This window comes from Marmota monax, unplaced genomic scaffold, assembly GCF_021218885.2.
Source record: "Marmota monax isolate L192 unplaced genomic scaffold, Marmota_monax_Labrador192_F-V1.1 WCK01_AAM20220418_F8-fsc00108, whole genome shotgun sequence".
Taxonomy (NCBI): Eukaryota; Metazoa; Chordata; class Mammalia; order Rodentia; family Sciuridae; genus Marmota; species Marmota monax.
The window spans coordinates 705,999-768,049 of record NW_026694593.1 but is presented as its reverse complement, the minus strand read 5'-3'; the positions used below and the strand labels follow the sequence as shown (position 1 = coordinate 768,049).

General features: G+C 51.7%; 1 protein-coding gene across 1 annotated transcript; it reads right to left on the bottom strand.

Moving 5' to 3' along the window:
• Window positions 1-18,959: 18,959 nt before the first annotated feature.
• Window positions 18,960-57,604, bottom strand: Iqgap3 (IQ motif containing GTPase activating protein 3). Its single transcript, XM_046421943.2, has 38 exons — window positions 57,521-57,604; window positions 55,482-55,569; window positions 53,553-53,709; window positions 52,749-52,826; window positions 51,039-51,115; window positions 50,325-50,392; window positions 50,124-50,237; window positions 49,726-49,904; window positions 49,191-49,269; window positions 48,438-48,601; window positions 47,053-47,140; window positions 45,251-45,414; window positions 43,278-43,435; window positions 41,607-41,728; window positions 41,341-41,504; window positions 39,873-39,963; window positions 38,753-38,920; window positions 38,524-38,663; window positions 38,249-38,419; window positions 34,842-34,925; window positions 34,613-34,684; window positions 34,443-34,512; window positions 32,416-32,624; window positions 30,896-31,048; window positions 30,521-30,684; window positions 29,561-29,785; window positions 28,476-28,616; window positions 27,085-27,169; window positions 26,448-26,680; window positions 25,996-26,128; window positions 25,769-25,871; window positions 25,050-25,176; window positions 23,275-23,362; window positions 22,282-22,494; window positions 21,660-21,826; window positions 21,318-21,419; window positions 20,740-20,848; window positions 18,960-20,125 (listed from the first exon to the last, which is right to left on the bottom strand). The coding sequence occupies exons 1-38, from the start codon at window positions 57,555-57,557 to the stop codon at window positions 20,012-20,014; spliced, it is 4,899 nt and encodes a 1,632-aa protein (XP_046277899.1). The 5' UTR covers window positions 57,558-57,604; the 3' UTR covers window positions 18,960-20,011.
• Between the last annotated feature and the right edge of the window lie 4,447 nt (window positions 57,605-62,051).

The following is a 62,051-nucleotide window of genomic DNA, read 5'->3' as shown; positions in this document are numbered from 1 at the left end:
GTGTATCATCCCATGTCTGCTTGGAGAGCGCTCTCTACCCTGTGGGTCTCTCTCTTCAGTACACACCACAGCCTGATGACATTTTTGGCTTCCAATTTACACTTCTGACCAGATCCTGAGCTCCTTGAAGGCAGGACACTCAACTTTGGGTGTTCAGGGCTTGGCTGGGATAATGTAGAATGCGTGTTCAGCAAATGTGTGACATGAATCTGTATGGATGAGCCTGTAGCTCTGTGCCTGAGTTAAGATTGTCCAACTTTACTGAACATCTCTATTTGTCTATTGACAACTGTGCCAGCCCAGGGATGGGGATCTGGTCAGGGCTCCCTGTAAGTTCCACTTCAGGTCACAGTTGGGGGAAGGGAAGGCAAAGTCACTCAGAGAGCTGTCCAAGGCTGTACTGGCAGAGCAGTGTCCCAAGCTCAGTGCCAGGGCGCCTAGGGCCAGACCTGGGGCAAAGGGCAGAGGCCCCACCCTGGAGCTGAAGGGGGCAGGGAAGGGGTGCCAAAGCCGGGTCTCGGTCAGTGCATCCCCCCACATGAGCTCCCTGCCCGCGGCTGGGCAGGATGTGGTGGCAGCTGCAGGAGGGTGGGCAGGATGTGGGGGTGGGGGCAGCTGAAACGCAGTCTGACAGTCGTCTCCCCAGCTCCTCCCTCCTTCTCTCTTGCCCCCCCATCCGCCCCCTCCTGGTCACGTGCTCCTAGCCTGGGCACCGGCGGACTATTTCCCCCTTCCCGCGGAAGGACATAATTGATATCGTAAACTCAAGTCGTCACAGACTTCAGCTGTACCACGCCTTTTTCTTGCCTCATAGCTTTGGACCGAAAGTTTGCGGAACACTCATTTCTTTAAAGCCCCCATCACTAATCCTGGAGTGGCCCCTTTAAATGCAAATGAACCGCCCTCTCTTTCGTCTCCCCCCCCACCCCCAACCTAACTTCGCTCCTCGTGCCCAGACTCCACCAGCTGCCATTGACGTCACGCGTGCGTCAGCGTCGCCAGCCCAACCAGACGGCACGTGGGGGGAACAAGGTAGTCTTAAAGGGCCACCGGCCTGCAAAGTTACTGCTATGAAATTTGGCCTTGGAAAGGAGGAATGAAATGGGATGGTGGGAAATATATTGGAGTAGGAGGAAATTTAGGGTAGACTTTAGGAAGCACTTCCCACAGTAGGAGGGTGGGGTTTGTTCTGTGTGTGTTGGGTATTGAACCTGGGCCTTCTGCAGGCTAAACCTTTTTCTACCATTGAGCTACATCCACAGCCCCAGGAGAGTGTATTCCCAGCCAGCTCTTTCCTTTAGATTCTCCAAAAGATTGGGTATTTATTTGCACTTGGAAAAGAAACCCAGAAGCAAGGGGAGCAGAATAACTTTGAAGGTAAAGGAAGCTTGGCTTTAAGACTCTTGATTTCAGTTTTTTACCTGTCCAGCTCTGCATATCCCCCCAAGTACAAAGAGTTTGTTTTCTTCTGTCCCCAGCACTAAGAACAGAGCACATAATAGGTATTCACTTTAAGTGTTTGTAGAATGAGTTAATTAAACCTTTGAGTCCAGTGCAAAGCCAGGCTTCCCCTGATTGCCCACCCAGCAGAGAGTAACACACACATACACTCAGCTAAAGACAGTCTCACTGTTGTGAACATTTACTGCATTTAATGAACCCGTCTTTTCTTCAAGCCGTAGAGACCACCCAGGGCAGTGGTTAACAGCACAGAACTTGGAATCATATAAATTTGGGTTTCAACTCCATTTATATAGTTTACTAGTTGAGTGACTTTGGATCCACCTCCACATCTTATAATAATTGATGTGTGGGGCCAGTGTTACCTAGATCATAGACTTGTTGTAAACATTAAATAGAACACTTTCTGTGAAGTTCTTGTGGGGCACCTATTGCATAGCAAGCACTCAGGAAATGGTGAGAATAGGTTTTAAGAAGGCCATCTCCCACCAGGGAGAGTGATGCACCCCTGCAATCCCAGCAACTCAAGAGGCTGAAGCAGAAAGATCACAAGTCAGGCCAGCCTCAGCAACTTAGCCGGTGTCTAAGCAACTTAGAAGAAGATTCTGTCTCAAAATTAAAAGCCCCCCTGCCCCCACTGGGCATGGAGGCTGTTTTTAAGCACCCCTGTGCTCAATCCCCAGCACCAAAAAAAAAAAAAAAAAACCCAGAAGGTGATCTCTCCCACTGAACTGTGTGATTTTTGAGAGCAAGGCCATGCCATACTAATTTATTCCAGCACCAAGCACAATGTGGGGCTTATAAGTGGTGCTCTAAAACATTTATTTTCTCATACTGGGAATTGAATCCAGAGACACGCCACTTCTGAGCTACATCCCCAACCTTTTTAAATATTTTTGAGACACGGGGTTTTGCTAAATTGCTCAAGCTGGCCTCGTGATTCCCTGCCTCAGCCTCCTGGTAATAGGGATTACAGGTGTGATTCACCCCTAAAACTTTTGTTGCATGAATAAAATGAATGAATGAACTATATCAGTATTTCCTGAAATCTGACCTCCAAACCCACCCCATGATATTGTTACCCAAAGGGAGAAAACATGACAGATTTCTTTCTTCCCTCTCCCATGACCCCTCTGTGTCTAGGTTTTAAAGGAATTTCAAGGTAGGAATAAGATAAATGTCTGCAGTTGAATAAAAGTAATGGCTAGGAGCAGTGGTGCAAGCCTATAATCCCAGCTACTTGGGAGGCTGAGGCAGGAGGATTGCAAGTTTAAGGCTAGCCTGGGCAACTCAGCAAGATACTATCTTAAAATAAAAAATAAAAGGGCTGGAGATGTGGCTCAGAGGTTAAGCGCCTCTGGGTTCAAAAGAATCCAGTACCCAAAAGAAAAAAAATAAAAGTACTGAAGCCGCGCGTGGTGGCGCACACCTGTAATCCCAGCACCTCTGGAGGCTGAGACAGGAGGATTGTAAGTTCAAAGGCAGCCTCAGCAACAGTGAGGCACTAAGCAACTCAGTGAGAACCTGTCTCTAAATAAATACAAAATAGGGCTGGGGATGTGGCTTAGTGGCCAAGTGCCCCTGAGTTCAATCCCTGGTACCAAAAATAAAATAATATAAATAAAAGTATTGGAGAACCAGCAGCAAGTAAGACCTGGCGGGCAGAGGAGTGCTCACCTCTCCCTGTTCCAGCACAGCTTCTGAAACCTGTCCCTGGAAACCCTCGCTGGGCTTCTGCCAGGGACAGGACACTGTTGCCCAGATACTAACCCACCTTTGGCCTTTTCTTCTCTGGAGCCCTACCCAACCTTCCCCCACGCCCCAGCCAATTCCTCCCTCTCCCTAGCTCTCCCCCACTCCCCACCCAGCCTCCATTCCCTCTGAGGCTTCCCAGTGGGCATAAGTGGGGGAGGGGATACGACCTCCTATCACCTGATTCCAGCTCCTTGGCCATGGGAGCAGTGGCCCCATCCTCCTGGTTCAGCCTGTCTTGCAGCTGCTTATCGATCTGATTGTAAATATCTTTCACCATCTCAGAAGTAGAAGACCTGACAGACAACAGAAGGCACTTCCTGCCAGGGAACAGCTAGGATCAGAAGGCAGCTGGAGCCCTCTCTTCCTTGGGAGGAAGAAGTGGCAGGACCCTCCTCTGGCAGAGAGAGAACTCTGTCAACCCAAGAAACCTTAGGGGTGCGGGGTGGGTTTCCCCCGCAGGAATCTCCCGGCAGCCTTGATGCTGGCCCCGCCCTCTGCAGGGGTGGGGTGACACCCAGGAGCACTGTGTTCCAGAAAACCCCAAAATAACCCGCCTTCACTGTCCGCTGCTATTTCTGTCCATCTTGTTTAATTATTCAAACCCGAGTCGGGGAGTGGCTATAAAAAGCTCTCCTGCTTAGGGACCCAGGAGGGCTGGGAGACTGGCCAGGTTGCAACAGCAGCAGACCAGAGTTTGGGCGAGGTCACTTGGTCCAGCCTCCTGGCCAAAAGTTCCTTCTGCCTGGTTCGCCTGCTTCCTCAGCTGGAAGGCGGTTTCCAGCGCCCCCTCCCCGAGATGCCCCCATTCCGCCTCCTTCCAGCTCTGTCCTGCCTGCAGCTGGGCTTCCCTCCATCCCCCTTTACTCTGGAAAGATTTTTTCTTAGCTCTCCCTCTGCTGACTTGGTCTCCGGCCCTGGCTTCTTAACCCCCAGATGATACTGTCAGACCTCAGCGTCCCTAACTGAGCGAGGTGGGGTGGCAGAGGATAAGTCAGGTGGGTGCCACGACAGAGAAATGGAGGCCATTCCTTGGGGGGACCTCACTGTCCTATCCAGTGGTGGTGGAGATCAGTGGTCTCGGCCGGTGATTCCTGGCTGTCACAGGTGCTGAGTCCCTCGGGAGCTCCTCTTGGGGACTCTGCATCCTCAGTAGCTGCAGGATCAGAGGTCAGGCTGTAGGAGGTCCATTCATTCTTTTCTGGGCCTAGGGCTCTTCTGGTTGGCCCAAAGTCCCCGTGTCCATTTCCACTGAAGCACGAAGCAGAACTCCGGGGGCTGTCTTCTGTGACTTGTCCTGCCACAGGCCTTTCCACAAAAGAGCGGAAAGGGTGTTGTGGGTGGTTGCCCTGGTGATAGGGGGTTGCCACCATGACTGGCCTTGGAGGTGGGACTTCTGTTAGTGAAGATACTGGCAGCGACACAGTGTGACTCAAAGACATGCAAGAGGGGCTAGAGCAGCCAGAGACCCCAGGGACACACACGTGGATGAGAGGTTACAGGATGGACCAAGGGACAAGGGGCAGCAAAAGTGACACTTGATCCCCAACTGAGAGACCCAGGGCACAGAGAGGGCAGACACCTGAGAGCCCTGCATTGAAGGGGTATCAGGCAATCTGACAGAAGCTGAGAAAGGGGACACAGCAGGGCTTTGCAAGAGTCGCGCTCAGTGGTGCTCAGTGGTGGCAGGGGCAGTTCCCACAAAGTCCAGCCTTGCTGTCCCTACAGCACTGCTACCAGAGCTCCCCAGAAGGTTGCTGAGATGTGGGGAAGAGGGGCACTGTTGCTAAGGAACAAGAGGCTGCGTCCCTGGAGGGCCCGGGAGGAGGCCCTGACGCTGCTCGCACCGGGGATACCGAAAAGGAGCTGGGTGGGCGAAGCTCAGGGCCCCGGCTCCCTGCCTCCCTGACAGGCGCAGGAGGGGTGCAGCCCAGGCTGAGGAAGCTGTGAGTGTGGGTCCCACTCCCGGATGCTGGGGTTGAGTGTGAACCCTCTGGGCGGAGGGGGGTGGGGGCCGGGGCAGGTTAAGCCTGGCTCCCAGGACCAGTCTTGTAGGGAAAGCGGGAGGACTTGCTCTGTCTGCTGAAAGGTGGGGAACTCAGCAGAAATGCAAAGGCCAAGGGCGAAACTTGGGAGAGGAGAGAAGGCGAAGAAAGCTCGTTGGAATTTGCATCAGCCTTCCAGTCACTGAGGCTTGGAGGACCCTACCAGGGGGAGGCCACGTGGCAGCAGGGGATCTCACCTGCCCAGTGACCTTCCCACTGTGTTTTACTTATTTATTTTCTAATTTTTTTTAGTTGTTGATATAGCTTTATTTTATTTATTTATTTTTATGTGGTGCTGAGGATTGAACCCAGTCCCTGTGGCAGTCTGCTGGCTGGCAGCGGGCGGCCCTCTCCCTCATCAGACATCGAGTACATGTCATACACATGGGTTAATAGCTTCTTGCTGACCGTCCTGGCATGGTCCCCAAATTCTGCAGGGAATAGGGTGTGCTTCAGCCCCGTGAGGCTGAGAAGCCAGCCCCGTGGCTGGATAGCTGAGGAAGGAGAAGGGAGCCAGAGGCCTCATTCAAGACCCCCCCCCCAGGAAGAGAAAAGGCTGGGGCTGAAAAGGGTGCGCGTTTATTTTCATTCCTGCTCTTTGCCACCACACTGACACCAGAGGCACCATTCATACAGGACCTCACCTGGCAAAATGATCTCTTTTTTTTTTTTTTTTTTTTTGGTACCAGGGATTGAACGCAGGGGCACTCAACCACTGAGCCACATCCCCAGCCCTGTTTTGCATTTTATTTAGAGACAGGGTCTCACTGAGTTGCTTAGCGCCTCGCCCTTGCCGAGGCTGGATTTGAACTCACGATCCTCCTGCCTCATCCTTCCAAGCCGCTGGGATTACAGGTGTGTGCCACCAAGTCCAGTTGATCTTCTTTGTTTTACAGAAGATGAGACCAAAGGTGAGAGAGGTTAAGGAGCATGTTCATGTTCACCTAGCAAAGAAATGGTGTGGGATGCTAACCCAGGACTGCCTGGGCCAGGCCAAAGGTCAAGGGAGAAAACAGCTTGGATCTCACCACTACTGGGAAGAAGAACACTGACTCCATGCCCCTAAGGACACTGTGGGGCGCAGGACTCCACATGCTGGGGAAACCGGAAGGAAAACCCTAAAGGGTAGTTAGACAATGCCCTCATTCGTTTGACGTTGAAGGTGCTCCTAAGGACAAAAAGGGCACTGAAACCCATATGGTCACGTAGTGGCCTCTGAGTTGGTCCGATTTAGAGAAGGCTGGGAAATAAGCCTGGGTCAGACAGACCTGAGATCCAGTCCCAGCTCAGTTATTTCTAGTGGTGGTGTGACCTTGGGTGAGTCACTGAACCTCTCTGAGCCTTGTTTCCTCAGTGATAGTATGAGAGCTACTCATAAAATGTTACAGAGATTGCAGCAGATAATGGAAACAATGTACAATGCGCTGTGTTGCTTTGCAGTACGAATTACCCTGCCCTTCCATCCCCTGCAGAGAGAGAAAATATGTAGCCAAGGGCAAGTTCAAGAAAGGTGCATGGGCCGGGTGCGTTGGTGCACGCCTGGCCCACGCCTGTCATCCCAGTGGCTCAGGAGGCTGAGACAGGGAGATCGCGAGTTCAAAGCCAGCCTCAGCAATGGTGAGGCACTAAGCAACTCAGAGAGACCCTGTCTCTAGATAAAATACAAAATAGGGCTATAGGGCTGGGGATGTGGCTCAGTGGTCGAGTGCCCCTGAGTTAAATCCCCGGTACCAAAAACAAAGAGGGTGCAGGAGGCTGGGGTTGTGGCTCATAACTCCCAACTCCTATATTCTTCCTGTTTATCTCCTAAAACAGATGTTGAGAGTGGAAATAAGAACTGAAGTCCTGGAAGGTGAGAATGGAATCTGCTGCCCCATTTGTTCAATGACTTCCTATCTTCATCCTGTGAAGTTCACCAGAGGCACCAAAGGGATGCACACAGATGGTTGAGGTGGCACTGTCCCCGGCGAGCGAGGAGTTTTGGAGAAGAGAAGTGCCAAAAGACTGGAGGTGGAGATAGGCCGTTCCAATCTTTAAGAAGGGGGAAAGAAGCTGGGCGCATTGGCCTACAACTGTAATCCCAGCGACTTTTGGAGGCTGAGGGGGGAGGATTGTAAGTTTGAGGCTCACCTCAGACATTTAGTGAGATCCTATCTCAAAATAAAAAAATAAATAAATAAAAAGGGGTGGGGATGTAGTGAATGGTAAAGCCCCTCTGGGTTCAGTCCTGAATACCCAAAAAGAAAAGAGGAGGGGCATTTTCAGAACTCCAGGCTCTACTATTCACAACCATTTTAGAAGGTTGGAGAAGAAAGGATTATTAGGAGCTAGTTGGGTTTTGCTGATCCCTGGAAGGTGGACAGAAATATAGAGAATCACCACCTCAGTCGGTATCCACCTGTCTCAGCTTATATTCTGACTAGAGTCACAGAGTAGCTGAAGGTACATGGAAACTATTCCTGGCCCCTAGAAGTGCTTTTAAAAGTGCCACTGAAAGCTAGAGGCTTCTTTGAGAACTTCTCCTTCCAGGCGGGGTAGGGGTCTGTCCCTTTTGCCCTGGTGGCTCCATTGACTTGCTTTGCACAGTAGGATTCCAAGTTCCCTTTTGAAGTGCCAGGCCCCAGCCACGCACATTTGAAGATCATCTGTGCTATGTTATGAAACATCTGTGCTGTGGAATGCCACACAGTCGTGCAGAGCACAGAGTGGATCTGAGCTTGCTGACACAGAACAGCTGGAGGCAAACTGTTCAGTGGAACAAGCAAATCTCAGCAGAGTACATTTAAGAGCAGGCCACCTATGCAAATAAGCACGCATGAGCACATGCATATTAATTATCTGTCCACACTCAGTGACCACGCAACAATCATTATGTTTTTAAAAAATTTTTAGTTATAGATGGACAAAATACCTTTATTGTATTTATTATTTATTTATTCACTTTTATGTGGTGCTAAGGATCGAACCCAGTGCCTCACACGTGCTAGGCAAGCACTGTACCACTGAGCTACAACCCAGCCCTAATAATCATTATTATGGTGGGGATTGACTGGACTTAGCTGGATGATTGTCACTCGGGCTCCATGCTGTTGCAGTCTGATGGGGTTTGAGTGATAAGTCTTCCCAAAGTTGTCTTTGCAAGCCTGGTACCTGGGCTGAGCACATTCTAGCAGGTGGGGTCTGGGACAGCTATGATCCTTTTCTATCTCTCGTTTCTTTCCTGTGGTCTCCCCGGCATGGGGACTTCAAGGGAGTCACACTCCTTACAAGGGGGTTTAGGGGCTCAAAAAGCATATAGCCTGACTGGGCATGTTGACACACTGCTATCATCCCAGCTATTTGGGAGGCTGAGGCAGGGGGATCACAAGTTTGAGGCCAGCCTCAGCAACTTACTATAGTTCTAGCAACTTAGTGAGGCCCTGTCTCAACATAAAAAAACAAAAAGGGCCAAGGATATAGCTCCAGTGGTTAAGTACCCCTGAGTTCAATCCCTAGTACCACCGCCCCCCAAAATAAATAAAATAGCTCAGTGGTAGAGAGTTTATCTAGCATGCATGAGGTCCTAGGTTTAATCCCCAGAACCATAAAATAAAAGGGGTTGGGTGGGGTGGGATGTATCTGAGTGGTAGAATGCCCTTGTACTGGGGTCGGGGGGAGCATATTGCCTGAGAGAAAACCAAGGGGACCAAGTCTGTTTCCTGCTGCTAGAAGCACAGTATTACAAGTCTGGGGAATTCATGAGTAACCACAGCAGAGGTTTATTTTCACTGACAGTTACGGAGGTCCAAGGTTGAAGGGCCACACTGGGTGATGACTTCCTTGCTGGCAGAGTCCCAGGATGGCACAGGACATCACATGGCAAGTGACAGGGAGCTTACGTATCTGTATATGTGCTCCCTCTTTTTTGTGTGGTACAGTCGGATGGAACCCAGGGTTTCATGCCAGGCAAGCCCTCTACCACTGAGCTACATCCCCAGCCCTTCTTATTTATTTATTTATTTTTAAATTTTGAGACAGGGTCTCACTAAGTTGCACACACTGCTTTTATAGTCTTTTGCTTTGTTTATAGTACTGGGCATTGAACCTAGGATTGCTTAACCACTGAGCCCCAAGCCCAGGCCTTTTTATATTTTTATTTAGAGACAACGTCTTGCTTAAGTTGCTGAGGGCCTCACTATGTTGCTGAGGCTGGCTTTGAACTTGCAATCCTCCTGCCTCAGCCTCCTGAGTTGCTGGGATGATAAGTGTGCACCACTGTGCCCTACTCTGTTTGCAGATGACAGAGTCTTCATAGCACGATGGTAGAATTCCAAGAGCAAATGGCCCCAAAGGACCAGAAAGAAGCCATTTTGCTTTTTTCATTTGGATTTATAAGTTGCACAAATTCACCTTTACTGTAGTTAGAGGCCCACCCACATTCAGGTGGAGGGGACATAGATGTCACCTCTGAATGGGTAGAGTTCCAGTATCACCACAAGAGGGGCATACGGGATGGCAGATTTTGTTGTGGCCACCTTGGAAAATACAACCTGCCACATTCGTTATCAAAGACATGAAAACTTCTTTTGGAATGAACGGCTGACTCAGTTGTAACCCAGGGGTAAAAGCCAAGTCCTTTCTGTACAGGCCAGATGGGCCGCGTGTGCTGCAGGATGACCACCCCCCACGTCTCAGGAGTGTAACATAATAAGGGTCGTCTCAGAACCAGGCTAGTGGCTGTCTCTCCAGGGTGCTATGGAGCTGGTGACTCAGCTCCTGATTCACGTCACACACAGGTTAGCAGGAGATGCTCCAGAGAGTCACTCAGGGCTCCAGGCTGATTGGAATCTCTACTCTCTGGGTGCACAAATACCATGTCAGGGAGAGATCAGAGAATCACATATGGGATTTTTATGGCCTTGAGCCTGGGAGGTGACATACTCATATTTCCTGCCACATTTCATGGTCCCAAACTAGTCACATACTTCTGCCCAACTGCAAGGGGGCTGGGAAGGTTGCAGAGTAACTGGAGGTTTTAAGTGAGTGTTTGGTGGCTCTGCCCCACGTGACCTGCCCTTCCACCCTACCTCTCAGGCTTCCCTGCAGATGCCCACAGACCTTGTCACCTCCTTCAAGTCATAGCTACCATATTGCCTGTCAAGGAAGTCTCTCCTGATCACTCTCCTTTTTTTGTGGTGCTGGGGATCAAACCCAGGGCCTAAGACAAGTGCTAAGACAAGTGCTGAACCACTGAGCTGTGCCCTCAGACCTGAGGGCCCTCCTTAGAACTGCAACCTATTCCTTACTCCTTACTACCCTGATGTCCCTTATCCTGCTCTTTTCTTTTTCCAAAGCACTTAATACCTCTCCCATACTCAAGCATCTTTCTCTGCTCCGTGAAGCTCTGACCTATGTCTGTTCTGCTCACCAATAAGTCCTGAGGGCCTGGGACAGTGCCTGGCTAATAGAGGATACTTCACAAATATTTGCTGAAGGATTAAAATTTTTAAAAATACTTGCTGCTGGCAAGGGTGTGGTAAGACTGACGCTTCGGTCCCTCGTAGAGGGATTATAAATTGAAGCAATCCATTTTTTAAATAAACTTTGTTATAATTTTAGATTTCCAGAAAAGTTGCAAAGATAGCACAAAGGGTTCCTGTGTGTTCCTCACTGAATTTCTCTAGGGGTAACATCGCGTGTCACTGTGGTCCATTGGTGACAACTAAGAAGCCAGTAGGAACATTTTTTTTTTTTAACTATGAACCAAACTCCAAAATATGTTTGATTTCACCAATTTTCCCATTCATATCCTCTTTGTCTGTCAGGATCCAACCCAGGGTACCACACTTCATCTGCCAGTACATATTTTTGTGTGTTGGCACGTTCATGTTCCTTGTGGGCAGAGGGGCCCTCATGCTAGTGGAAAGGCAACCGAGAGGTTTCACAAACACAGCAAGGACTGATCTGTACTGATTTGTGGCAAACTGCATCTGGGTTTCTCTAACTTTGGTCCCAGTGGTGTGCACAGGCTACTGTGTGCGTTCCTCCAGCGCCCAGTACTGACCTGCCATCTCGGGCCAAAGAGGAGCAAGTGGACCCCACGCAGTGACTTCTCACCAAAAACCTATTCATGGCCAGGTGCGGTGGCACACGCCTATAATCCCAGGGGCATGGGAGGCTGAGACAGGAGGACCTCAAGTTCAAAGCCAGCCTCAGCAAAAGCGAGGCCCCATGAAACTCAACCTTGTCTCCAGGTAAAATACAAAATAGGGCTGAGGAGGTGGCTCAGGGGTCGGGCTCCTGAGTTCAATCCTGGGTACCAAAAGACAAAAGGAAAAGCTTTTCACAGCGGGTGGGGAAAACAAAAGCAGCTTTGACTGACTCCCCTCAGGGATTCCACTTTGCTCCTTTTTATGGACCTTTAAAGGAGAGAAAGTAACTCCCCAGAGAACTGCTGTGCTCTTGTGCCTCGCAGTGATGAGGTAACCCCAGCCGTTTGGGAGGTTGAGGCAGGAGGAGCACAAGTTCAAGGTCAGCCTCAGCTACTTGGCCAGACCCTGCCTCAGAATAGGACATAAAAATGACTGGGATGGAACTCAGTGGTAAAGCACCCCTGGGTTCAATCCCCAGTATCACACACACACACACACACACACACACCACACCACACCACACACATACACAACACACACCACACACACCACACACACATACACAACACACATACCACAATAACACACACAACACACAACACATACACACACACCACATATCACATACATACCACACACACATACACAACACACAACAAACGTACCACACACACACAACACACATACCACACAACACACAACACATACACACACAACACATACCACACACACACCACACACCACACACCACACAACACACCACACACACATATACCCAACACACACACCCCACATACACACCACACACATACACAACACGTACCACACACATCACACACAACACACAACACATACACACACACTATATACCACACATACACCTCACACACACACACAACACACCACACACAACACACAATACACACCACACACCACACACATACACAACACACACATATCACACACCACACACACCACACACACACATACACAACACACACACCACACACATACACAACACACAAAACACACACAACACATACACACACCACATACCACACACACCACACACACATACACCACATACTACACACAACACACATACACAACACACATACACACAACACACACAATATTCCACACACACATACACACACCACACACACATACACACACAAAACACACCACACACACACCACACACCCCACACATATTCCACACATACACACACCACAGACACACACACATACACACACAACACACACCCCACATACCTCCCCCACACACCACATACTACACACACACCATACAACACACACAACACACATATTCCACACATACACACACCACAGACACACACACATACACCCCATATACCTCCCCCACACACCACATACTACACACACAACACACAACAAACACACAACACATACTACACATGCCACACACACATACACACACCACACACACACCACACACACCACACAACACACACACAACACACACAACACACATCCCACACAACACACACAACACACATCCCACACATTCCACACACACATACACACATTCCACACACCACACACACATACACACACAAAACACACACACCACATACAACACACACAACACACACATCACACACCCCACACATATTCCACACAGATACCACACACACAAACACACATACACACAACACACACACCACATACTACACACACACAACACACACCACACACCACACACACAACACATACTACACATGCCACACACACATCACACACACCACACACCACACACACAACACATACTACACATGCCACACACACGTCACACACACATACACACACCACACACACACCACATACTAAACACCACACACACACACACACACACACTCACACACGCACACACCTGACCACCCAAAAAATCTCCTGAATTTCTGTCTCTCTTTCTTTCTGTTAATTGGTTCAGGTTTTCTAAACAGTAGAACTCATGTTAAAAGACCTCTTTTAAGTGCATGTACTTTGACCCAGCAACTTCCTTTCTGGAAATAAATAAATAAACAAATTTTGGTACCAGGGAATCAAACCTGGGATGCTTAACCACTGAGCTACATTCCCAAACCCTTTCTATTTTTTGAGACAGAGTCTTGGTAAATTGCTTAGGACCTAAGTTGCTGAAGCTGGTCTTGAACTTGCCATCCTCCTGCCTCAGCCTCCTGAGTTGCTGGGATTACAGGTGTGCATCGCCACACTTGGCTAGAAATTTATAAATAATGAGCCTCCGGGGGTGTATCTTGGTGGTAGAGTGGGTGCTTAGCATGTGCAAGATCCTGGACTCAGTCCCCAGTACCCCCACCCACACCAGCATATGTATAATAGTAAAAATGGAAAACCACCATCCGATCTGTAGAAATGTTAAAAGCATTAAATATATGGGCTATATACTATTGGCATTTATAATGTTTTTGGAGGACTTCTGAAGATACAGGAGAGTTTTTTTCATGGCTAATGAATAAAGCACAATCTAAAATTGCATATGCAATATGATCTCTGCAACTTGACTCAGTCCAGTTTACTTATTTATTTATTGTTACTGGGGATTGAACCCAGGGGTACTGAGCCACATCCCCAGCCCTTTTTCATATTTTATTTAGAGACAGGGTCTTGCTGAGTTGCTTAGGGCCTCACTAAATTGCTGAGGCTGTCTTCGAACTTGTAATCCTCTTGCCTCAGCCTCCTAAGGGGCTGGGATTACAGGTGTGTGCCACCATGCCCTGCTGTTATCTACTTATTTTTTATTGTGAATTGGCAAATTTGTATATTTCTGTCTAGTTTAATTCCACAGAGCCAGTGCCTTCCTATGTCACATTACTAAAATATGCCTGCTAGAGCGTAGAAAAGAATGCATTTACAATTTTTTTTTTTCGGTTAGGCACTGTGACACACACCTGTAATCCCAGCAACTTTGGAGGCTGAGGCAGGAGGATCAAAAGTTCAGTTCAGCAACCTACTGAAACCCTGTCTCTGAACAAAAATTAAAATGGTTGGGGATGTAGCTCGGGGTAGAGTACTCCTGGGTTCAACTCCCAGGGCTTGCAAAAACAATAAAACACAAAACAAACACTAAAATACACCTGCTAGAGCGTAGAGAAGGAAACAAAAAATCCAATCTGTTAGGTATTGAGACTTTTATGAAATATAAAACAAATGAGTTACTAGAAAAATGAAATTAAAAAGGCAAGCCTCGATTTTTTCTCACTATTATCAGGCATGGAATTATTAGTGGCTTACTGTAAGTTTGTAAATGCTTGTCCTCAGTTCCTGCTTTATCTGGTTGCAGACTAGTAATAGCTTGTGAAGTTCACTACGGTGGGCTTTACGCTGCTCTAGAGTGTAGGGACAAGGGACAAGCCATCCTCCACAGGGCCCAGATCTCAGTTGTTTCCTCCTTCTCCTCCTCCTCTCCCTCCCTCTCCACTTCCTCCTCCTCCTCCACCTCCTCCTTCTGGAACCCAGGGCCTTGCACATGCTAGGAAGTGCTCTACCACGGAGCTACGTGCACCCCCAGCCCACACCTGAGTCTAGAGACGACGTCTGTATTGGTTTTCCTTTTCTAAAAGTAATATAAGCTCATTTTAATAACAGCCTGGAAAGAGACTTCCTTCATCGCTACTCCCCTAAGGTGACACCACTGCCAAACGGCCTCTGCATCATTCCAGACAATAGATAGCACTGACAGCTTTGCACATCAGCACACAATCTAGTTCATCATTCCCCGTGACTGCACGATGTTCCATTGTGTGGCTGCCCTACTAAGTGCTTTACCATTGCAAACAATGCTGCAATAAATACTCCAGAGCTCTTTGCCAAAATATCCAGATAGATACACAAGAAAATTTCTAGAAATTTCCTAAGTGACACATGTGCACTTTCATTTTTTTAAATGAAAGCTTTGCTGGTCATGGAGGTACATGCTTGTAATCCCAGTGACTTGGGAGGCTGAGGCAAGAGGATAGCAAGTTCAAGGCCAGACTGGGCAACTTGGTTTTTTTGGCGGAAGTGAAGGGCTACTGAGGAATGAACTAAGGGGCACTCAACCACTGAGCCACATCCCCAGCCCCCCCTTTTTTTTTGTATTTATTTAGAGACAGGGTCACACTGAGTTACTTAGGGCTTCGCTGCTGCTGAGACTGGCTTTGAACTCGTGATCCTCCTGCCTCAGCCTTCCTAGCTGCTGGGATTACAGGCCTGCGCCACCGTGCTGGGCTTAGACTAGGCAACTTTGTGAGAACCTGTCTAAAAATAAAAGATAAAAAGGTTGTGGCTCAGTGGTAGAGCACTGGCCTTGCATGCATGAGGCACTAGGTTTGATCCTCAGCACCATATTAAAAAAATAAACAGAAAATAAACAAAGTAAAGTTATACAAAAAAACCTGAGGGCTGAGGATGCAGGTCAGCGGCAGAGTGCTAGCCTAGCAGATGTGAGGCCCTTGGTTCGATAACCCAGCACCACACAAAGAAAGCTTTATGGAAATATAATTCCTATACCATAACATTGAGCTTTTAAAAGAATATGGTTGAGTGGCTTTTACTATATTCTTGAATTGTGCACCCACATTTTTTTCCTTTGGAATGGAAATTGACCCAGGGGTGTTTTACCACTGAGCTACATCCCCAACCTTTTTACTTATTTATTTTATTAGAACTCTATAGTTGTATGTAGTAGTTGGGTTCATCCTGTCAATTTATTTTTTGAGACATAACCATGCCTAACTCTGCCATGAACATCTGTGTGCAGATTCTTGTGTGGACATATACTTTTAATTTTCCTGGGTACATATAGGAGTGGAATTGCTGGGTCTTATGGTAACTATTTAATATTTGAAGAAATTGCCAAATTATTTATCAGTTAGGGCTCGCCCAGCTCACAACCCATCTAACAGTGTAAGAGCGTTGTAATTTCTCCACATCCTCACCAAGATTCATTCTTGTCTGTTTATTTTAGCCACCCTAGCGGAGGTGAAGTGGTATTTCATAGTGATTTTGATTTGCATTTCCCTAGTGACATTGTTGGGCATCTTTTCATGTGCTCATTGGTCATTGTATACCTTCTTTGGAGAAATGTCTATTCAAATCCTTCGCCTATTTCTGTTTTTCTTTTTTGTATCACATCCCTAGTTGTTTTGTTTTGAGACAGTTTCTTGCTAAGTTGCTTAGGGCCTTGCTAAATTGCTGAGGCTGGTCTCAAATTCATAATCCTCCTGCCTAAGCCTCCCAAATCACTAGGATTGAAGGAGTCTACCACCACGCCTGGCTTGGGTTGTCTTTTTAAAAAATTTTATTTTTTTAATTTTAATTTTATTTTTTTTAATATTTATTTTTTAGTTCTCGGCGGACACAACATCTTTGTTGGTATGTGGTGCTGAGGATCGAACCCGGGCCGCATGCATGCCAGGCGAGCATGCTACTGCTTGAGCCACATCCCCAGCTCCTAAAAATTTTATTTATTTTAGTTGTTGATGGACCTTTATTTTTTATTTATATGCGGTGCTAAGAATCGAACCCAGTGCCTCACATATTCGAGGCTAGCGCTCTACCACTGAGCCACAACCCCAGCCCTTGGGTTGTCTTTTTATTGAGTTGTGAAAGTTCTTTATATTTTGTAGATGTGAGTCTGTTATCAGACATGTGACTTGCAAATACTTTCTCCTATTCAGAGTCCTTTTCTTATCCTGAAGGTGTCCTTTGTATCACCAGCTTTTAACATTAATGAAACCAATTAATTTTGTCTTTTATCACTTGTGCTTTTAGTGTTCTAGCTAAGAAACCATCGTCTAACTCAAAGTCAGGAAAATTTATAATTATGCTCTCTTCAAGGAGTCTTATAGTTTTAGTTCTTACATTTAGTTCGCTGATTGTTCTGAGTCAATTTTTGTATGTGGCGTGAGGTAGGGCTCCAACCTTATACTCTGTGTGGCGTGAGGTAGGGCTCCAACCTTATACTCTGTGTGGCTCTCCAGTTCTCCCAGCGCCATTTGTTGGAGACTACTCTTTCCCCATGGAACCGTATCAGCACTTTGCACTTATATTTTTGATATTGCCAAATTGTCCTCCAAAGAGGTTGTCTGGGTGTATATTCTCACCTAAAGGAGCCTGCATCTCTGGCCATGAAAGGTCAGCAAGAACATTGATGAACCTGATGAGCATACGGGGACCATCCCCAGGGTGGAACAGCGTGGGGTGGGCTAGAGAGAAAGTGTCATCAGCAGGGGGTGGTGGCGCACACCTGAGATCCCAGCTACTCAGGAGCCTGAGGCAGGATGATCAAAAGACGGAGACCAGTCTCAGCAACTTGGTGAAACCCTGTGCCAAAATAAAATTTTAAAAAGGGCTGGGGGTAGCTCAGTGTTCAAGCACTTACCTAGCAAGTACAAGGTCCTGCGGTCAATCCCCTGTTCCTTGTACACACACACAGGGTGGCAGAGAGGGTGGGTTGAAGATGACGAAAATGTTCCTCAGAGAAGGGAAAAAAGTGGGGGAATCTGAACTCTGAGCAGAAGGGCCTGAGCTTACAACCTGTCCTGCTCCTTACCAGCTAAGCAGCCACAGGCAATTAGCTCTCCAGCCCTCTGAACCTCAGTCTCATCCTCTGTTGCACGGAGATGGTGACTGCTTACTTTTGTAGGGTTGTTCTGAGTAGGAAATACACATAAATAGCCCAGCCCATGACAGGCCCTCGATAGCAGTAGCTCTTGTGACATTTCTATATGTGGTATATGTGGCTGAGCTCCTGTGACTGTGGGGGGCATCACCGTGGGGGTGGTGTTGGAGCCATTTGGTGAGTGTGAGATTTTTAATGATGACTGAGCACGTGTAGAAGCTAGGCTCCACTGGTATGTGTCACTGTCACCCAGAGCAAGGCAGTACTTGAAATCTTTGCTGTGACATGTTAAGGGGGGGAGAGGCTGTGACTGAGATTGAATGTGACAGCAAGACAGATCCTGAGTGACAGAACGGAATAAAGTGGAGAGAGGCAGGCTGCGCCAGGCAAGCGTGGGTGCCCAATAGGGGCTGTGGGGAGTTCAGATGTCAGGGCAGGTGTCGTGTGTGTGTGTGTGTGTGTGTGTGGGCCCCTCCTTGCTTCCCGAATACAGGGGAGACAGAAAGGGCGCTTTTCCAGCAGAAAGGGGATCTTGGTCACAGCATAGGACCTGCAGTACCCAAAGAGTGTGGCTCAGGCACCTTTGGTATTGTCACTCAAGGCCCGGGAAAGGGACCTGCTGGAACTGTGGGCACAGTGTGTGGGAAGAGCCTGGGCCGGTTTCTTCTCTGAGCTTTAGTCTTCTGAGTGGCCAAAAACACAGAATCGAAACCTAAGCATTCCTTCCTCTTCTTTGTCCCCGGGGGGAGGGAAGAGAGGGACAAGTGCCACATCTCATTAAGCCTTTGCGAGCTCAGGCAGGCAGAGGGGGTCCACACCCGAGGCAGGCAGGGGGCTGGGGGAGCGGAGCCCAGAACTTGAGGCCTACTCTGCAGGAAATGAAATAAGGGGTTAACAACAGATGTGAGGCTGACAGCTGCTTTTATTAAGAAGAAATCAGAAGGGCAACAGGGACAGGAAGTTGGGAGAGGTGGGGTGGACAGAGAGTGGCAGAGTGAGCCTGCAGATCTGTAGAACCTGAGGAGACAGCTGTAAGGCATAAGAGTCCTGAGGGTGGGAGGGAAAAGTGAGACGGCTCTTTGTACCGTAGGACGCTGAGATAACGAGATTTTAAACACCAGCAGGAACCCTACTGCCCTGACCCAAGGTGACTGCAACACCAGGTAGAAAGACCAGCATGGATATTAGTTTGAACAGGGCAAATGAGAACTCTTTCTTTGAGCTCAAGAAGATGAAAGAATTAAAATCATGATTAAGGCTGTACACTGGCTTGGAGCAGAAGGATGGGAGAGAAAATAAATACCCCCGGGACCCACATATAAACAGACCATAAGCACGGCGAGGCTTGAGGGTCATGGAAGGCCACCTTGCCCATCCTGTCCCAGAGGACAACGGTGCCACATGGGCACCCATAAACACTGCATTCCCTGGTCCCTGCGGGGGTGTGGGCGAGGGGTCGGAACGTGTGCTGTGGTGTTGAGCCGCAGCGTGGCCAGGCTAGGGCAGGACCACCCCCTGATGATGGAGTGGGAGGCAGGGTATGGAGCCCGGCCCAGGCTTTGAGGGTCTGCAGAGAGAAGGCAGGGAGAGGGGAAATCAGGCTGCTGGGGCAGTGCTTGTAATATTGGGGTGACCCTGGGAGGCAGTGGCAGACCCAAGAGCAGCAGCCTTCCTAGGAAAGATGGAAGCCCTAGGTTCATCCCCTGCTGGCTGGGTCACGGGTGGGTCCTGTGTGGTAAGAGCCACGCAGCCAGACCCAGAGGCCAGGCCCACTTACGCCATAAGAAGCAATACTGTGTGGCCAGGGAGGCGGACTCTGGCAACGGGACTAGGGGGAGAGTCCCTGAGCCTTGCCCGGTCCTGACTCTGGGCATGTCTGCGGGGACCGTAGCAGGTTAGTGTCAAGGAAGGACGTCCAGCAAGGAGAGGGCGTCTGGCGTGGCACCACTGCCTCCATCACTTCCGCAGGAACTTCTTGTTGAGGAGGAAGATGAGAAGGTTGACATTGACCTTGGCCTTGTTGAAGAGCTTCATGACAGCCACACCCTCATACTGGAGCTGCAGGAGGTCCTAGGAAGCAGCAGGCAGGGCAGGGCGGCTAAGGGCTTCTGGCTGCGACCCAGGCAGCCTCCAACTACCAACTGCGGGAGCCTTCCCTCGCCACAGGTGGCACTGGCTGAATGCCACTGAGACAGGGCCCTGAAAACCCACTTCACAAACAAGGCGGCCAAGGCTGAGAGGGGTGCGGTCACTGGGCAAAGCAGCAACACGGCAGAGTGGGGGCTTGAAATCAGTCTTTTCACTCAAAAGGCAAAACGGCAGAGCACAAAGATCTGGATTTAAAACCCGTTTCCCTGAACACCGGCTCTGACTTAGGCTGGCTTCTTGACCTTTGAGCCCCAGGGACTGTAAACCAGGGATGACGCCTCAGAGCAGCGGAGGGGACTAAATGAGGTACATGTGATAGGGCTTCCGACACTAAACTTGCTTCTGACACCACCAGCCACTCCACTGTCCCCGGTGGGTAGTGCTGGGGTCTGTGTCAGGGCAGTGGACCTCCCGCTGATCGGGTGGAGGGCCAAGCTGAAGTCATGAGGCCTAGGGAAGTCGGGGGGCCATCCTCTTGAGGCCAGCACCTAAAGCCCACCACTGGGTGTCCTGAGGGTCATGGAGTATCCCCTCACCTGATAGTGAAGCTGGAATCGTTCCATGTCCACACCTAGGAACTTGGCGTTGACTTCAAACATTCCTGCCTCATCGCCAGGGGTGATGTCAAAGATGACATTTCTGAAGCTGTCGGGAACAGAATTCAAAACAGGGACCCATGGCCTCTTTCCAGAGCTACAACCTGGCTCTTACTGCTTCTCTTCCTGGGTGACAGTGTGCGACATCCAGAGCCCAGTCTTCCCGTCTGTCTCCCTGGGTGGGTGGAGTGGGGGGAGGGTGGAGAAGGGGCCGGGTGGGCTGGGGGCAGCTCTGTCTTCTCCCAGTTCTGCATCTGCTCACAGGGTATCTGTCCTGCTGATCCTGCCTGGTGGCCTCACTTCTGGAACCATTCCCAGCACCCCGAGTCCATCCAGAACCGTCCTGCACCATGTTCACGGTCCTCGACTCTCTGGGGTGCCCTGCCTGCACCATCACGCGAGTGGCTCCTTCAAGGCAGGGACCACGCTCCTTCTTCCCTGCTACCCTGTGCCCTGCCCAGAGCCGTCCCCAACAGGGGACAGGAAGGGCTGACATCCTGCCTTCCAAACACACATACTGAGAGGTGGGGAGATCTTCGATTTCCACCAGGACGCCCTTCTCCAGGAGCTGGGCAGCAGTGTAATGAAGAGACGGCTGCTTCTTCCCCTTCCTGGAGCTCCTGATGAAAAGAAGGACCCAAAGAACACATCCAACAAGCTCTCCAGCACCACGGACCCTTGTTCCCCGGGATGCAGGAAGGAAACGAGGCCCGAGGAAGGTGCCTCACTCAGGGTGGGAGACAAAGGAGGGGACTGCTGTGCTGAGATTCCCAGCTCCAAACCGGGAGACAGGGGCAGAGGGGGGCGTGGGCAGGGTAGCGGTCACAAGTAACTTCCAAGTGCAGGACGGCAGCACCTACTTGTTGCTGGGGGCCAGGTGGTCCAGGCAGGCCCGGATGTACTGGCTGTAGTAGTCGCCCTGCTCCTCGTAGAAGGCCGTCTTCGTGCTCAGGGCCTGGAACGTGGCCCGAAGCTTCACCAGCTCTGCCTTCCGCCGCTGCCGGTGCCTGCGCTGGTTGCGGATGTCCTGGAGTTTGGGACCGAGGGAGGGGGTCAGCTGGCCCTTCCTGGCTGGACAGCCCTGGGGCCTGACACAGGCTGTGAAACACTCACTGGGAGGATGTTAGGAAGAGCAGGAAGAGGCAGATTTCCAGCTGTTTTTCCTAGGAGGACAATCTCGAGGATGCCATCCCAGGCCCTTAAGGCATATGCGACTCTGACTGGTTTCTAGGCCCCTCATTTTTTAGCAAAAGAACTGTAAGAACATCCCCTTCCCTGGCTAAATTTAGGATGTTTTCTTTGAAAAGAACCCTGTCCTTCCTCTGGCAGGTGACAATTTTGGGTAGCATTCACCAGGGAAGGCCTGCCCATGGACCCCTCATGTTGGTGTGCAGATACCTGGTACAGGTGTGTGCAAGCATTCGAACGCACATACACAGGTGCCTGCGTGCAGATATCCAGAACTCAGACCCAGGTCATTACCTTTGCCAGCTCATCCACCAGTCCCTGATAGCCATCGCTGGCACTGACCAGCCCCAGGCCCTCTAGTCTACGCAGATTCCGCAGGACACGCCGCTGCTTCTCTGCCAGGGGCAGGAGGGAGTGAGCCGTGAAGGAGCGGTGTCGACGTAGAGCCTCGGGGGTCTGGGCTTCACAGGCCTGGCGCCGGCACATGAGACGCTTGTGGGCTGCTTCCTAGGGGCAGAGATGCTGGATGGGGCGCCATTCTTCCCCCACACTAGGACAGGCCGGGGACCCCAGCAACCCAGGGAAAGCACCCCTAGAGCCTAGCTTCTGGGGGGAACAGTGGTGGGAAAGGGCCTAGCAGGAAAACATCAGGGTGTGACATCCTGACACTTGGTGTGACACACGGACAGGCCTCGTGGACTGCCACAGGACAGAGGGGCCCCCAGGAGAACCAGACAGAGGCTGCAGCATAAAACATCTGGATGGCCATGGCTGTGACTTCCCAACCATGGAGCTCTGTGCCGCTCAGGTGTGGGGGCACCTCCCTCCCTGTTCTACTTGAGGACCTGCCTCTACTGCCATCACCCCCTTTCGTCTGGGGAGCCCGGCTTCGTCTTTACTCCAGCTGGTCCCAGCCCCCACCCACTTCCCACCTTCTCCTGCCTGCAGCCGTCATTTGGGGAGCGAAACCCTTCTGCACTCTTCCAAGTACCTCTTGGAATGCCCCCTGCAGCCCCAGCACAGCAGACCCCCACAGGAAAGCTCATTTCAGCGGGGGGAGTGGGAGGGACATGGCCTCCACCACCCTGAAACCTGAGGCACCCTGAGGCAAGGCGGCTCCTCAGCCTGCTCAGGGTGGAGGGCAGATGCTTGGCCCTCGGAGCCCTCGTCACGGGCAGGCCGGGCACCTGTTTTAGCCAGCCATTCGCACCAGCAGCGCAGAGGGAGTGAGGTGGGTAAATGAGGCAGAAGCTGTGGGTGGGCTGGCCTGGTCACCTGGCCACTCACCTGCTCTCCGGTAGCCGAGAGGGACAGGATCTCTTTGAGGGAGTCCCCAGGGTGGAACTGTATGATATCGGCCAACATCTGCTTGGTGCTGTGGAGGGAAGGAGTGGTGGAAGGGAGTGGAGAGGCAGGACAGGGTCTGGACACGAGTGGCAGAAACCAGAGGGTGGGCGTACCCTGCCCCATATCATGGCTGTCTGGGGCCCTCGGGGGTAAGGAGAGAGTGAGGGCTGGGGGGGGGGGGAGGGGTGTGGCCAAGGACACCTCTCCCTCAGAGTGTCTTCCTCAGAGTCCTTCGGCTGAGGGACACGTCCTCCTCGCAGCCCTGGTGTCCTTTCTGCAGCGCTCTCAGAGTACCTGGAACCCCCTTCTCCTGGTGGCTGTGTTCTCCCCAGCCCACCCTACTATGCGCTCTGATGAGGACCAAGCACAGGCCTTGCTGGCTCGTTTACTGAGCAAATAAGTGAATGGAAGCGGCTGCCTCGTTGGCCAGGAGACTATCTGGTTGCCTGGTTCCTCTTCTGCCCAGGTAACCGGCCCAGTCCTGCTGGGGTCCTGCCTTACTCTTGCAGAAGTGGGGTGAAGAAGAAAAGCCCCACGCCCCGTCCTTATTATCACAGGAATGGGAATGAGAACGTGAGCTCCCTCACCCACGGCCTGTGGGACTTTGGAGGAGACTCGTACCTACTGAGTTCCTTGCCTTAGCTATGAAGAGGGAAACCACCACCCATAGCTTGTCCTAAACGCTGACATTAAAAAGAATTTGGCTGGGCACGGCGGGGCCTGCCTGCAATCCCAGCAACTCAGGAGGCTAAGGCAGGCAAATCACAAGTTCAAGGCCAGCCTCAGCAACTTAGTGAAACCCTGACTCAAAATAAAAAGGGCTGGGGATGTAGCTAAGTGGTAGAGTATCCCTGGATTTAATCCCCAGTACCACACACAAAAAATTTTCTTATTACAAAAATTGTATAGATAGCACAACATTTGAACTCTGCTTGTTGTCCATATCTTTTTTTTTTTTTTTTTTTGCGGGGGGTTGGAGGCGGGTACTGGAGATTGAACCTAGGGGCATTCTATTTCCCCAACCCTTTCTTTATTTTAAGTCATGGTCTTTTTTTTTTTTTTGTATCAGAGATTGAACCCAAGGGTGCTTAACACTGAGCCACATCTCCAGCCCTTTTTATTTTTTACTTTGAGACAGAGTCTCCCTAAGTTGCGTAGAGCCTCACTAAGTTCTGAGGCTGGCTTTGAACTTGTGATCCTCCAGGCCACTATGATTACAGGCATGCTCCACCTTTCCCAACTAAGGCAATGTCTTATTTAAATTTATAGGATTTGCTTAAACCTTTCTTTTTCCCTTTTTTTGTGTGTGTGGTGCTGGAGATCAAACCCAGGGCTTTGTGTAAACTAGCAGGCGCTCTACCAAGGACTGATTTATTATATTTTCTTTTCTTTCTCTCTCTTTTAATTTTCTTTTTGAGACAAGAGCTTGGTAAGTTATTCAGGCTGAACTTGGACTTAAGATCCTCCTGCCTCAGCCTCCCGAGCAGCTGGGGTGACAGGCTTGGCTGTCGCCCATTTCTGAACTGTCCTTTTCTTCAGCTATAACCCGAGCAGGAAGTTAAGGTGGCAGAGGGCTGAGACGGAAGCAAGGGGAGTTCAAGCTGAGCTTCAGGGAGCACCTCCAACAGGCTAAGGGGCCAACAGGAAAGTGGAACCACAGTATGGGGCACAAGGCCAGGGAGGGTCTCCGGGGGGGCAGGGGCCACCACACCCACCTTAGAAGCAGGCTCTGGGCTTTGGTGTCGTCAGCCTCTGCCTCAAGCCCTTCAAATTTGTTGGCGAGTGTCAGGGACACTTCGAGCTTGCTCAGATCCACGTGCCCATCTGCAGCTATGTTCTCCCCTGGGTGGATTGAGGATCAAGAGGGACAGTGCTCAGATGGGGTCCCAGCACCGGGCTCCCCACACCCTCTCCCAGGAGCCCTTCCCGGGCTGCCCCATGGTTCCACACAATACCCTCGACCTGAGCGCCACGGAAGGACCTTGCATTGCTGGTGATGCTCCCCACACCTCAGCCCTGGGGGCCAGAGCAGGGGCTGGGCTGTCCCCCCCACAGCCTGGTGCCCCTGCTCTCCCCCAACCCCTTCGTTCCGTCCTCTACCCTTGGAAATGTCCTCCTCTCACTCCTCAGCCTGAAATTCCTCCTTATCAGAGAAATCTTCTGACACCCACAGAGAGGCCCTGTCCCTCCACGTCTCTTGCACATGACTGAACTGGCCATCGACATAATGGGAGTGGGTCCCTCTGGGATCTGTCCACTCTCTCCAGGTCAGTCTGCAGGCCTGTGTCCACCTCAGGACAGGGAGGCGAGGGAGGGAGACATCACCAGCTGCTGGCACGCACCCCAGGCTGAGCAGACATGCCCACGTGCCCTCCCACTGCCCCTTCCTGTCCCTCCTTCTTGGTAGGTCCCAGCTGCCAAGGGGGGCACGCACCGATGAGGTCAGGGATGGTGGGCAGCTCCCCAAGGTCCTCTAGGAGCTGGTGCAGGGGGTCCTGGTGGTCAGGAGCGACCCAGTCCTGGTGCTCCAGCAGCAGCTGCGGCAGAGGAAGGACAGAAGCTGCAGGGACCCAGCAAGGCCTTCCTTCTGGGACCAGCCTGCCCACCGTGGGCTTCCAACCCCTCCCCACCTACCGGTGTCCTTCAGTCCCGGCCCCTCACCCTGTGCGTGTTGACCAGCTCCCCGACTGTGATGTACACCATGGGCTTGGCCACGGCCACCATGTCTGAGTACTCATCCATCGCAAAGCGCTCCTCTGGCTCTGGCACCTGGCAGGCTCTGCAGATGAACTTCCTGTCCCCAGAGAAAGGGCAAGTGAGATGGGGAGGGCTGGCCTCCCCACCGTGTTCTGTCCCTGTCATTCCTTCCCTGACCCTCTCTAGCGACTGCTGGGGCCACTTCTGACTCTCCAGTCTCAGCTCCTGTCCTGGCTCTGTCCCAGTGTCCCACTCAAACCAACCTCTTCTAACATAGCCCTCCCCTCTCCCCTGGGCAGTCCTCCCCCCGCCTGGCCCCCGCCTGGCCCCCGCCTGCTCACCACAGGGGAGAAGTGGGCCACGGACCGTGGGAATGGGGAGAAAGGACAGAGAGCAACGGGATGCCAGGCCCAGACCTGAACTTGAGGTGTGTCTCCTCCAGGTAGTCATTCAGCACCTGCAGGTGCCGGCTCTCCCCAGAGAAGGCCTTGCCAGCCGCCGCGTGCTGCAGGAGCTGGGCTATGGCCCCCAGCGCATGGCGCTGGGGGGCGGCCAGGGCACCGCCCGCTGCCAGGGCCACGATGTCAAAAGCGTCAGGAGCCACCACAGCGGGGTTCAGGAAGCGGTAGTACAGCAGGTTCCCCACCACCTAAGGGCAGAGGACACTTTCCCAGAAACGCCCAGAGGCCACCCTCACAGCTACACCTCTATATTCCCAGCTCTCGTAGCTAGAAGGGACCACTTGGGCCAAACCCTTACTCGGCAGAGAAGAAACCAGACCCAGAGCAGGTGGGCAATTTGCTCAAGGTCATGCATCAAACTTGAGCAGGAGGCGTGTCTAGAACCCACGTCTCCCAAGAAGCCACCCAGGCCCGGGTTCCTTTCTGGGTTCCTTTCTGTCGTGGGAAGCCCTGCTGATGGGTGAGGCTCGGTTCACAGGGGGGAGCATATTTCCTCCTTAGATTTTACAGCACAGGGTTCTCTGTCCCTTTGCCTGTCTGGGGAGTACGGCGCCAGCAGGGCTCAGGAGGGGGAGGGGGAGACGACACTTGCCTTATAGACCTCAGTCTCTGTGGCATCGGGGAACTTCTCCGCCAGGGTTGTCTTCAGAACTTTGGCCACATACCGCATCCCGTAGCTGGGGAAAAGCAGGAGGTCTGCTGGTTCTGCCATCCCTAGCCACAGCGTGGCCTGGCTGTCTGGCCGCTTCTGCCTTCCCAGCCTCACCAAAGCTGAGCCCAGTCCCCGTCCCTCCACTTCCATAGGCAGGCCCCTGCGGCCATCCTCCAACACCTCTGAGCCTTGTCAGAGACAGGGCCTGGTCATCTCCTAAAGCTCTCCCGCTGCCTCCAACACGGCTGCAGAGTCTCTTCTTTGAGACTCCCGGCTCCTCTCAGAATACCCAGGTCACCTATCCCCTGCCTTCCCCAGGGAGGCTTTGACCTACCTCTCGGGTATCTGGCATTCATAGACACAACACTGTCCCAAGACAACCCAGGAGGCTCTATTTTTTTAAATATATATTTTTTTTAGTTGTTGACGGACCTTTATTTTATTCATTTATTTATACGCGGTGCTGAGAATCGAACCCAGTGCCTCACGCGTGCTAGGCGAGTGCTCTACCACTGAGCCACGACCCAGCCCCAGAGGCAGCCAATCTTGTCAGGGATCTTAGGAGCTGTGAGAGGCCTGTCTGGGCCAGGGCAGGGCCTGCCCAAGGAGGTCAATGAACGGGAGTGGACACTCCAGTCCGACTGCTCACCAGCCGGAGACTTCAGGCTCTTTCCTTTCCCTCTGAGGGTGTGTTCTCTGGTCTGGAAAGTGGCAATGACCACTCTTGTCCTTTCTAGCTTATTTTAATTTAATTTAATTTTTTAAAATTTTTTGGTACTGGGGATTGAACCCAGGGGCAACAACCCTACCCATTCTTAATATATATATATTTTTAGAGACAGGGTCTTGTTGAGTTGCTTAGGGCCTTGCTTAGTTGCTGAGGCTGGCTCTGAACTCAAGATCCTCCTGCCTCAGCCTCCCAAGCGGCTAGGATTACAAATGTGCAACACCATACTCAGCTCTAGTCAGACGACTTTCAAAAGCTTTTATTGACTAAATTGTAAGAAGGGAAAAACTATAAGGTGCTTTACTGTTTCGAAGTATTTCTTCTGTTTGACTTTGTGGATCAAAGAGTTCCATTTGATCCCCATTTGCTCAGACAGTAATGTCCCCATCATCATCTCAGGTTCCCTGCTCTGGCTCCCGTGACCTCCAATGGGACAGACCCGCCGCTGAATTCCACCCTGGCAGTGGCTCCCAGCCCGCTCGGGCACCTCCAGCCTCACTCCCCTCTCTGGCTTCCTCCCTCGGGCTGTCGTCCAGTTCTGCCCTCCCCTGATGGCTGCTCTGGGCATCCAGTGCCCAGCCTGTGGCACAGCAGTTCTACTTACGGAATTTGGTCCACAGAAGAAACGATGGCTACGAGGAACTTGTCAGTCACGGCAAGGAGGTTGCGCAGGGAGATGTCCAGCCTTCTCTGGACCTCGGGGTGGCTCAAGGCCTGCTCGGGGGTGACGTCATAGGGGAGACGGCTGTGGGCAGAGAGACCAGGTAAAGCCGGAGCACCTTCCTGCTGCCTCTCTCCCCCAATCTCTCTCCCCACACCAGGGTTTCACACTGACTTGCTAAGGACTCGGGGAGGTTTACAGAACTGTGTGGCAGGGGAGGAAGAGTTAGCGTACCCACGGGAGGCTGGAGAGTGTGGGAAGGAATGGAGAACCTAGAATTTATGTCAAGACTCCTAAAGGGAACCAGAGGAAATAAGGGGACTGCCCATCGAGGTGTGTCTGTGTGTGTATGGAACTTGGGATTAAAGTCAGGGGCACTTTACCACTGAGCTACATCCCCAGCCCTTTTTATTTTTTATTTTGAGACAGGGTCTTGCTAAGTTGCTAAGGCTAGCCTTGAACTTGAGATCCTCCTGCCTCAGCCTCCCAAGTTGCTGGGATGACAGGTGTGCGCCATTGTACCCGGCCCCATCAAATAGTCTTTGGCACTTCAGACAACAGGGAAAGTTGGGGACTTGTATTTCCCTTACTTATAGCCTCCTATGCCATCCAGAGCAGCCGTTGGGATTGCCAGATCTCCTCACTGGATCCATTTCCCTAGCACCTGTGAAATTGAGCAATGCCCCCCAACCTACAAGGATAACCTATTACTTCCATGTTCTCATTCGCTTATTTATCTGTAAATCTGAATATTCATATGAACCCCTATCAATAAGAAGTCTACATCCTAACTCCCACAGCTATTAGGCACACTAGCATAGACATGTGTGCCCACTTTATGTTGAGCCCACCGGTGTCAATCACCAGAGCGGGCCTGAAAGGCTACCTTATTTACTCCTATAGGGGTGGTGTCATATTTGCATGAATCAGCATGCTCATCCGTATGTCACCTTCAAACACACCCAGGCTTCCCCAGTGAGGTCCACTGAAGCTGATCAGAGAGAGCTCTCCTCTGCCCATCTGCTCACCTGCGCTGCCCCGTCTGGGCCTCAGTCTGGTTGATCCAGCTCTTGTAAATGTGGACGGGGTCTGTGTGGATGCTAAGCACTTTGTCCTCCAGCACATCCTGGATAACCTTGCCCAGGATCTCCCGCAGGGCGCTCTGTCCCCGCTCATTTCGGTAGAATCTCACCACCAGCCTCACCACCGTTGGGTTGCCTGTCACTATGTCCTGGGGCCGTTCCACCTTTGACCTGTGGTTCAAAAGATCAGTGCAGCTGGTCTCCGACTCTGTGTAGGACAGATAGTTGCTTTTCCTTTTTGGGATTTTGGTTCTTGGAAGCCTGCTCTGGTGACCCTTTTTTTTTTTTTTTGGTGCTGGGGATTGAACCCAGGGGTGTTTTACCACCAAGCTACATCCTTTTTATTTTTTATTTCCAGATAGGGTCTCACTAAGTTGCTCAAACTTGCAATCCTCCTGCCTCGGCCTCTTGAGTCACTGGGATTACAGGCATGCACCACCATGCCCAGATAGTGTCTTTATCTTAAGAAATGTCCCGCTATCTCGGTTTCATCCTTTTTGCTAATATGTCAGCCCATGTCCGCCCACTGTGCTACCGGGAAATGCCCTACAGTCCTTCCACGGAGGCAGAGAAGACTGGGCTTCTGCTGCCAATCTACCCTGCACCTCAACAAGCCATCATCTTGTGTGGTTTTTTGGTACCAGGATTGAACCCAGGGACTCTCAAGCCACATCCCCAGCCCTGTTTTATATTTTACTTAGAGACAGGGTCTCCTTGAGTTGCTTAGGGCTTCACTAAATTACTGAGGCTGGCTTTGAACTCATGATCCTCCTACCTCAGCCTCCCAGATACTGCGATTACAGGTGTGCGCCACCATGCCCAGCGGAGCCGTCACCTTGTGAGGGAGTCCCAGGGGCATCACCTCTGAGCCCACCCTTTCCCCTCCTCTGCATCTGGAGAACCCACTTGATTTCCTCCTGCAGCGCAGTCTTGAACAGCTGGAGCAGCAGGTAGGCCTCCCGGCGGTTGGAGGCGTAATTGTACAAGCTGAAAATCACTGCCTCCATGAACTTGGTGGTCCTATTCTGTGGCATCTGAAAGATCAGCTTGGCCAGGTAGATGGGTTGAGTCTACAAACAGTTGGGGAAACAAGAAGGGCTGATAATGGCACCCAGATTGGAGAAAGTAGTCTCACCTTCTTAGGAAGCAGACAGTCTCTCCCCCAGGGACAGGGCATTAGGATTATGGGAAAGGATACCTTGCAAGGGGGAAAAGACACAGAAAAGGTCTTGGGCCCTGAGGGGGTGGTAGAGACTTCTCCTTCCAAAGTCCTCTGCTCACCTGGAGCAGGTAGAAGAGGTGCTGGTAAGCTTCTAGTTTCTGCCGTTTCTCTTTGCTCAGCGACTTTAATCCCTTCTGCTTGTCCAGAACCATCATATCTGACAGCTGCTCCTTATTCTTCTTGGTCAGCTTCTTGCAGTGGGAGACCACTTCCTGCAGGCGCAGGAGAGCAGGCAATACGACCAGCCCAGGCCAGCACGGCACAAGGAACATATGGTCTAGAATCAGCCCTGGACGGGCCAGGGCTCTCTGCTGTTCAGGGAACAGGCATGAGCCAGGAAAGAGCAGCGGTTCTGGGGCGAGGGAGGGCCCCTCCTATTGCCCAGACTCCATCTGGCACCTCTGCTTTCACAGGAGTGAGTCCCCAAAGAGGACCCGGCTGCCAGGCTGGAGGCATTGTATCTACTTGTGTTTTGTGATTCTTTCTCTCTTTCTTTTTTTTCCCCCCCTTCAAGTCTGGGGATTGAACCCAGGGACACTTTACCACTGAGCTACATTCCCAGCCCTTATTTATGTATATTTATTAATTAATTTTTTTTAGTTGTAGATGGACACAATACCTTAAGTCAATTAATTAATTTTTTTTTTAGTTGTCGATGGTCATTTTAAAAATTTATTTATATGCAGTGCTGAGAATCAAACCCAGTGCCTCCCACATGCTAGGCAAGGGCTCCACCACTGAACCCCAGCCCAGCCTATTTATTTATTTTTAATTACTTATTATTATTGTTGATTTGGTACTGGGGATTGAAGCCAGGGCTGTTAACCACTGAGTCACATCCCCAGCCCTTTATATTTTTTATCTTTTATTTTGAAACAGGGTCTCACTAAGTTGCTTGGGGCCTTGCTACGTACGTTGCTGAGGCTGGCTTTGAACTTGTGATACTCTTGCTTCAGCCTCCTGAGCCACTGGGGTTACAGGTGTGCACCACTGCACCTGGCCCCCTTTTTTGTTTTTTATTTTGAGGCAGGGTGTCTCCAAAGTTTCCCAGGGCTGGCCTCAAACTTGCAATCCTCTTGCCTCGGTTTCCCTAGTGGTTGGGGTTACCAGTGTGTGCCACTGTGCCCAGTTTGCTATTATTTCGTATTAGACTGTTATGCAAATTTGAGGGCAATATCACAATGTCACTACCATCTTCTCACTGCATGTTTGTATATCCGTTAACAGTTTAAGAAGTTTCCATATTTACCTTCACATGTGGCCTGAGGGTGGGACGGGTAAACACTCTTATTATTTCAGTTTCCTAAACAGGAAACAGGCTTAGAGGTGAAATGACCACCCACAGCTCTTCACTAGCAGGCAGCAGAGCCGGACATTCCAATTCCACCTCCCCTGTTCTTGCCCACATCCCCAGCCAATGGCTCACTGCAAGGCCAGAGGACCACTGGAACAGGACTCAGGCTTTAATGAAAAAATCCACACATTTTGAAAAGATTTCATCAGCAACCAGAGACTGGCCAACGTGCCCTCCCCAGAGGCAGCTGGATTTGGCGGTGGGGTGTGGCTGAGGGCCCCTCACCTGTAGGGTGATCCGGTTCTTGACCAGCAGGCCGATCTTGATGTCCATGAGGTTGAGGTCCTGCTCCAGCTGCTGATTGGAGCGGATCTTTCTGACCACCTCTTCCTGCAGCTTCAGCAGCTCGGCCTCGGCTGAGAAGTCCTGCTGGCTTTGGTTGAGGAGGTGGGCAAACCTGCGCACCACACTGAGGGGGGGGTGGGCTGCGTGCACTGCCGGAGGGCGGAGGTGTGGGGTCAGAGGCCTCCCCCAGCCTCTCTCCATTCCAGTCAGCTCGCCCTCAGGCCCCTCTGTTGACCTCTGCTCGAGGCCACAGGCCCTGAACTTCAGACCTGCTCTAACTGGCTCTGTCTCCCGGCCAGGCCTGTCCCTGGGCTCCTGGTCTTACAGTTGGGGTGGACAGGGAGCTGTTCTGCCCTGATGTGCTCCCTGCCCTCTGTAGGTGACCTGCCACACACCACAGCCAGAGCCCAGCTCCCTCCGGGTTTCCTTGGAGGCCTCCTCCCGTCCACCCCCCTCTCTCACTGGGTTCAGCTGCTTCTCCTCGCACTGACCAGCCTCCTCTTGGCCCCGCTGCCTGGCACAGAGCTCTTGTGGGGAGGGTCTGTGCATGCAGGGGAGCCCGAGAGATGGGGCGATTGACGTGTTCCATAATACGGGGAGGTCAGAGAAAGACAGAGAAAAGGTGGGAGGAGAGGAAGAGCAACAGAAGAGGAAGAAGAGGAAGCAGCAGCCTCTGAGCCGCCAAGCCACCAGTGCACACAACGTTCACTATAGGATGGACGTCATGACAAGGGCTTTGGTTTTTCTTCTCTTTTTTTGAGGGGGTGGTGGTGGAGGGGTACTGGGGATTGAACCCAGGGGAGCTTAACCATGGAGCCAGACCTTAACATCCCCACCCCTTTATATTTTATTAGAGGCAGGGTCTCACTGAGTTGCTTAGGGCCTCACTAAATTGCTGAGGCTGGCTTTGAACTCATGATTCTCCTGCCTCAGCCTCCCGAGTTGCTGGGATTACAGGGGTGCGCCACGCTGTTCTAAGTGTTTTAAAATCACTCCACGTGGTCCAGACACCATAACCATCCATCTTACTGATGACCCTACGAGATGGGTGTCACCATCTCTACCGTGTAAAGGAGGAAACTGAGGCAATAAAGAGGTTAGGTAACTTGCCCGAGCCACACAACTAGCAAATGGCAGAGCTCTGGGCAGAGTCTGGGGGCTGAAGAAGTTGGGAAACAAGACTGGGAAAAACAAATTTTTCTAGAAAAATCAAGAACTGAAAAGATAAAGGATGGTCTTGTGTCAGTGCAACAGCCAGGCTGGGAGAGGTGGGCAGGGAAGGAAGCTGGCTGCCCTGGAGATGCCCGAGGCCCCTGAAGGGCAGGAAGGGGGAAGGAGGACTGAGGAGTGACGGAGGGGACTCGAGATGGCACGTTCAACCTGAAGCCCAAGAGTGCGTAGCCTCCAGCCCAGAGAGGCAGGGGGCTGCGGGACCAGAGGTAAACACGGAGATGACACTAGTCAATTCCACAGAAAAGAAAGGCACCTCAAGGCTAGGCTTCTGGATTTGAGGGCGGGGGCCAAGAGCAGCAGAGAAGGGTGTTCTTGGGAAATAAAGGGCAGGAAGATGGCGCCCCCTCCAGTGCTTTCCAAGTTCCCCTGCGTGGTACAAAGACTGCCCGCCTTGCCAAGGCCTCGTGTGTGGGGGCCACAAAGTGAGGTGGCAGAGTCACGGGCCAGGGAAGCGACAGAGTTGGAGAAGGTGGGAGCCCCAGGGAGAGGAGGGGAATCTCGTCGTTCTGGTCTGCTGTGGTAGATACGCCGGAAGCAGAGAGGACCTGGCGAGGGGCCCTTTGCCTGCAACGGGCTGCCACTGGGTCACCACCCCCGCTCCACACTCCCGCACGGGCAACTTGTGAATGCCTGTCCCCTAACTGCTGTGCACCCCAAGAAGGACCACCTAGACCTGCCTGGCTCTGGGGTCTTATGTCCCCATGAAGAGGGGAAGGGTAGGTCAGGCAGCTCACCCAACATCCTGTAGTCATCCCGGGCTTTCCTGGCTCGGAAAAATGCCTGGATCTTCACAACGGAGTCAACCTGCCGTGAACACAGACGGCAACAAGGTGGCTGGCTGTCCTTGCTCTGGTCTCATGGGCAAAGGTTGGACTAGGGGCCAGGGGACCAGGGTGACACTCACATTCTTCTGGAAGTAGCGCAGGCGCCTCAGGTATTGCCTCCGAGCTGCACACATCCGGGCCCAGGCCTGGATCTGGGAGGAGACGCTGCCTCAGAGCACAAGGCCAGAGACCCATCACAGACCAGGCCAACCCAGCCAACTCCAGAGGTCACAGGGTTGTGAAAGGACTACAGAATTGTTCTCAGAGCGTCCCTCAAAATTCAGAAACCCACCAAGCCACGATACCTACCTTGATTATGGCATCCAGGTTTGCTTTAAAATACTGCAACTGTTGCAGGTAAATTTTGCGCTGTCTATAACCCCGCCAGTGAGCCTGCAGAGCAGGAGAGAAAAGGAGGTAACCACAGCAGGTGTCCTCTGGCTCAAGAGACCTGCAGGAATAGCCTGTCCTAGGGTTTGCTGAGAGGGTGGGGAGAAAGGGAGGAAGAGAAACTGGTCCTGTTATCAAAGAACTTCCCACTTTATGGGGAAGACTGAATGGTTACACGTAGCCAACCATGTCTCCTGCACACTCCCTGGCCCCAGAGGACACAGACGCAGACACACAGACACCACCCCTCCACACTAACACCCCCTCATGGAAACTCAAGCAAGAAACAGGCCTAAGAGATATTAATAGAGCAAACACCTACTCACCAACTTCACCAAAGCATCTACCATATCCCCCCAAAATACACTCAAGACACCCATATGCAGACCACCCACACCCTATCACACACTCCACCTCCCTCACACGCACAGAAAGTGGGTAGAGAACATTCTGGAGCAACATGCAGCTGCGGATGGGAAGCGCGTACAGGCACAGAGCCGTGTGTCCATCTCCGCCAGTGGCCACCTGGGCAGCAGGTTCCTATTATTCTGATAAGTCACACTTTTCTCTATAATGACACCATCCAACAGTTGACCCCAGCTCTCAGCAGATCTTCCTGCCAAGGTTCCTGAATAGCTGTCAGTCTGTTGGCCTCTCCGGGGCTGGTCTGCTGCAAAGGGTCTACCTGACCAACCCCTCCCCAAGCCACACCCCATCTCTTCTCTCAAATGCAAACCTCACAGCCCTCCTGTTTCAGTCTTTCCCAGGAACCTCTTCCTCTCACCCCAGGCTTGGATGAGATCAACCTTTCTGAAGTACCACTTGGATAGCACTTGGACACAAGTTCCCGACCCTCTGGCCCCACTCCCCATCTGACTTTCCACTGGTCTTCGACCATCTTAAGGATGCCGGCCACAGCAGGCATTTCATGCCTTATGAGGTTCTGGCCTTGAACCTTTATTTGTGCCCACCCTCAGCCCCAGCTCTACCTCTACACACTGAAATTCTTCCCGTCTTTTAGGCCAGTGCCGAGCATTTCCCAGCGTGCAAGCCTAGGTGGTCCTCTACCACTGACATTGCTGTGGCTTCACCCAGTTGTCCCCCATCCTGCCTAAAGCCACTTCTCCTGGATAGGTTTCTTCCTCAGGCTTACTCAGTCCCTGTTAAGCTAGGATGAAAAAGAGGCAGCCTGGCCCATACACCAGCTGTCCATGCTGGAGCCCAGAGGCCAGCAAACCCATGCCTGCCCTCTGTACTCCCCTCCCACTTCAGCCTCTGCTGATGTACCCAGTGGAAAGCACTGTAGGGAAAGGCAGAGGGCTCTTCTCGCTTTCCTTTTATTTTTTTCTTTTTGGTACTAAAGATTGAATTCAGGGGCACTTAACCTCTGAGCTACATCCCCAGCCCCTTTTATTTTTTATTTTAAACAGGGTCTTGCTAAGTTGCTGAGGCTGGTCTTGAACTTGTGATCCTCTGCCTCATTCTCCTGCATCGTTGGGATTATAGGTGTGCACCACTGCACCCAGCCTTTTTCTTTTTTAATTTGGAGACAGGGTCTCACTAAATTGCTAAGGCTGGCCTCGAACTTGCAACCTTCCTGCTTCGGCCTTCCAAGTTGCTGGGATTTCAGGAGTGTGCCACCATACTTGGCACCAGAGGGTTTCTCTCTCTGCTCAGTCCCTACCCAGCCCCGACAAAGCGCTTCTTTAATAATCTGCCTCCCGGGCTGGGGCATGGCTCAGTAGCAGAGAATCTGCCTCACATAAGCCAGGCCCCAAGTTGGATTCCCAGCACCACAAAATGAATGACCAAAAACGACCAAAAGATACACGCTTCCTAATCTGGACTAGTCAGAATTCAGAACCCTGGTTGGGGTTCCAGCTGGATCAGAGGTTTCAGGAAAGACTGAAATCTCAGCATGCCCAGTCAGTCTCATCTTTGAGGCTGGAGGGCAAGTGGCCTGAGGGTCTCAGCTACCTCTCTGATCCAGGACCCCACAGTTCTAGAATGAGAGACAAATGCCCCTGCACACAAACACGCACACCATCCCCGTCTCCTCTCCCACTGTCGTGTGGCTCTTCATCTCCAGGTGTGAAACCCTAGCCTCGGCTCAGGAGGGGAGTCCCCATGATTCAGAGCACTACCTGAAATTCCAGAAGCTCTGTACTAAGTTGTGGGACCAATGCCCTAATCACAACATCTCATAACGGCAACCACTAATGGAGCCACTAAGCCTTCCATGTGATTTCCTACTTACTCCTCACCATCAACAGAGGAGGCGAGTACCGTCATTATCAACGAGAAAACTGACTGCCGGAAGGGTGCAGGTAAGGGGCACAGACGGCGTCTTTGACCTGGAAGGGTAGGTCAAGGAGGCAAACTCTGGCCTCTGACTTCAGAGCCTGAGCTCTCAGTTCCTGCCCTGCAGGCCCGAGGTCATAATCAAGGGCCATCTGCCAGTCTCAGGCTCACATGTGCCTCCCTTGGTATTTCTGCTGTTGTCTTTGTATCCTGACTGTCACAACATCTAACGTCGCCTGCAGTTCCTGCGAGGGGAGAGATGTGACCACTCACTGGGGGTCTCAAGCCCATCTCCCGTGCTTGCCATGTGGCGTGCTTTGCAGATGCGGGGCCTTCAGAGGCACTAAATAGATCAAGCTAACATTCCCACGTGGTCCTCCAGATATCCCTGCCTGCAAGGTCTCCCGTTATTCCCGGCTTGCACAGTGCCCTGGCTATCCTCCCAGCTGGCAGGTGCATGAGGGCCAGCCTCAGAGGCCACACTGGACCACCAGAGGGTGGACAAACCCGAAGGGCTGGCTGGAGCAGAGGAAAGGCGGAAGGCTCCCCTGTCCCCAGACACAGTCCAGCCCTCTCACCTCCTCACACCCCCTTTTCTCGTGAGGACATCCCCCTGGTGTCTGACTAAATCTTACCTCACTCTTCCTTTGGGGAGGCTAAAAAGCACCCCTTCCGTTCTCTGGACAGTGACGAGGAGGCCACTAACCAGGTCACCTCATGTTCCTGCCTGCTTGCAGGCACTGCTTATAAACACTGAACGTCACTCACTGAACCCTGTAACAACCTTACCATCATCTCTTATTTTTCTGGGAGCAAACAGGCAGAGAGAGTAACTTTCAAGGTCACACAGTTAACAGGGGCAGGGCTGGCTTCCAACTTCAGTTGTCCCTTCCAGGCTCCGTGCTCCACTGCCACTGTCTACAGGCCCAGGATCCTCCCAACCCCCGCGGTCAGGAGGAAGGGGAGCGAACACCCTACAGCTCAGGTCAGCCTGGGCCCGGGCCACTTAGAAAGCCAGAGATCACCTGGATCTTGATGACGGCTGGGACCCAGGTCCTCAGAAAGTGTGCACGCTCAGCAAACTTCTGGCGGACCAGGAAGCCACGGAGGCGGGCCTGCAGCTGGACGATGAAGCCGACGTTGGCCTTCCAGAGCTGCTGGCGGTCATGGGCAGCAGTGACTTTGGTGATGGCTGACTGTGGAGGCAGGAGAGAAAGCCTACGGTCCTCTGACGGGTAGGAGCCTCTCCTTTAGGGTAACACCATCCGTGACCCCTTGCCCTGGAAGGGTCCCTGCCCACCTGGATCTCTTCACGACTCAGGTGGGAGGTGTGGAGGTGGCCGTTGAGGGGTTTCTCCCAGGTCCCCTGGAAGGTCTTCAGGTGGAAGTAGTAGGCGGTGCCATCCCTCATGTCATGTTGAACCCAGAAAGCTGTGTCCCCTGAGCAGGAGCCAAGTAAGCAGACAAGGTTTGAGAAGGCACGAGTTGGCCGGGGTAGGCAGAGAAGCGATGGCCAGTGGGGCCATTACCTGCACACCTCTTCTTGGCCACGGCACCCTCCAGGGCCCGCTGGTAGCCATCGGCACAGTCAGGAACCACTCCTCGGAGGGCCACGGCAGGGTTCCGCAACACCCGCTCTGTCTGGGCCGCCTTGCCCTCCTTGATGGCCTGGTTGATGGCAGCCACACCGAGGGCCACTGACAGGCACAGGAGAGAGCAGTCAGTCCTGCCCTCCAAGTCCCTCCCACGGGCCCTGTCCTACCCAGTGGGGCAGGACTCAAAAGAGAAGGACAGGGCTGGGGCTGGGGCTCAGTGGTGGAGCACTTGCCTGGCAGGTATGAGGCACTGGGTTAGATCCTCAGCACCACATAAATACAAAATAAAGGTCCATCTATAACTACGAGGTCACCCTATCTGATGGAGATGGGGAACATCCCAGGATGGACAGTCATGAAGAGCAACAGCGGGTGCTGTGCTTGAAGGAGGAGCTGGCCGTGCGGGAGGCTCCTGAGGAAGCAGGCGGGCCAGGCAGGCAGGCGCTCAGGGGAAGCAAAATTGGCTCATTCCAAGGTCAAAGGCAGGATATGGGCAAGGAATTCTGGGAGAGTTTCTTAGAAGAAGAGAGTACAGAAGTGGGAAGGGCTAATGTGCACCTGCCCTCCAGGCCCCACAGACCCTGAAAACGGGCCCCCTGAGTACCCCCCAGCACACCAGGGTCTGCCTGCACCCATCCTGCCCGTTCCCCTCCAACTCTGGCCAACCTTTCTTTCTCCTCCCCAGGACTCAACATTCTTTAGACAAGCCAGAACTCATTGTTGGAAGCAAACTCAACCGACTAGCAGAAATGGGGTGGATTTTGGGCCACCCCATGATCTCATAGGCTCATGTTGCAGGGAAAGCGCCCACAGGAGGGCAAAGCAGGAAGCAGTGGTGGGCTAGGCTGTCCATTCCTAAGAATTTCCTGCCCCGCTGCTTGCCAGGAAATCCACCCTGTGGTGCAGGCAGCAAGCCTCCTGTTCTGCCTCCTCTCAGAGGCTGGAGGGAGAGGCGGGGTGGGGTGTGGGGGTGCTGGGTGGCTGCTTATCTGGGATGCTGCTGAGTCCCTGTGTCCTCCCCTGCCCTCCCAGTGCCCCTGCTTAGCCCGTTTACTTCTCTGAGCTGTGCTTGTGTCCTGGTTGGCTCTGACCACTCCCTGGCGGATCTCCTCCAGCCACAGCACAGCTCCAGGATCACCTGTCACCTGGAAAATTGAGAGAGACAGAAAAAAGATAAGACCCTAGGCTGACCTCTCCAGGTTCCCAGGCTAAGCAGCCAGGGAGAACCGAATTGCAGGCAGACACCAGGAGCCAGGGATGGCAAACTTCATTCCCTTCTTTCCTGCGCAGGCATGGCCTTGTGGCCCTCTGGGACTGCCACCAGGCACCCAGGCACAGAAGGCTTTTTTTCTTTTTTTTTTTGTGTGTGTGATACTAGGGACTGAATCTGGGGGTGCTTAACCACTGAGCAACACCCCCAGCCCTTTCTGTTTTTTATTTTGAGGCAGGGTCTTGCTAGGTTGCTTTCAGCCTTGCTAAACTGCTGAGGCTGGCTTTGAACTCACGATCCTCCTGCCTAATCTAATCCTAGTGGCTTAGCTTCCTGCCAGCGAGCCGGAACTCCACTTGCACTCCCTGCCCTCAATGGGGCTCCCTGAGAACTCAAAAGTAGGGTCTATATACAACTGAATACACAGCCTGTTTCAATCCAGCATCATCCAGTCACAGCAATTATACACAGCTTAACTTAATTATCATCATCTTAATGGCTCGCTGGTGTCATCTCTCAACCACTCCTTCCGGCAACATGCCAGGCGCCATCCCGACTCGGCTGTGGCTCTCAACGGCTGTGGCTCACAACATCGCTTCACTGTTGCTGAGGCTGGCTTTGAACTCTGATCCTCCTGCCTCGGCCTCCTGAGCTGCTGGGATTACAGGTGTGCGCTACTGCGCCTGGCTTGCTAAAGTACTTTTATGAATTAATGTTTATAAGGAACATAAAACAATGCTTGGCACAAAATGATGCTTGGCACCTCACTTAAGCCCTATAACTGTGAGGTGGGCTCATTATGTCAAGTCTGTAGACAAGGAAACAGGCAAAGGGAGGTTAAGTAACACTGCAGGATCAGACTGTGTGACGCAAACTCAAATAATCTGGCCCAGGAGCCCTAGTTCTCAGCCACTCTCTCTACTGCCACATACTCAGGGCACCGTTTGTCAACTCTCTTGATTTTCACCCACATTCTGGGAGATCTGTAGGAGCGAGGTGTGTAGTATTGTACAGGTGAATAAATAAAGTTCAGAGACTTTAAGGGTTTTGTCAAGGACAAGTGGCCAGCAGGCATCGGGGTAGGGAATTCAGCCCAGCTTCTCTGAGTCCCAGGCCTGTGCTCTTCCCAGCTGTCCAGTGCCCTGGCAATTGGAGCCATGCTTCCCCCGTGAGATCCGAATCCTGCCTGGGCCCCGCACCTTGGAGTGTGGCCATCAGGATGGAGCTCTGCCTGGGTGCATGCTGGGCACAGCTGTACCCACAGGGCTGTCCCTCCTGCTCTGGTGACCCACCCGGCCAGCCCTAACCTCACCTGGGCCTTCTGCCTCTTGGCTGCCACAAGGAGGAGATGATACCGAGGAGCAACAGGAAGGCTGACATCTTCCAGGCCAGCTGCAGGAAGCAGCAGGGCCGACAGGGTCTTCTCAGAGCTGCCCTGGTCCAGAGCCTCATTGATAAGACTGACCGCAAGGACCTCTGAGAAAGAGAGACCTAGATGGGCAGAGGCCCCAGAACTGTGGCCGAGGGAAGGGATTGCCTTAGTGAGACCGCCTTCCCCCTAGCCTGCAGTATACTCACGATCGGTCTCTTCTTGGACCTGGGCGTTGACCTGGCTCACGGTGGCCTGCAGGTCATTCCAGCTCAGGAAGGTCCCATCTACTCCACGCCCCTGTCGCAGCTTCATCAAGGCATCAAAGTACCTGGCAGCAGGGAGAGGGGAGCGAGATGAGTGGTGTGTACACTGTCAGCCAGAGTCAGGAAATGTTCGAGCCAGTTCCTCTCGTGGGACAGCACACTCTTAGGGCTCACCCCCACCCTCACCCCCACCCCAGGCAGTTCTTTCTAAGGCTTCTCTGCAGGTTTCTCCTGACCTCTAAACAGGTGCATCCTGATTTTTTGTCTGTAGAACTCTTCTCCCTGAATTCTCACCCCTAACCTCAGGACTTAAATGCTAATGACTCCCAAAGGCACACCTCCGGCTGCCAGATGTCCAGCAGCCTCTTCAGAACCTCCACACGAGTGTACAAGGAGCACCTGGGCCAGGCACGGTGGCGCATGCCTGTAATCCCGGTGCCCTGGGAGGCTGGGGCAGGAGGATGGGAATTTGAAGCAGCTTCAGACATTTAGCAAGGCCCTAAGCAACTCGGCGAGACCCTGTCTCTAAATACAATACAAAATAGGGCTGGGGCTGCGGCTCAGTGGTTAAGCACCTCGGGTTCAATCCCTGGTACCAAACAACAACAAAAACGCACGGACACCCCTCAGCTCACATCTGGACTCCTGATTCCCCATTAAACTGTGTCCCAAGGTCTCTTTCTTGCCCAAAACCCTGGAGCCATACCTGACTCCACTCCCTGTCACATCCCACATCACTCCACCACCCAACCCTGCCACTTCTGCTTTCAAAACAGCCACAAGTTGACGCTTCTCTCCACCCTCACTGCTGCTGCCCTCGGCCACAGCCCATCACTAGTGTCTGGATTACTCTGATAGCTCCTACCAGGTCTTCCTGCCTCGCCTCTCGCATCCCTGCAATCGATTCTCAGCCCAGCAGCCAGAACGACCCTGCTGAAGTAGGTCAAGCTGTCTCCCTCCTTGCTCACTTGGTCTGGCCTCTGCTACCCCATCTTCGCCTCCCACTCCTCTCCCTGCCTCAGGTCACCCTGCTACCCGGGCTTCCTCGTGTTCTGTTTTCACTTTTTGTGGTCCCAGGGATGGGATCAAACCAGGACCTTGCGCATGCTAAGCACCCGCTTGGCCGTTGAGCTAACAGCCCAGTCCTTCCTGGTGTCCTCTGAATGCACCCAGAATATTTCTTTTTAGGCCTCTGCCTCATTAGGCCCTTTAGGTCCCTCTTGGATGACCCCCCATGCAGAAGGTCATCTGAAATCGCACAGTGGGAACAGGAAGCCCACCCCTCCCGTGCGCCCGCCCTCGGCTTCCCTGGCTTCCACTCTGGTAATCACCCTTCTCCTGTTATCTCACGGAGGTCTGAGGAGAGCGGCCCTAGAATAGTACCTGGCCTGTGGGAAGCTACTCAAACATTTGCTGTGAAAGAATCCATCAGTAGAGACAAGGGGAGCGACCGAACTCATCCACACCGGAGAACAGGCCCAGAGCTGTGAACAGACCCAGAGGCGCCTGGGCCCAGGGTGGAGCACCCGCTAAAGGCTGATCTCCAGCACAAGTCTTAGTCTCATCCGTATTCCCTCCATCCCCGGCCCCCACAAGTGGCAGAACCTTTCTCACCGCTGAGCATTTTCTCCTTCCACCTCCGCCAGGCCGGTGGCAGGATCCGCCAGACTGCTCCAGAAGCCACAGGCATCCCTGGCCTCCAGGGCCCTGTTGATCAGGACTACAGCCGACAGCATCTCCACAGCCACGAAGAGCTCCTCCTGGCAGAGCTCCTGCAACAGGAGGGAGGGTGGTTCCCAGGGGGAGCCGGGCCCCTGGGGAATCCTGCTGGCCTGCCCAGGGTCCTACCATCCCCTAGACTATGCTCAAAGCCCGGGGTCTGGATTCACCCACTGACAACAATCATACTAAAAACCTGGGGATGCTTACTCTGGGCAGCTAGAAGCACTTCACACCTAGCACCATTTAATTTTCATAACGAGCCAATGAGGCGAGTATCATGACGAGTCCCATCTCACAGCCAAGCCCGTGGCCAATAATGTCTGTTGACCCAACTGCCGATTCCAGAGCGCAGACCTGAGCAGTGGCCTCGCCAGCGACCTTCTAGTCTTCACTTCACGTCAGTCCTGCTCTGGGCTGATAGCAGAGCAAGGCCCTGGTCTTCATCCCCAGTACCAGGGGAAAAGAGAACTGCACTAGGCCAGAGATGGGGGCAGAGGGGCACCTCCACCCTGTGCTGTGCATGGCAAGGCCCTGGACTCATTTCTCTGCCCAGTTCTCATCCGCCTCCTCTTCAAATATTTGCTGATGCTATTCTATCTGAGCACCCTTCCTGCTTTCTATTAATAGAACAGTGCAAATAACAACAAATAGTAAAGATGGCCAGAACCTCCTTACCAGGCCCTCTCTCTAAGCACCTGTTAACTCACTGAATCCTTATGACAATCCAATGAGTAGATACATGATTGCTGCCCCCTGCCTTTTTTATTATTATTATTATTTCTGGTAGTTGTAGATGGACACAATGCCTTTATTTGTTTATTTCTAAGTGGTGCTGAGGATCAAACCTGATGCCTCATGCATGCTAGGCAAGTGCTAAGGATTGAACCCAGAGGGCGCTTACCCACAGAGTCACATCCCCCGCCCTTTTATATATATGTATACATTTTTTAGAGACAGGGTCTCACTGAGTTGCCTAGGGTCTCACTAAGTTGTTGAGGCTGGCTTTGAACTCACTCACGATCCTCCTGCCTCGGCCTCCTGAGCTGCTGGGATTACAGGCATGAGATGCCATGCTTGGCTTATTGTTCCCTTTTTATTCACAAAACAGTGACGGATGGAGAGGGTAAATGACTTGCCCAATGTCACACAGCTAAGGACTAGCAGAGCCAGATGTAAACTGGGGCCTCTGAAGTCCCTAACCTCGCTCGCTCTGGTTTACCTCTTGGTACTCATTTCGCACTTCCTTGTTCTAAGGGATTCGCAGGTGGCGACTGCTCCTCCTGAAGGCGCAGCTTGTGCTTGAGGTAGCCGCCCTGCAAATGCCTGCTGTGGGTGGACGATTGTCCTGTCTCCGGAAGCCTTCCCAGGGCCCAGGCTCTGCTGCCTCACCCCCTGCTCTGAAGCCTTCTTGCAGCTACGTCGTCTGCTCTCCCTTCCTGTCTCTGTCTGGACCCACAGGGGTATTGTAACTCCCCCACAGACAGGGAGTCCCTGAGCAAGGTCCCATCATCTCACTGTCAGAGAAGCTGGACGGACTGGACTGAGGTGGACGGTGGAGTTGTTCAGAGCATGTGCTTCCAGCACATTCTGGCTCACATTCACTCCCAGCATTGCTAGTTGCACAAGTTACTTTGCATTTCGGTTTCCTTACCTCTAAAATGGAAATGCTCCTCCTTACCCAGTGGGGTCCCCTTAAGGACTAAGTGAGTGCGGAGCAGGGTTTGCTCAGGGGCGTTGGCTGGGTAATGCTCAGGAAAGCAAAAGTGACAGCACTTTCCCTGGCCTATCTCGTGCCAGCATCTCGGAGAATGGACTGCCCTGGTCCCTCTGCCTGCAGCCCCTGGCCCTGCCCTTCTGGGGCTTACCCCCTGCTGCTGTTGCTGGAGCACTGCCAGCTCCTGCTGGTACACAGTGGCGGCAAAGGGATACACTGGAGGCAGCTGGGCTTCGGGGCACAACAGCTCCCGCACGGTGTCAGTGGCCACTCCCCTCTGGATGGCTTTGTTGACCCGCCTCACAGCCTGGAGCACTGCAGGGGAGGAAAGCAAGAGGATGCCCAGGCTCAGCCTTCCCTGCCCAGGTTCTCCTGGTTAACTGGGCTCTGCGGGGGACCTCCGAGGGCTAATGGCCTTGTAACCGCTCTAGAAAGCCATTCATTCTTCAGGCTCAAAACGTGTTTCTAAATGTTCAGGAGGAAAAGGGGCTGGGTTGCTTTAAGAAGAGGCTCCTGAAGAAGCGATTTGTCAGGCCTGGAAGTAGAGTAGCTCAGCAAGAACAGGAGCGGCTGTCAAGGCAGAGGTGAGCTCCTAAGGTAGTGAGCACAAGATTGACAGGTGGCTACGAAGCGTAACTAAGAGAAGCTTAGTCAAGGGGCTCCAGGGACCAAACCTTGGTGACAGCGCAGAGGAATATGGAACCAGCTCCAACAGGCGGGAATGAACTCGAAAGGGGCCATGGTGCATTTGAGTAGTTTGAGTTTACAAACTCTGGGCAGATGTGGACCCTGGCATCAAGGAGCACACAGCCTACTTGGGAGAAATACGGCTACAAAAATACCAGTGGAGCACTGCTGTCAAGGCCAGGTGAGAAGTACCCCCCCATCCCCAGAAAAGGCTATCCGGCAGCAGGGGGGAGGGATTCTGGCTGGGAGGGAGCAGCGAGGCCTCACGGAGGAAAACCATGTCTTTGAGACAGCTCTAGAGGTGTCTCCATCTGCTCCTGACAGGTGAAAATGTGGGAGAGATGCAATCCAGAGGACCAGAGCCTAGTGCCGGGAAAGGCTGGGGCATCAGGAGCAGGTCCTTGGCTCAGCAGAGCAGGATGGAATGCGGACAGAAGAGGTGGGGAAGAATTCTGGAAAGGTCTTATCTGCCAGGCCAAGGAGATAGGACCAAAGTGGAGGATAAATAATGAAAGAACCCACGAAGATCTGAAGATGTCCAACAAGGGAGAGGAGATCTGATCTGTGCTGAGATTCCTCTGGCAACAGCCAGCGGGAATGTTCCAGCCACGCAGATAAGGCAAGCAGCTAGCCAGGAGTGACCTGGGAGCTACTGTGAGCTGGCGTTCGAAAGCTGCTAGGCATAGGTAAGTGGCTACCAAGCAATCTCAGAACCTGACAGCAAGTCAGACCGAGTCAGGCAATCGTGACCGATCTAGTGTCTGCAGGCCACGGTAGCCGGCCTGAGCATCCCTGTCTTCACTCTGGCTAGACAGACTGACCTCTTGGAGGGAAATCATGACTCATTCACATTCTTTGAATAAGGAATTGTATTTGTAAGTAATATTCTTAAAGGAAACTGAGCTAGAATATGAGTTTCTTCTCTCACCTGGGAAATCACTACATTTCATAAGCCAAAGAAATTCAAGCAGGTTGACACTTGTCAAAATTATAGGTGAACTGCCCGGATGGAAACTGCATGCCCAGGAGTCCAGGCCAGTGCAGTACTGACAAGGCACTATCTCTAAGGCCCCGATTAACTTATCTGTAGTGTCCCTCCAGCCAGCCAGAAATGGGAGCAGAGTATGTGAGGGGGAAAGTCCCTTGCTGGGCTGGGACACTGGGCAGTCGTGAGCCTTGCTCAATACAGAACCCAGGAAGGGATGGGATGCTCTTCTAAGGGGTTGGGAGCCACCCAGTCTGGGCCTCGGCCTGGGGAGGACTTACTGGCTTGCTCCTGATCACCCTTGGTGTTGGCTGCAGCCACAGCAGCCTGAACTTCCTCTTTTTCCAGAAGCTCCACCAGGCCCAGCTCCTGAAAGAGGGAAGAGATCCAGTAAAAGAAAAGTCTCCAGGACCAGGGACATGCTTCAGGAGTGGCCAGCAAGAGCTCCCAGGTCCACCAACCCACCCTCCCCCAGTCCTATCTCTCTCACCTCTAGGCAAAATAACCTGGTCAACCCATCCTATTAATCCATATATACATATATATTTTTTTCTTTTCTGGTACTGAAAATTGATCCTGGGACCTCACACATGCTAGGCAAGTGCTCTGCCACTAAGCTACATTCCCAGCCCTTTCTATTTATTTATCTTAATATTATTAATTTTTTTTTTTGACATTGGGGATTGAACCTAGGTGCGTTCTGCCTCTCAGTTATACCCCCATCTCTTAAATTTTTTTTGTTTTGTTTTTGAGACAAGGTTTCCCTAAGTTGCCTAGGTTGGCCTTGGACTTGTGATCCTCCTGCCTCAGCTTCTGGAGTTGCTTGGATTACAAGTGTCCTCCATGGTTCAAGTCCTTTTTTTTTTCTTTAACTTTTGCATTACCAGGGATTGAACCCCTGGGTACTTTAACACTGAGTCATATCCCCAGCCGTTTTTAAAATTTTGAGACAGGGTCTCACAAAGTTACTCAGGGTGGCCTCAAACTTGCAATTCTCCTGCCTCAGCTTCCCGAATCATTGGGATTATGGGCATCACTGCATCTGACACCCAGTCCTTTATATTTTTAAGATATTTTTTAGATGTTGATGAATCTTTATTTTATTCATCTATTTATACGTGGTGCTGAGGATTGAACCCAGTGCCTCACACATGCCAGGCAAGCTCTGTGCCACTGAGCCACAACCCCAGCCCTCCTTTTTATTTTATTTTGAGACAGTCTTGCTAAGTTTTTGAGAATGATCTGGAACTTGTGATCCTCCTGCCTCAGTCTCTCAAGTAGCTGGGATTACAGGTGTGCACTATGACACCCAGGCAATTAACCCACCGTTAACTTTTCTTACCAAGAACTTGAAACAACAACCTAGACAACACAAATGTCCACAGTGTCAGAGAGAAAGTCTACAGCACTGAAAACAAGACGAAGTTGAGGTCTCAGTTCACCAACGGGGGAGTCTGCCAACTAGATGGCTCCTGGGTCCCTCCCAGTTAGTCTGAGGGATTGTCAGAGAGTAGAAGCTGGTTAGTCTCATGCACTAGGCTTTGGAGTGACTGAACCATCTAAGCAGTTGATCACATCCTGCTGAATACAAAGAACTAACAGTGGAGACACTGAGAAGAGCCCTCTCCTACCTCACAGGAAAGAGTGTCAGATAACAGAGCCTTACCTGTGCTTTCTGCTCCCTGTCTGAGCTCAGCTGTTCCAGGTACCAGTCAGCAAAGTCTCTTCTCACCCCTTGTAGGGCCAGGGCAGGGTCCTGAAGGGCCTCTAGCAAGGCTTCAGGGCTCTGTCTTTCCAGGGCTTCATCAATGACTTCTAGAGCCCCACGGACTGATAAAGACCAAGACTCCACGATGATTAGTGTGAGACAGCCCATCTCTCCCAGCCCAGCCCAGCTCTGGGAATCCGCTTCTTCCTATAGGCCCAGAATTACCTCCACTCTTGCCCCCTGGGTTCCAGAGCCCATTTGGTCCAGCCCCAATTCTTCAGCTTGGTCTTCACAGCCTTTCCATCTTACCATCCTGGACCCTGAGGATATTCTAACCCTAACTGGAAAATGCCCACCCATCTTGCCCTTCCTGCCCTGATCTCCTCTACCTTCATCTTTACCCCATTCCCTTCTCCAAGGGACCCCAGGTCCAACTGCCCCCACTGCACCAGGAGCTGAAAGTTCTGCCCCTTTGTCTCTGCTCCCTCCTCGGGCCTTCAAGCAAACAGAAACTTCCCTGGAGGGACCACTTCTCCTCTGGACACTGATGGCTAGAAAGCAGAGCAACACTCCCCAGACCTAGATTTCCCCGAGGTAACAGCTGGCCCAAGTGGGGCCAAAGGGCTTCCTGGCCTGAGAAGGCATCCCTCAGCCTTTCAGTGCAAAGGCTCACCCCTCAGCCCCTCCAGCCCCTCCAGGTCCGTCTCTTACCATTGACATGGTTGATGTTGCCCTGGATTTCAGCCTGGGTAAGATAGTAGTCATAGATGTCCTGGTTTTCCCTGTCATCCTGCAAAAACCACATTGAGTGGGACTCCTAGGAAGACCAATGGAGTCTTCTTCTCCTCCCTCCCTGTCTACACGGATTTCTTCTTCTGTAGACCTTCCCAAGACCAAAGGTCAGTCCACTCCTAAGGACTCTGGGGACAGTGTGGGGGTCTAACGCCTGACCCTGACACAGTTAAAGCAGACCCACCTTTGGAATCTCCAGTCTAATCTCATCCTGTCCCCCATTCCAGAGCCTCTCAGGCTTCCCTGGAGACCATCCCGCCAGAGCCTTTTCTCCAGTTGACTCTTATGAATTCACACCCTTCTCCCACGTTCCTCTCCATTTCTCTAAGATCACTCTAGTTACAGTTTCTCTAAGAAGCAGCTTCGGGACTTAGAGACGGGACCCAGGTGTCCTGTTCCACTTGAGACTTCCCAAGCCACTCACTTTGGCTCTGCCCTCCCCTGTGGTCCTTACGTGGTTCCTGGCATTGGCAGCCTTCTCCACCTTGGCCAGGGCCAACATTTCCTGGTAGATGGCTGCCAGAGGCTCTCGAAGATTCCCCAGAAGGGCACTGGGATTCTGCAGGGCAGCCAGGGTGTCCTGGACCACCCCTCGCTCCACTGCCTCATTGATGGCAAGGACAGCTGCGTGGACTGGGCGGAGACACGGGAACAAGGTCAGAAGGCCAGGAAAAATGCCGGGCCAGAGCCCAACCAGTTGTGGGCCACTCTACGTCACCCCTTTTCATCCCCAGAAGCCAGGTAACTGACCACCCGTGCCTATGGACACCAGAGAACAGAGCCGGGCACTGAGGCCTGGAGTCCTCCCACGTTCACTGGGCCGATTCCCAGCAGGCAGAGCCCAGGCCCCACCTGCAGCCTCATCCACAGACAGCTCATTGGCCAGGATGCCCCCGATCTTGCTGAAGGCAGGCAGCTGGAGGCCATATTTGGCCAGTTCAGAGGCCATGTTGCTGAGTTCCTCAGCTGGAAAGAGACCACCGGTGCCCTTGGTCAGGCCAGGCATCCCCAGGCCTTGGCCAGGTGGTGATGTCTGGGAAGGAGCTGGCTTACCTGTGAACTTCACTTTCCCGTAGAGGTCATGGATCTGAGGGGCCAATCCCAGCTGGAAGAGGAAGAGACTGGGGAAGAACGGAAGGCGTTGGGGCCTGTTCACTTCAGTGCTCTGCCTACAGTGAGTTTGTGGGGCACACCGTGGGGACCAGAAGGCCACTCAACGCCTGCCCTCAAGCCACCCCCAGTCCACAGGGAGAAATGTCGTCCATCAGCCCAAAGCAAGTGCTACAGAAGGTCAGCAAGATGCTGTGGGAGGTCCGGGGGACTGGGAAGGCTTCGCAAAGGGTACACTGCAGTAGGAGGTCACAGGATGGAGACGGAGGATAGGAAGGGCTCAGCAAGCCCGAGACCTGCTGAGCCCAGGAATGGAGGCACAAAGGACAGGGGAGGCAGGAAGAGATGGCATGGTGACCACAGGAACCGGTCTGTGGTTTAGTTAAATGACGGCCTTTGCCATTCACACTCAGTGGCTTGCATGTGACGCTCTGGATGGGTCCTATTCTGATTCCTTTATACCCCAGTTACAAGGATCCACCGTAACTGCTCTTTCTCACATAAGTGTCACATAAATCTCAACTTACCCTGGTGTGTCTAACTTTCTGGAGAGGTGCTTGCTGTGGTCTACCCTCCCTCCTTCCTATTGTGTTTCTTGACAATTGTTGGTTACATCTACCCAGAGGAACCTGGGTGACAGAATTTGGGATCTCTCACCTAAGAGCATGAATGCAGTAGATCACCCGGGGCATGTTCTTCTTGTCATAGATGTCTGTGGTCTCCGGGAAGAAGGTCTAGAGGGGAAACCAGCCAGTTACCACCACTGAGGGCCTCTGAGCAGCACCAGGCATGTACAGAGGATCGGAGCAACTGGGTCTTCCTCTCCAACCCGAGGCGTGTGTCCCCTATGCCTGAGGCTTCTACGTCAATCTCCTTAGTCATTTCTAGGCAGTTCAATATAAATGAAAGGCAGCCGGGCACGGTGGCGCATGCCTAGAATCCTGCTGCTCAGAAGGCTGAGGCAAGAGGATCGTGAGTTCAAAGCCAGCCTCGGCAACTTAGCGAGGCCCTATGAAACTCAGTGAGACCCTGCCTCTAAATAAAATATAAAAAAGGACTGGGGATGTGGCTCAGTGGTTAAATGCAGCTGGGCTTAATCCCCAGTACCAAAAAAATAATAATAAAAGAACGGCACTGGGGACACACTGAGCCAAGACAGCCACAGTCACTCAGTCACAGGGTGCCCGGTTTAACTCAACCCCAGATGATACTATCAAGGCCATATGATACAAACCCTATCTTCCAGGAAAAATAGGACCCAGTCACTTATAGCCACAATAAGCCTATGCTCAAGTCCCTCACCTTAGATTCCCACCAGAAAGGCGATATGCTGGGGGGCTGGCCGTGTTCCCATGGGGAGCCCAACGAGGCATGCGTTGCCAGGGAGCACAAAGACATCAGGATATGTCATCCCTGTCTCCAAGTCAGAGGCCCCTGGTCAGTGGTGGCCCCTTTAAGAACTGGGGCACCCTAGGCATGTCTTCTCTGGTGACTATAATGAGGCCTAACCTCAATACATCTTGGCTACATGTAGGCTTAGGATAAAGGACCAAATCTAGAGACTTAATGTCAGTCCCACTGAAGGCACATGCCCTCCATCGCTTCTGCCTCCCGTCAAAAACAAAACAAAACAAAAAAAAGGGCATCTTTCTTCACTACTGTTTCTTCATTTAGAGTTCCCTTCTACAGGGAAGGAAAACAAAATGGAAAAGAACCACACCTTAGAGAATCCTATCATGCCTTGTAGTTCTTTACAAAGAGGATCTGTACTGAGCATGGGATCCCATCAGAAGATAAAACAGGGCAGGGTCCTTTATCCATTTCAAAGTTGAGAAACAAATTGAGACTCACAGAATAAAGAACATGCAGCAGGCACCCAGCAAGGGTCTTAGGCCTAGGAGTCCAACTTGAAGCCCACCACCTAAGGATGTCCTTACTCCATTGGAATTCTCATGGAGAGATGGCTGGCTGATATAAGAATATCTCTGGTGTTATACAGGGGCCCCACTGCAGAATGGCAGCTGTAACTCAGGCCAGAAGACCTTCACCCCATTTTATCCATAGGGAAGTGGAACAGAGACTAAGGAACTCAGTTCAAAGACACACAGCCCCAAGGAATTGATCTCTTAGAGTCATTCAGAAGATACATGAAGACGGGGGCTAAAGAGCCCAGGAAGATAAAGCTTATGGAGCTGGGAGTCAGTGGGGAGAGGACTGATGAAGGTAAAGATGAACAACGATATTTTTGTTTGTTTGTTTGCGGTGCTGGGGATGGAACCCGGGCTTCATGCATGCTAGACAAGCACCCTGCCACTGAGCCCCACCCAGAGCCCGAACATGGGAAATGATCTTGAGGCCCAGTATTACCGAAGGCAGACCGACGTGGGCAATGGCCGACAGCCAAAAGTTGATGTTGTCTGTGTGGCGGAAATGCAAGCCCGTTGCCTGAAAGGGAAGGGAAGAGAGAAGAATTTATTTCCACAGTTGTCAGTGCTCCTTATGGGCAGAGAGCCGACCACAGCTTAGAGAGTCAAGAGGAAAGGGTGGGGAAAGCCGGAGGACCCCACCCTGTGGATTTCCCATCCTCCCAGGACAGAGGAACACAGAGAAGCCACCAGGAATGGATGATCCACTTGGACAGCTGGAATTGACGGCACAGGGGTGGGGCTAACAATCCAGCAAAGGGGATTCTGGAGCTGGGAGGGGGTTTGAGCTGGCTACAGCATGGAGAAGAGGTGCATGCCCAGGAAGAACTCAGGGTGGCAAAGCCCACTAGTCACTGCGTGTAGCCTGTGGGCAGAGGAGTCTGCAAGCAGTTCTAGTCTCAAGGTCATCATTTTCTTTTTAACTTTGCTGTGCTGGGAATGAACACCAGGACCTTGCACATACCACCCAAGTGCTCTATCTCTGAGCTCCATCCTGTGCTCCATCCCAAGCCCTTCAGGGCCATCTTAAAACACACCTAGCAAGTGTCCTTGCTGCTAAAAATGATCCACACCCACTTGACAGAGAGACACTGATTAATACCTGTTGTCCCAGTGCAATGATTAATAGCATCCTCTTTCATCCTTTAAAGTATCCAGATTTGGACAATAAATTCTATGGGCACTCTACCCTCGCAGCTGCAAGGAGACGGGGTAGCTTGAGAGGAGGAAAGTAGAGAGTGCTCACCTGGTACCGCAGCTGCTCCACGTCGTAGATCTTCTTCAGGGGAACCACAGAGGGTGCAAAACAGTGGCCCAGCTTAGCCAGCAACACTCCGTTACGGAGGCTCTCCTCCAGCTGCACCGGGGAAGGAAGTTCCTCCTTCAGGCAGGCCTCCATCCAGCTAGGAGCAAGAAAGCAGAGAGCCTTCTCACCCGCTCTGGTGGGCCATGATAGTTTACACCAACTGCAGGACCTATCCTCCCTCCCCAACCCTTCCCCTTCTGCCCCATTGCCTGACTGATCCCACCTTCTTCCAAGCTGCCCCAAATACCTGGACAAGCCAACCCTCAGCCTCACTGACCTCAGAAAATCCTCCCTCAGGGATCCTGCACCTGCCCATCTTCAGTGAGGCTTAAACAGACTTTGCTTGTTATATAACATAAGCTCTCGTCTGCCTGGCTGTGTAACAGTCTACTGAACCAAGGTGAATCTGCTTCTTCCTCCATATTGCATTGTTCCCTGGGAACCTGGTGCAGAAAGCTCATGTTATGTGGCTCATAACTCAGCTTTGGCCAGGCGCAGTAGTGTACGCCTGTAATCCCAGTCTTTGGAGGCTGAGGCAGGAGGACCATAAATTCAAGGCCAGCTTCAGCAACTCAATGACATCCTATCTCAAAATAAGAAAATAAAAAGGACTGGGGCTTTAGATCACTGGTACAGCACTTTGGGTTCAATCTCTAGTACCCCCTCCCCACCCTCACACACAAAAGGACTGTTGGTTAAAAGGAAAGAATTAGATGTTTATCCTGCTCCTCCTCCTGGATAAATTGGATGGTAGAATAACCAAATAGTCCCAAGATGATGAGGGAAAGTTTTGTTTGGTCTTGTTTGGGCAGATTTTCGGCTGATTAATGAAGAAGACACAACAGAATTAGAAAACAGTTATTTTGCATTTCCAATAAAATAACAGATTCTGGTAGGTCAACCATGGAGGAAGCCATTAGAAAGGTTAATGGTGAGTTTTATGAAATAAAGAAAAGGCTATAACCTGAGCTCCCAGATCACACTAACATCACTAAAAGTGGGACAAGCAGACACTGTTCCTCCTATGAGATGTGAAGTGAAACACACCACCACCCATGAAGTCTACTTGTCAAAAAAATGTTGAACCTGAATCTAATCAAGCCTTTAGAACCAACATCCATTTATAGGAAATTTGGGGTTTAGAGGAACAAGTTGAATGACACAAGGAAGCAAATAAATTCAGAATGTAGGATGTTCTACAGGAAAAGTGATCCAGTTTCTTAAATAAGTCAATGACATAAAAACGGAAAACGGGGAGGTGAGCTGCTCTGGATTAAAGAAGACTGAAGAGGTAAGTGTAATACGAGAGCTTCTCTAGAACTTTATTTGAATGAGTCGAAGGGAAAAAACTAGTTGTCTTTTTCAACAATCAGGACAATCTGAAAATGGCCTGGGCATTTATCTTCCAGGGACTGCAGATAATTTAGTTGGGTATTATAATGGCACTGAGGTTATGTAAGCAAATGTCCACAGGTTTTGGAAATATGCATTGAAGTGTGAAAGAGGATAAAAAGATATAATGTTTGGGGTTTGCCTTAAAGAAACAGAACATGCCGACCCACGCAAGTGGTCCCAGCAACTTGGGAGATTAAGGCAAAAGGCAAGTTCAAGTCTAGCCTGGGCAACTTAGCGAGACTGTCCCAAAATAAAAAATAAAAAAGGGCTGGGAGAGTAGATCAATGGTAAAGCACCCCTGAGTCAACCCCTAGTACCAAAATAACCCCCTCAAGAGAGATGATGCTATTTTAGCTCGCCCTTTCCCACAGAACAGATCTTTGTCCTGTTGCATTTGCTTTGGGAACAGGTGCCTGGGGGTGGGGGAGTGGGAAAGGAGACCAGGAGGAGTCCATCTTGCTGGGCCTCACTCACCGCTTGGCTTCTTCCAGCCGACACAGGTACTGATAGGCCACGTTCTGCCTCCTCTGGTTATCCATCTCCTCAGCTGTGAGGCGTTCATCTGCGGAGGGAAGAAGGTCCGTGAAGGCCTCAGCACTGAAGCTTTAACAGACTTCCCGAGGCAGCCCTGCTCAGAGTCCTGATACGTCCCCATTCCTCTTCTAGGACACCCTTTACCAGGGGCCTCCTATGCCAGAGGCATTTCTTCCTTTGCCTCTGTAGCCATATTCCTGTCCTCCTCCTCCTTCCCTCCATCTTGCCCAAGCAGGGCTGTCTAGAACCTTCCTTGGCTGAGAATTTTGCTCCATAATTTATTACTAATTAGCCTCTGAGTTCTCCAAGAGGACGAGCTGTGCCATCCTCATCAGGTGCTCTCTCAAAGGCTCAATTAACAGAACCACCCAGGATTCATCATTCAACAGCCATTCAATCATTCAATACCTCCTTTTGACCAGGCCCTGGGCACTAGTGGATTCTACTCTTCTCTTTTTTTTTTTTTTTTTTAATGGTGCTGGGCAATCAAACCCAGGGCCTCATGCATGCAAGGCAAGTATTCTACCACCGAGCTATGTTCCTAGCCCTCAGAACTCTACTCTTTTATATATATATATATATATATATATATAAATTTTTTTTAGTTGTAGGTGGACACAATATCTTTATTTTACGTATTTATATGCAGTTCTGAGTATTACAGAAATAAATAAACAACAAACAGAAAGGGGAAAAGGTGGTCCAAAAGTGGGAACCACACCACTCACTTGGGATTAAGTGGAAGGACAAAGAGAATTTTTGTAAATCATAAAGGTACTTCAGCTATCCTTTTGTTATAGGTCACCGAGGAGCAAAATAACTTTCAAGTTAAAGAAAATGCAGACAACATTCTGACCTTTAAACTTGAGAAGTGGGAATGCCTTAAATGATTGTGTACTCCTGTGTGACCTTAGCCCACAGCCTCCATTTATTCTCTGCCTCAACTCTATATTCTCTTTAGAGAAGACAATAAAAATGAAACACAAAGGGTGAGAGAAAGCGAAATACACCCACCAGAAGGATAAACAGAGAGGTCCTAGAGAGTCAGAGCTTGGTGATTCTGCCTTTGACTCAGCATTTAATGTCATTCTCACTCCTGATCCTATTTCCTCATATTGCATATCCAGCAATATGGTTTGGGAGAGGGCAGGACAGTAGCAGTTATGAACTGGCAGTTATGAAAGCTAACACACACACACACACACACATCTCCAAGTACAGATTTGAAAGCACTGGCCAACCACAGGAAATCCAACAGTTCCTCTGAGGGGGTGTACAAGGAACAAGTGTTGGCTGTTGAGCATGGAAAATAAGACAGTAAGTGGGTGACATCACCTCAGAGTTATGAACTGAGGACTGAAGGACTTTGCACCTCTCTCTCCCCGCCCCCAATGGAGAAGGAGGGGGTGAAGGAAGAGCTAGCAGGTTTTGCCTGTCATTCAGACGATCTGACGGAGACCTGCCCTCCCACCCTTCCAACCCATCTCGGTCCCTAGCGCAGTGTCTTGGAAGTGAGGCTCAGGACCACCGGCCTCCACCACCTGGGTGGGGTGCTCCTTATAAACGCTGACTACGGGCTCCAACCCAGATCTACGGAGCGGGAACTCCGGGGTGGAACTCGGGAATCTGCACTCTAACAAGCCTCTAGGGGCATTCGGGCACCTGAGGGACACTGTCTCAAAGCCCAAGGGCTTCCCAGGTTCCCCAGGAGTCCCGATCCTCGGCGACGCTGGGCAAGGCCGTCGGTCATCAGCAACAGCTGAGTTTCCAGGGGCGTCTAGGCCACTGCGTTCTCCCGCCCTGCAGTCCCACGGTTCGGGGATGAGAAGGTTCTAGAAAGCTCCGGCAGCCGGGGGCGTTTCGCACCGGCCAGGTCCCACGCCGCTGGCCCAGCGAGCCCGGCGCAGCCCCCGAGCCACCCTGCCCGCCATGGCCACGACCCCACCAGCAGCAGCCCCCCGGACCCTCTTTGCACTCACAGGCCGCCCGGCCCCGGCCCGCTCCTCTCCCCTCCATGTTCCTCCTTCTTCCAGGTTTGAATCTCCCGCCGCTGGGCCACCGCCCCTCTCCGTCGCCACCCTGGGACAGGACACTTCCGGTGTCCGCCGCGGGAGACCCTGGGATTTGTAGTCCTCGGCCGCAGAGTCCGGCGGCCCAGGTGGGGAGGATGCGGGCCACCTGAGGCGGCGCTCCCCTGCCTCGCCGTTTCCCCAGGCTCCTTCGTTGCCCCTAGCCTCGCCTCTGTCCTTCCTCCGTAGTGTTCCCATTACCGGCCCCGTTTCCCATTGTTTTCTTGGGTCTCGCTAGCTTGCGGGCCTACTAGGTGCTGTGCACTGAAGCAGGTGGTGGAGCAGCGTTGGATGATGCAGTGAAAACTGGAGCTGAGTTTGCTGTTCTAGGACGGACAGCCGGACAGCCGGACAGCCGTGTCGTCAGATACATCAGGGTCAGCGACACACAGGAGGGAGGCAGTCCTTGCAGTGAAGGGCTGGGCAGTCTTCCTTTTGGAGGTTGACAGCTGATGTGGGTTGAAAAGTGAAAGAGAATTTATCAGATTGAAGGAGAGAGGCGTTCGGGTCGGTGGAAACAGCTTGTTCAAAAAATGATTTGGAGAAGCCAGAGGGGTGGCTCTTGCCTGTAACCCCAGCCTCAGCAATTTAGAGAGGCCCTAAGCAACTCGGTGAGACCCTGTCTCTAAATAAAATGCAAAAGAGGGCTGGGGATGTGGCTCAGTGGTCGGGTGCCCCTGAGTTCAATCCCCGGTTTTTTGTTTTTAAGTGATTTGGAGAAATAAAACCAAATTCAGCTTCAGGGGAGAGCAAAGTTCAGCCAGGGAGAGGGAGGTCAAGCCAGGTCCCACACAACCATGGTGTCAAAAGCTAAGGTGTTGGGATGGGGTCTGGTTAGCAGTTATCAGTCAGGGAGCCCTTTAGACCTAGATCAGGACCCGATTTACAATTTAGAAAGAGTCCTCTTATAGCAGGGGCTTGGAGGAAGATGTTGCTAAGGACAGAGACCAACTGGGAGACTAATGCAGTAGCCCTGATGAAAGCTAATAAAGACCTGAACTAATGAAAGAGAACTATAACAATAATTATGCTGAAAAATATTTTTGGCATGTTTTGTGATGGGGTCCCTCGTCTGGTATTTTTCCTATCTCCACTCAAGTAACCAGGCTATCTATGCTCACTGAATCAGGGGAGACGTGTGAATGGGCAGAAAACAGAAAGCATCCAAACCTACAGCCTTCAGAGGAACAGAGAAGATTCAGTGCTGAGGCAATACTCAGAAAAGTAAGACTTGAAGACACTGAGTATTCCCCTGAAGACCGCGAGGGGGTCATTCCCCTTGCCTCTTGCCAGCTGGGGGAAGTAGAGAGAGTCCAGGTGCCGGGGGCTCCTGGTGATAGGAGTTCCATATTCCACTTCCTGGGGAGGCTGGGAAGGCTTCCAGTAGTACTGGACCCTGAGACATTCAGAAGCCAGGCAGATACACCCTTAGACAGCTGTGCAGAAATTCCCTAGCCAACAAGAAGTCAAGTTCCTGAATGAGTTACCCTCCTCTTCTGCTTGGTGAAGGTCTGGGCCTGAAAGGGTCAGCAGGATAAGGAGAGTGGTGTCAGTGGACACCTTTGTGAACAGATAGCTGAGGACCAGATGGGCCTCCCCTCTCAAGACTTGGTAGCACATATCATCATATCATCTCCTCTTGGGCCCCCAAACTGACTCACATTGCTTCCACAATCCCAGCAGAATTGGGGCAAGAAACAGAGACGAGTAGAGATGTATTTCTTGTACACCAAAGTTATGTACCAACACATGACGTCACTATGTATTGAGTGCTTATATTCTAGATGCTTTATTTAGCATCATAAGAACCATCTTATTTAATCTTCACAATGTTGATGATAAACCGAGGCTCTACACAGCTAATAATTGGTAGATGCCGCAGTCTGGCTGGGCACAAGATAACCGAGCCGCCACGAGGCACTTGTAGGTTCAAACAGGAACTCCTTTATCGCCCAAACTCCCGGGAACACCACCCACGCGGCCCTCCCAGGAACACCACACACCAACCAGAACTCCCTCCACCGGAACCTCACCAACCAATGCGAACTCTCCAGGAATCCCTGTGAGAGCTCAACTGGAACTCAACGGGAACTCGGGGCAACAGGAGCCGCCCTATTGCTGGACAGCAGGGGTCCATATACAACTGAATAGACAGCCTGTTTCAATCCAGCATCATCCAGTCACAGCAATTGTACACAGCTTAACTTAATTATCATCATCTTAATGGCTCGCTGGCCTCACCTCTCAAGCACTCCTTCTGGTAATATGCCAGGTGCCATTCCGACTCGTGGCTCTCAACCTCTCCAAGATTTAAATTGGATAGTCCCCTTCCAAGTTTAAGTTCTTAGCCACTATATACAGTTTCACCTCCAAGGTCATAGTCATGAGACTGGAAAAGAGCATGCACTGGAGAGGAATTTCAAAGGTAAAACCATTAACCAGGTAAGGTGGTACATGCCTGCAATCTCAGCAATTTAGGAGGTTGAAACAGGAGGATTGCAAGTTGGAGAATGGCCTCAGCAATTTAGGGACACCCTCTCTGAAGAACTTAGTGAGACCCTGTCTCAAAATTTTAAAAAAGGACTGGAGAGCCTGTAATCCCAGTGGCTCTGGAGTCTGAGACAAGAGGATTGCAGGTTTAAGGCCAGCCTCAGCAACTTAGTGAGGCTGTAAGCACTTCTGTCTCAAAAAATAAAAAGGGCTGAGGATGTAACTCAGTGGTAAAATGCCCCTGGGTTGAATCCCCAGTACCCACTCCCCACCCCACTAACAAAAGAAAAAGAAAGAAAGGTGGAATCATTGGGCTAAGATGAAGAATCAAAGAAGGAGCTGAGGTTTTCTCCTGGGTTTCTACTTGTAACACTACGAACATGAAGAAATACGAGTTTCATTTGGACAAGTTAAGTCTACAGAAATTATTGACTTATCAGTGGTGTCAAAATCAAAGGAGTGGATGAAATGTTCTTAAAAGAGGGCAAAGGACAGAGTTTGGGGAAAACTAGCTTAGGAGGTGGAAAGAGGACCAAGAAAAGGTGAGGGAAGAGGAACTGTCAGCGAAGGAAAGACAGAGCCAGGACACGTGGGTGATGGAAAGTAAATGGAGAGGCGCAAGGATGTGGTAGATACAGCGTGAAACCAAACAAGGAAACAATTCAGAAGCCATGGGCTTCTGTAATCCCACACCTGTAAACCCAGCAGCTCAGGAGGCTGAGGCAGGAGGATCACAAGTCCAAAGCCAGCCTCAGCATAATTTAGCAAGGCTCTAAGCAACTTAGCAAGACCCTGTCTCTAACATATAAAACGGGCTGTGGATGTAGCTCGGCACCTGTACAAAAAAAAAAAAAAAAAAAAGAAAAAGAAAATTCAGAAATGGTGGCTGGATCATTGGAAGGTCATTGGAACCTTGGTGAGAGCAGTTTGGGTCCTTTCCCTCACCACAAATCATCCTGTCCGTCCTTAAGGAGGGCTGCTGATTGAAGGACAGACTGAGCTGCATATTTAGCCCGGGGCTAGACTGTGGTAGGGTTCTGAAGGCCTAGAGGAGCCTGCCATGGGCAAGGGCACCCTCTAGGATGTCTGGCAGGATGCCTGCCCACAGCCAACACTCAGCAGAGGCCGCAGGGCAAATGCAGGTGAGCCCAACAACTTCCTTATAGGTTCGTTTCTGGCAAAGAACTCTCTACTTAAAAGAAGCCTTTCTCTAGGTAAATGAGGACATGTGCTTTCTGATTCAGGCCACCCTTGGAGAGTTGGGTCATTAGGTCCCTGTGGTCCTGGGGCCTGCTGTCCTCTCATTAAGCAGAACCTGGAGGTTGCAGATCAGTGGAGCTAGGAAAAAGAGTTTGGGGGCAGGGAGGTCTTCTGATCTTCAGGCCTTTTCTGACCATCAACCTTTTTCACCCTGTTCCTGAATGTGAGACTACCACACAGAGGCACAGTTTGTCAGAGTGTGTGTGTCTGTGAAAGGATTCACCTCCAGAACAGCCCAAGCCCATTAAAGCTTGTAATCAAGGCATGGCGAAGGGGCTCGGGGCTAATTATCTTGAACCAGAAAACCTGGGGTCTAATCCCAGCTACACGACTGCTCTGGGCCCTCTTTCAACTCACATCTTGGTTCTGAGCCTCAGCCATGTTGCCTGTGCAGGGAAGGGATGGGAGAGATGATCTCTAGAGTTTTAATTAGTAACCAGCCCTATGAGGCTGTGATACTTTCCTTGAAGGAAGGGACTTGCGGTGGGGGTGTTTGCAGGGATGGGGGAGAGGGAGGGGAATAGACCTCTGGTGTCTGTGTCCCAGCACCATCAGGGCATAGCACTAACATAGGCCACCTGAGCTGTCACTCAATTCCCTGGGAGGGGAGGGCGGTACCCCGTTGTCTGGTAACCCTGGGGGCTCTGAGCTTAGAGCTAGGGGAAGTAACCCAAGCCAGAGGAACCATTCC

What these genes read in the sequence shown, in the direction of transcription:
- Iqgap3 (XM_046421943.2), bottom strand. Translation starts at nt 57,557, where the DNA reads ATGGAGGGGAGAGGAGCGGGCCGGGGCCGGGCGGCCT. An exon ending in CACCTGGCCCCCAGCAACAA is followed by an intron (nt 21,420 to 21,659) that starts GTAGGTGCTGCC and finishes TCTTTTCATCAG; the next exon opens with GAGCTCCAGGAAGGGGAAGA. An exon ending in GAAGATCTCCCCACCTCTCA is followed by an intron (nt 20,849 to 21,317) that starts GTATGTGTGTTT and finishes TGTTCCCGACAG; the next exon opens with CTTCAGAAATGTCATCTTTG.